This window comes from Oncorhynchus kisutch, linkage group LG6 (assembly GCF_002021735.2).
Source record: "Oncorhynchus kisutch isolate 150728-3 linkage group LG6, Okis_V2, whole genome shotgun sequence".
Classification (NCBI taxonomy): domain Eukaryota; kingdom Metazoa; phylum Chordata; class Actinopteri; order Salmoniformes; family Salmonidae; genus Oncorhynchus; species Oncorhynchus kisutch.
In genome coordinates this window covers 26,600,534-26,661,769 of record NC_034179.2, presented here as the reverse complement: position 1 = coordinate 26,661,769, position 61,236 = coordinate 26,600,534, and the positions used below count along the sequence as shown (strand labels likewise).

Sequence of the window (61,236 nt, the reverse complement as noted above, 5' to 3'; positions counted from 1 at the left end):
GAGTCCACCTATGGTAAATTCAATTGATTGGACATGATTTGCAAAGGCATACACCTGTCTATATAAGGTCTCACAGTTGACAGTGCATGTCAGAGCAAAAACAAAGCCATGAGGTTGAAGGAATTGTCCGTAGAGCTCCGAGACAGGATTATGTCGAGACAAAGATCTGGGGAAGGGTACCAAAAAATGTCTGCAGCATTGAAGGTCCCCAAGAACACAGTGACCTCCATCATTCTTAAATAGAAGAAGTTTGGAACCACCAAGACTCTTCCTAGTGCTGGCCGCCTGGCCAAACTGAGCAATCGGGGTAGAAGGGCCTTGGTCAGGGAGGTGACCAAGAACCCAATGGTAACTCTGAGAGAGCTCCAGAGTTCCTCTGTCTAGATGGGAGAACCTTCCAGAAGGACAACCATCTCTGCAGCCCTCCACCAATCAGGCCTTTATGGTAGAGTGGCCAGACGGAATCCACTCCTCAGTAAAAGGCATATGACAGCCCTCTTGGAGTTTGCCAAAAGGCACCTAAAGAATCTCAGACGATGAGAAACAAGATTCTCTAGACTGATGAAACCAAGATTGAACTCTTTGGCCTTAAAGCCAAGCATTACGTCTGGAGGAAGCCTGGCACCATCCCTACGGTGAAGCATGGTGGTGGCAGCATCCGGCAGGGACTGGGACAATATTCAAGAACGAGGGAAAGATTAACTGAGCAAAGTACAGAGAGATTATTGATGAAAACCTGCTCCAGACGCTCAGGACCTCAGACTGGGGCCAAGGATTCACCTTCCAACAGGACAACGATCCTAAGCACACAGCCAAGACAACGCAGGAGTGGCTTCGGGACAAGTCTCTGAATGTCCTTGAGTGGCCCAGCCAGAGCCCAAACTTGAACCCGATCGAACATCTCTGGAGAGACCTGAAAATAGCTGTGCAGCGACGCTCCTCATCCAACCTGACAGAGCTTAAGAGGATCTGCAGAGAAGAATGGGAGAAACTCCTCAAATACATGTGTGCCAAGCTTGTAGCGTCATACCCAAGAAGACTTGAGGCTGTAATCGCTGCCAAAGGTGCTTCAACAAAGTACTGATTAAAGGGTCTGAATACTTATGTAAATGTGACATTTCCTTAAAAAAAAATTATATACATTTGCAAAATGTCTAAAAACCAGTTTTTGCTATGTCATTATGGGGTATTTTTTGTCGATTGATGAGGAAAAAATAGATTTAATTCATTTTAGAATAAAGCTGTAACGTAACAAAATGTGGAAAAAGGGAAGTGGTCCGAATGCACTGTATCTAGGATGACTGATTAGAATGTGTGATGAAATAACAACTGATGTCCAACATCAAATTGAATCCTTCCTTTACATTTCCTTCTGGGGAAAATATTGTTTTTTTATAGGTTTGTAAAACTGCTGTTTCATAACAAAAAAGTATGCAACAACTGCACAACAAAACCATAACTCACAGACACAAAGTGTTTTTCATGTGAAATGAAGATGCAACTTTGAAGAAGTAAATTTTCACTGCTTGTGTTTACTCTCTGAACATCAGGACAGATGCTATGAACAAGTGCAGTCAGTGCACAACTAGACTCACCTAACAATAACCAATTTTTTTGTTGAAAACATATCTGCATAAAAACACATAGCAGAACTGTTTTCCTTATGATTACTTTCATAGTTTTCTCCATCCAGCAGTGTCATGATGAAATATGACATGTAAGCATGGTCCCAGTAGCTTTGTGGAGTGGGACAGAGAGGCTGGTGGTGCAGTGAAGCACAAGCCTTCAGCACACTGACTCCTTTTTCATTTCTGGGAGAGCTGTCACATTGGGGGCCGCCACCGGTCCAAGCAGCCTCTGATTGTGGTTCACCCCAGCATGGGGTACAAAAACGGCTTTGTCTGAAAAGGGTGGCTCCTTATCAGAAGTAAGGTCACCACAGGCATATTTTCATTTTTTTTGTTGCTGTGGAAACAAAGCCACTTTGGCTTCTTAAACAGCGAATAACACTGCACAGCATGGCGCCAAATAGCGTCTGTCTCTTCTATGCATCCCATATAATTCTGCCACTGAACCTGTGACAATACATTTCAGGGGATAACTAACAACTCTGTTTGAGTCTTCGGTGCTACCGAGTGAGCATATTTCGGAAGTCTGAAAGGTTGCCAGTCTGGTTTTGGGAATGGTGGTGTTGTTGCTGCTGTTGTTGTGGTTGCTGCTGCTGCGGTTGTTGTTGAATATAACCCACAGTACCTTGCTGTGGGATATTAGTGGTGTGGAAGAACGCCTGAGTGGGTCCACTGTGTAAGAGTCCTTGGGGCTGCATCTATCAACAGACAGGGATCAGGGCATAAGTGAGGTGATACTAGTTATTCTACAGAGTGAGCCAAACCCCCGCCAGCCCAAGGCCTGCGATCAAACGACTGCAAGTAGTAGGACTACTACTTTACCTGAAATAACTGCTGGGGCTGCTGCAGCTGTAGAGAGTGATGGTTGGCCTGCTGCTGAGGGTGGTAGGTGGGCTGGGCCTGGTGCGTGATAAAGCTGTTGTGAGGGATCATGATGGGGGACGTGAATACAGGGGAGGGGACCAGGACAGCGTTGCAGTTCACCTGCTGCATGGGGAACGACGGGGTCATCATCTGCTGCTCCAGGGTGTATCTGGGGAGGGATGAGCGCAATCAACCGGTCAACTACATTTACTGTGTTCATAGTAACAGAATATGTTCATTTTGTCTTTAACACTTAGATTTCTGTATGGTCTGATTATTTGCAAATACAGTTGAAGTCGGAATTTGACATACACTTAGGTTGGAGTCATTAAAACTCGTTTTTCAACCACTCCACAAATTTCTTGTTAACAAACTATAGTTTTGGCAAGTCGGTTAGGACATCTACTTTGTGCATGACACAAGTAATTTTTCCAACAATTGTTCACAGTCAGATTATTTCACTTATTACAATTCCAGTGGGTCAGAAGTTTACATACACTAAGTTGACTGTGCCTTTAAACAGCTTGGAAAATTCCAGAAAATTATGTCATGACATTAGAAGTTTCTGATAAGCTAATTGACATCATTTGAGTCAATTGGAGGTGTACCTGTGGATGTATTTCAAGGCCTACCTTCAAACTCAGTCCCTCTTTGCTTGACATCATGGGAAAATCAAAAGAAATCAGCCAAGACCTCAGAAAAAAATTTGTAGACCTCCACAAGTCTGGTTCATCCTTGGGAGCAATTTCCAAACACCTGAAGGTACCACGTTCATCTGTACAAACAATAGTACGCAAGTGTAAACACAATGGTACCACGCAACCATCATACCGCTCAGGGAGGAGACGAATTCTGTTTCTTAAGAGATGAACGTACTTTGGTGCGAAAAGTACAAATTAATCCCAGAACAACAGCAAAGGACCTTGTGAAGATGCTGGAGGAAACAGGTACAAATGTATCTATATCCACAGTAAAACAAGTCCTATATCAACATAACCTGAAAGGCCGCTCAGTAAGGAAGAAGCCACTGCTCCAAAAAAGCCAGACTATGGTTTGCAACTGCACATGGGGACAAAGATCGTACTTTTTGGAGAAATGTCCTCTGGTCTGATGAAACAAATATAGAACTGTTTGGCCATAATGACCATCATTATGTTTGGAGGAAAAAGGTGGAGGCTTACAAGCTGAAGAACACCATCCCAACCGTGAAGCACGGGGGTGGCAGCATCATGTTGTGGGGGTGCTTTGCTGCAGGAGGGACTGGTGCACTTCACAAAATAGATGGCATCATAAGGGAGTACAATTATGTGGATATATTGAAGCAACATCTCAAGACATCAGTCAGGAAGTTAAAGCTTGGTCGCAAATGGGTCTTCCAAATGGACAATGACCCCAAGCATACTTCCAAAGTTGTGGAAAAATGGCTTAAGGACAACAAAGTCAAGGTATTGGAGTGACCATCACAAAGCCCTGACCGCAATCCTATAAAAAATGTGTGGGAAGAACTCAAAAACCATGTGTGAGCAAGGAGGACTACAAACCTGACTCAGTTACACCAGCTCTGTCAGGAGTAATGGGCCAAAATTCACCCAACTTATTGTGGGAAGCTTGTGGAAGGCTACCTGAAACGTTTGACCCAAGTTAAACAATTTAAGGCAATGCTACCAAATACTAATTGAGTGTTTGTAAACTTCTGACCCACTGGGAATGTGATGAAATAAATAAAAGCTGAAATAAATCATTTTCTCTACTATTATTCTGACATTTCACATTCTTAAAATAACGTTGTGATCCTAACTGACCTAAAACAAGGAATTTTTACTTGGATTAAATGTCAGGAATTGTGAAAAACTGAGTTTAAATGTATTTGGCTAAGGTGTATGTAATCTTCCGACTTCAACTGTAAGTTTATATCATGTGTTTTAAGTACAATCAGTTCATATCAAGGATAAATGTTCTCATATTTCACTGCATGTACTACATATGGGTCAAATAACAGACCATGTAAAGAAAGTCAACATAATGATTATATACACACTCAATCACACACTTACTTGGTTTGCTGGATGGCTGTGTTGCACTGGGAAGTCTGGGAGCTCATACTGCTATCAGGTAAGAGGGTATGCATTGGCTGGTTGAGCAGCATGCTGCCAGAAAGAACGGTCTATGTCAGTGTCAAATCTGGAACTCCAACCTTTCTGAAAATGACCCCTGGGCCATGAGGGCTGAGATTGCACAAGCTGGTATTTTCCACCCTTGACATACTTATCCATCTCCAAAATACAGTGTGAGTCCAATAGACAAGACAAAAGGTTTTGTGACTCAAGGAGACTATTCCCTCTCCAATGTATTCTAACCTTTTTCTTCTAACCATTTGATTTCAACCTGAAGAACTTAAATCTACTTTTATTTTTGATTAAGTTAACAGAAGGACAAGACTTTCATATTAAGTTACTTTCACTTCAAGGTAAGCTGGTGTTAAGCAGGTGCTCTTTCATTCAGAATTCATACAATGTAGTTATGATTAACTTCAAATCATAAAGCTTTGTTTTGATAATATACAGCTTGCCATGTCAATGTTTCCCAAAATGTATTCCGTTACAAGTTGCTTCAATTCAGACCAAAGTAAAAGCTGAGTTACACTGACCATGAAGAACAGACTCAACACGTTCTTGAAAGGAATTGTGCAACAAGAAATCAGAGTGTTTTACTGTCTGTAGGGCTCACCGTAACTGTCCCTCTTGACTGAACTCGGTGTCTGAGTTTCTTTGGTTTGCGTCCTGCAGTGGCTGTGTGTTCATCTGCTGAGAGAACATCATGGGGTTGCTGTAAAAGGGCATGGTCAGGCTGGTGTGGGTGTGCACCGGGAGACTGACTGCCTGCATCTGCCCGCCTGCATTCCTTATCAATCTCTGCTGCACCTAAACAACAACAACAGGGACATTAACACCAGGTTGACTACAGTCATGAACAAAACACATCCTCGTATATTTGAAATCAAATCAAACTTTATTTGTCACATGTGCCAAATACAACCAGTGTAGACCTTACCATGAAATGCTTACTAACAAGCCCTTAACCAACAGTGCAGTTCAAGAAGAGTTTTTAAAAAATATACCAAATAAACTAGAATAAAGAATATTAAAAGTAACACAATAAAATAACAATAGGCTATATACAGGGGGTACCGGTGCCGAGTCAAATCAAATCAAATTTTATTTGTCACATACACATGGTTAGCAGATGTTAATGCGAGTGTAGCGAAATGCTTGTGCTTCTCGTTCCGACAATGCAGTAATAACGAACAAGTAATCTAACTAACAATTCCAAAAAATATACTGTCTTATACACAGTGTAAGGGGATAAAGAATATGTACATAAGGATATATGAATGAGTGATGGTACAGAGCAGCATAGGCAAGATACAGTAGATGATATCGAGTACAGTATATACATATGAGATGAGTATGTAAACCAAGTGGCGTAGTTAAAGTGGCTAGTGATACATGTATTACATAAGGATGCAGTCGATGATATAGAGTACAGTATCTACGTATGCATATGAGATGAATAATGTAGGGTAAGTAACATTATATAAGGTAGCATTGGGGCATGTGCGTCCGTGCGCCGACAGAGATGGCCGCCTCGCTTCGCGTTCCTAGGAAACTATGCAGTTTTTAGTTTTTTTACGTGTTATTTCTTACACTAGTACCCCAGGTCATCTTAGGTTTCATCACATACAGCCGAGAAGAACTACTGAATATAAGATCAGCGTCAACTCACCACCAGTACGACCAAGAATATGTTTTTCGCGATGCGGATCCTGTGTTCTGCCTTACAACCAGCGCCACGGGATGGTTCCCATGCAGCGACCCAAAAAAACGACTCAGAAAAAGAGGGAAACGAAGCGGTCTTCTGGTCAGACTCCGGAGACGGGCACATCGTGCACCACTCCCTAGCATTCTTCTTGCCAATGTCCAGTCTCTTGACAACAAGGTTGATGAAATCCGAGCAAGGGTAGCATTCCAGAGGGACATCAGAGACTGTAACGTTCTCTGTTTCACGGAAACGTGGCTCACTGGAGAGACGCAATCCGAAGCGGTGCAGCCAGCGGGTTTCTCCACGCATCGCGCGGACAGAAACGAACATCTTTCTGGTAAGAAGAGGGGCGGGGGCGTATGCCTTATGGCCAACGTGACATGGTGTGATGAAAGAAACATACAGGAACTCAAATCCTTCTGTTCACCTGATTTAGAATTCCTCACAATCAAATGTAGACCGCATTATCTACCAAGAGAATTCTCTTCGATTATAATCACAGCCGTATATATCCCCCCCCAAGCAGACACATCGATGGCTCTGAACAAACTTTATTTAACTCTCTGCAAACTGGAAACGATTTATCCGGAGGCTGCATTCATTGTAGCTGGGGATTTTAACAAGGCTAATCTGAAAACAAGACTCCCTAAATTTTATCAGCACATCGATTGCGCAACCAGGGGTGGAAAGACCCTGGATCATTGTTACTCTAACTTCCGCGACGCATATAAGGCCCTGCCCCGCCCCCCTTTCGGAAAAGCTGACCACGACTCCATTTTGTTGATCCCTGCCTACAGACAGAAACTAAAACAAGAAGCTCCCACGCTGAGGTCTGTCCAACGCTGGTCCGACCAAGCTGACTCCACACTCCAAGACTGCTTCCATCACGTGGACTGGGAGATGTTTCGTATTGCGTCAGCCAACAACATTGACGAATACGCTGATTCGGTGTGCGAGTTCATTAGAACGTGCGTTGAAGATGTCGTTCCCATAGCAACGATTAAAACATTCCCCAACCAGAAACCGTGGATTGATGGCAGAATTCGTGTGGAACTGAAGGCGCGAACCACTGCTTTTAATCAGGGCAAGGTGTCTGGTAACATGACTGAATACAAACAGTGCAGCTATTCCCTCCGCAAGGCTATCAAACAAGCTAAGCGCCAGTACAGAGACAAAGTAGAATCTCAATTCAACGGCTCAGACACAAGAGGCATGTGGCAGGGTCTACAGTCAATCACGGACTACAGGAAGAAACCCAGCCCAGTCACGGACCAGGATGTCTTGCTCCCAGGCAGACTAAACAACTTTTTTGCCCGCTTTGAGGACAATACAGTGCCACTGACACGGCCTGCAACGAAAACATGCGGTCTCTCCTTCACTGCAGCCGAAGTGAGTAAGACATTTAAACGTGTTAACCCTCGCAAGGCTGCAGGCCCAGACGGCAACCCCAGCCGTGCCCTCAGAGCATGCGCAGACCAGCTGGCCGGTGTGTTTACGGACATATTCAACCAATCCCTATACCAGTCTGCTGTTCCCACATGCTTCAAGAGGGCCACCATTGTTCCTGTTCCCAAGAAAGCTAAGGTAACTGAGCTAAACGACTACCGCCCCGTAGCACTCACATCTGTCATCATGAAGTGCTTTGAGAGACTAGTCATGGACCATATCACCTCCACCCTACCTGACACCCTTGACCCACTCCAATTTGCTTACCGCCCAAATAGGTCCACAGACGATGCAATCTCAACCACACTGCACACTGCCCTAACCCATCTGGACAAGAGGAATACCTATGTGAGAATGCTGTTCATCGACTACAGCTCGGCATTCAACACCATAGTACCCTCCAAGCTCGTCATCAAGCTCGAGACCCTGGGTCTCGACCCCGCCCTGTGCAACTGGGTACTGGACTTCCTGACGGGCCGCCCCCAGGTGGTGAGGGTAGGCAACAACATCTCCTCCCCGCTGATCCTCAACACTGGGGCCCCACAAGGGTGCGTTCTGAGCCCTCTCCTGTACTCCCTGTTCACCCACGACTGCATGGCCACGCACGCCTCCAACTCAATCATCAAGTTTGCGGACGACACAACAGTGGTAGGCTTGATTACCAACAACGACGAGACGGCCTACAGGGAGGAGGTGAGGGCCCTCGGAGTGTGGTGTCAGGAAAATAACCTCACACTCAACGTCAACAAAACTAAGGAGATGATTGTGGACTTCAGGAAACAGCAGAGGGAACACCCCCCCATCCACATCGATGGAACAGTAGTGGAGAGGGTAGCAAGTTTTAAGTTCCTCGGCATACACATCACAGACAAACTGAATTGGTCCACTCACAGCATCGTGAGGAAGGCGCAGCAGCGCCTCTTCAACCTCAGGAGGCTGAAGAAATTCGGCTTGTCACCAAAAGCACTCACAAACTTCTACAGATGCACAATCGAGAGCATCCTGGCGGGCTGTATCACCGCCTGGTATGGCAACTGCACCGCCCTCAACCGTAAGGCTCTCCAGAGGGTAGTGAGGTCTGCACAACGCATCACCGGGGGCAAACTACCTGCCCTCCAGGACACCTACACCACCCGATGCTACAGGAAGGCCATAAAGATCATCAAGGACATCAACCACCCGAGCCACTGCCTGTTCACCCCGCTGTCATCCAGAAGGCGAGGTCAGTACAGGTGCATCAAAGCTGGGACCGAGAGACTGAAAAACAGCTTCTATCTCAAGGCCATCAGACTGTTAAACAGCCACCACTAACATTGAGTGGCTACTGCCAACACACTGTCAATGCCACTGACTCTACTCCAGCCACTTTAATCATGGGAATTGATGGGAAATGATGTAAATATATCACTAGCCACTTTAAACAATGCTACCTTATATAATGTTACTTACCCTACATTATTCATCTCATATGCATACGTAGATACTGTACTCTATATCATCGACTGCATCCTTATGTAATACATGTATCACTAGCCACTTTAACTATGCCACTTGGTTTACATACTCATCTCATATGTATATACTGTACTTGATATCATCTACTGTATCTTGCCTATGCTGCTCTGTACCATCACTCATTCATATATCCTTATGTACATATTCTTTATCCCCTTACACTGTGTATAAGACAGTAGTTTTTTTTGGAATTGTTAGTTAGATTACTTGTTCGTTATTACTGCATTGTTGGAACTAGAAGCACAAGCATTTCGCTACACTCGCATTAACATCTGCTAACCATGTGTATGTGACAAATAAATTTGATTTGATTTGATTGTTTAAAGTGGCTAGTGATATATTTACATCATTTCCCATCAATTCCCATGATTAAAGTGGCTGGAGTAGAGTCAGTGTCATTGACAGTGTGTTGGCAGTAGCCACTCAATGTTAGTGGTGGCTGTTTAACAGTCTGATGGCCTTGAGATAGAAGCTGTTTTTCAGTCTCTCGGTCCCAGCTTTGATGCACCTGTACTGACCTCGCCTTCTGGATGACCGCGGGGTGAACAGGCAGTGGCTCGGGTGGTTGATGTCCTTGATGATCTTTATGGCCTTCCTGTAGCATCGGGTGGTGTAGGTGTCCTGGAGGGCAGGTAGTTTGCCCCCGGTGATGCGTTGTGCAGACCTCACTACCCTCTGGAGAGCCTTACGGTTGAGGGCGGTGCAGTTGCCATACCAGGCGGTGATACAGCCCGCCAGGATGCTCTCGATTGTGCATCTGTAGAAGTTTGTGAGTGCTTTTGGTGACAAGCCGAATTTCTTCAGCCTCCTGAGGTTGAAGAGGCGCTGCTGCGCCTTCCTCACGATGCTGTGAGTGGACCAATTCAGTTTGTCTGTGATGTGTATGCCGAGGAACTTAAAACTTGCTACCCTCTCCACTACTGTTCCATCGATGTGGATGGGGGGGTGTTCCCTCTGCTGTTTCCTGAAGTCCACAATCATCTCCTTAGTTTTGTTGACGTTGAGTGTGAGGTTATTTTCCTGACACCACACTCCAAGGGCCCTCACCTCCTCCCTGTAGGCCGTCTCGTCGTTATTGGTAATCAAGCCTACCACTGTTGTGTCGTCCGCAAACTTGATGATTGAGTTGGAGGCGTGCATGGCCACGCAGTCGTGGGTGAACAGGGAGTACAGGAGAGGGCTCAGAACGCACCCTTGTGGGGCCCCAGTGTTGAGGATCAGCGGGGAGGAAATGTTGTTGCCTACCCTCACCACCTGGGGGCGGCCCGTCAGGAAGTCCAGTACCCAGTTGCACAGGGCGGGGTCGAGACCCAGGGTCTCGAGCTTGATGACGAGCTTGGAGGGTACTATGGTGTTGAATGCCGAGCTGTAGTCGATGAACAGCATTCTCACATAGGTATTCCTCTTGTCCAGATGGGTTAGGGCAGTGTGCAGTGTGGTTGAGATTGCATCGTCTGTGGACCTATTTGGGCGGTAAGCAAATTGGAGTGGGTCAAGCGTGTCTGGTAGGGTGGAGGTGATATGGTCCTTGACTAGTCTCTCAAAGCACTTCATGATGGCGGATGTGAGTGCTACGGGGCGGTAGTCGTTTAGCTCAGTTACCTTAGCTTTCTTGGGAACAGGAACAATGGTGGCCCTCTTGAAGCATGTGGGAACAGCAGACTGGTATAGGGATTGATTGAATATGTCCGTAAACACACCGGCCAGCTGGTCTGCGCATGCTCTGAGGGCACGGCTGGGGATGCCGTCTGGGCCTGCAGCCTTGCGAGGGTTAACACGTCTAAATGTCTTACTCACTTCGGCTGCAGTGAAGGAGAGACCACATGTTTTCGTTGCAGGCCGTGTCGGTGGCACTGTATTGTCCTCAAAGCGGGCAAAAAAGTTATTTAGTCTGCCTGGTAGCAAGACATCCTGGTCCGTGACTGGGCTGGGTTTCTTCCTGTAGTCCGTGATTGACTGTAGACCCTGCCACATGCCTCTTGTGTCTGAGCCGTTGAATTGAGATTCTACTTTGTCTCTGTACTGGCGCTTAGCTTGTTTGATAGCCTTGCGGAGGGAATAGCTGCACTGTTTGTATTCAGTCATGTCACCAGACACTTTGCCCTGATTAAAAGCAGTGGTTCGCGCCTTCAGTTCCACACGAATGCTGCCATCAATCCACGGTTTCTGGTTAGGGAATGTTTTAATCGTTGCTATGGGAACAACATTTTCAACGCACGTTCTAATGAACTCGCACACCGAATCAGCGTATTCGTCAATGTTGTTATCTGACGCAATACGGGGAGGGGGGTTGTCAATGTAAATAGTCCGGTGGCCTACCATGCGGTAGCAGAGAAAACAGTCTATAACTTGGGTGACTGAAGTCTCTGACAATTTTTTGGGCTTTCCTCTGACACTGCTTATTATATACAGTTGAAGTCGGGCAGTTTACATACACCTTAGTCAAATACATTTAACAATTCCTGACATTTAATCCTAGTAAAAATTCTCTGTCTTAGGTCAGTTAGGATCACCACTTTATTTTAAGAATGTGAAATGTCAGAATAATAGTAGAGAGAATGATTTATTTAAGTTTTTATTTATTTTATCACATTCCCAGTGGGTCAGAAGTTTACATACACTCAATTAGTATTTGGTAGCATTGCCTTTAAATTGTTTGGATTGGGTCAAAGGTTTCAGGTAGCCTTCCACAAGCTTCCCACAATAAGTTGGGTGAATTTTGGCCCATTCCTCCTGACAGAGCTGGTGTAACTGAGTCAGGTTTGTAGGCCTCCTTGCTCGCACACGCTTTTTCAGTTCTGCCCACAATTTTTCTATAGGATTGAGGTCAGGGCTTTGTGATGGCTACTCCAATACCTAGACTTTGTTGTCCTTAAGCCATTTTGCCACAAATTTGGAAGTGTGCTTGGGGTCATTGTCCATTTGGAAGACCCATTAATTTGCTTTAACTTCCTGACTGATGTCTTGAGATGTTGCTTCAATTTATCCACATAATTGTACTTCCTCATGATGCTATCTATTTTGTGAAGTCCACCAGTCCCTAACGCAGCAAAGCACCCCCACAACATGATGCTGCCACCCCCGTGCTTCACGGTTGGGATGGTGTTCTTCGGCTTGCAAGCCTCCCCCTTTTTCCTCCAAACATAACGATGGTCATTATGGCCAAACAGTTCTATTTTTGTTTCATCAGACAAGAATAAATTTCTCCAAAAAGTACTATCTTTGTCTCCCTGCTCAGTTGCAAACTGTAGTCTGGCTTTTATATGGCGGTTTTGGAGCAGTGGCTTCTTTCTTGCTGAGCGGCCTTTCAGGTTATGTCGATATAGGACTCGTTTTACTGTGGATATAGGTACTTTTGTACCTGTTTCCTCCAGCCTCTTCACAAGGTCCCTTGCTGTTGTTCTGGGATTGATTTGCACTTTTAGCACCAAAGTACGTTCATCTCTAGGAGACAGAACGCATCTCCTTCCTGAGCGGTATGACGGCTGTGTGATCCCATGGTGTTTACACTTGTTTACTATTGTTTGTATAGATTAATGTGGCACCTTCAGGTGTTTGGAAATTGCTCACAAGGATGAACCAGACTTGTAGAGGTCTACAATTCTTTTTTTGAGGTCTTGGCTGATTTCTTTTGATGTCAAGCAAAGAGGCACTGAGTTTGAAGGTAGGCCTTGAAATACATCCACAGGTACACCTCCAATTGACTCAAATGATGTCAATTAGCCTATTTAAAAAAAAAATATTACCCTTATTTAACTAGGAAAGTCAGATAAGAACAAATTCTTACTTTCAATGACGGCCTAGGAACAGTGGGTTAACTGCCTTGTTCAGGGACAGAACAACAGATTTTTTTACCTTGTCAAGGATTCGATCTTGCAACCGTTCGGTTACTAGTCCAATGCTCTAAACACTAAGCTACCTGCCGCCCCAATCAGAAGCTTCTAAAGCCATGACATCATTTTCTGGAATTTTCCAAGCTGTTTAAAGGCACAGTCAACTTAGTGTATGTTAACTTCTGACCCACTGGAATTGTGATACAGTGAATTATTTGGGAAATAATCTCTCTGTGAACAATTGTTGGAAAAATTACTTGTGTCATGAACAAAGTAGATGTCCTAACCGACTTGTCAAAACTATAGTTTGTTAAGAAGAAGTTTGTGGAGTGGTTGAAAAACGAGTTTTAATGACTCTAACCTAAGTGTATGTAAAATTTCGACTTCAACTGTAGGTCCTGGATGACAGGAAGCTTGGCCCCAGTGATATACTGGGCTGCACGCACTACCCTCTGTAGCGCCTTGCAGTCAGATGCTGAGCAGTTGCCATACCAGGCGGTGATGCAACCGGTCAGGATGCTCTCGATGGTGAAGCTGTAGAACTTTTTGAGGATCTGGGGACACATGCCAAATCTTTTCTGAGGGGATCTGAGGACCCATGCCAAATCTTTTCAGTCTCCTGAGGGGGAAAAGGTGTTGTCGTGCCCTCTTCACGACTGAATTGGTGTGTTTGGAACATGATAGTTCGTTGGTGATGTGGACACCAAGGAACTTGAGACTCTCGACCCACTCCACTACAGCCCCATAGATGTTAATGGGGGCCCGTTTGGCCCGCCTTTTTCTGTAGTCCCCGATCAGATCCTTTGTCTTGCTCACATTGACGGAGAGATTGTTGTCTTGGTACCACACTGCCAGGTCTCTGACCTCCTCCCTATAGGCTGTCTCATCGTTGTCGGTGTTCAGGCCTACCACTGTTGTGTCATCAGCAAACCTAATGATGGTGTTGGAGTCGTGTTTGGCCACACAGTCATGGGTGAACAGGGAGTACAGGAGGGGACTAAGTACACACCCCTGAGGGGCCCCAGTGTTGAGGATCAGCGTGGCAGACGTGTTGTTGCCTACCCATATCACCTGGGGGTGGCCCGTCAGGAAATCCAGGATCCAGTTGCAGAGGGAAGTGTTTAGTCCCAGGGTCCTTAGCTTAGTGATGAGCTTCGTGGGCACTATGGTGTTGAACGCTGAGCTGTAGACAATGAACAGCATTCTCACATAGGTGTTCCTTTTGTCCAGATGGGAAAGGGCAGTGTGGAGTGCGATTGAGATTGTGTCATCTGTGGATCTGTTGGGGTGGTATGCAATTTGGAGTGGGTCTAGGGAGGATGCTGTTGATGTGAGCCATGACCAGCCTTTCAAAGCACTTCATGGCTCCTGACGTGAGTGCTACGGGGCAGTAATCATTCGTGCAGGTTACCTTCGCTTCCTTGGGCGCAGGGACTATGGTGAATATTTCCCTGCTAACTCTATACAAAGTAAAAGTCTAAAGCTATTGGGATAAGAGTATAGATGGAGAGCTGGGGTACCTGAGGGGAGGGTGTGCTGTGCTCTCTGAGGAGAGAGTGAGGGGACGAGTCGTGGGCTCCATGGAGAGGCTGTTTGGAGTGGGCCGAGGCCTGCCTGATCACCCTAGACTGGGGCTGATGCTGCTGGACCGGCCTCCCTGGACCCTGCTGCTGAGGCTGCTGCTGTTGGACCTGGCCAAAGTCACTGTGGATGGGTTGCTGTAACAACATCTACACACACAAACACAGGAGGGCTTAGCTACTGTATCCACTCGATGACAATTGGCTTAGGTTAGCATTTCCCAATCTCGGTCCTCAGGACCCCAGGGGTAGCACGACACAGCTGATTCAAAGCTAGATGATTCATTTATTATTTGAATCAGCTGTGTAGTGTTATGGGAAAAACCAAAACAGAGGACCAAGTTTGGGGAAACCCTGGCTTAGGTTAAGGGACTGCTTTAAGCCGGGATTCTGACTAGCGGTAAGCAGGGTTACCTGGAGGTTAGCTAGCTGAAGCTTCTCCTTGATGTCATGCAGCTCCTGCTGCTGAGTCTTGATGTCCATCTGCAGGATGCGTGTCCTCTCCTCCAGCTGCTCCTTGAGCTGGTTCATCACACCTAGCTGAGGCTCTTGGGGCTGCTGTTGGTACATGGACTGCTGCTGCTGCTGTTGTTGTTGTTGCTACGACGGAAATAATAGGATACACAGCCATCATGATAACGGCGGTTCACAACAAAGTACCATGCATGGGCGATGCTCTGACACAAGCCTTCACAGCTGCCTACACACATTTTCAGAGCCAAGGAGGACTCTGCTGTAGTTCAGAAATACAGCACTCAAGCACTTGAGGTCCACAGAAATCATCCTCACAATCATTATCGCTTGATTAGCACTTCCAGCTCTTCTTGTTTCCAGCTCTTCTTCTTGTTTTCATGCAGATGTAGGAGATGCTTTTACTGGGCCTCATTTAACATGAGTTGAAGTGATCATCTTGAGACAATTTATACATACTTGAGAATAGTAGTTTTACATCTGGAATTTAATTGTCATCTACATTTACAGCTATAATATGATCATCCCCAATTACGTTGCTGTGGTCTAAAATCAAGTGGGAGTAGAGGCATTTCACACAAACAAACGAGGATGTCAACCAACAGACAAGAGCAAGCTGTCATAATACTGGGAGACTACTAGACAAACAGTAAGCAGGCAGGCGACAGACAGACAGGAGAGATTAGACTAAACACCAACCATTACGGAGTGCTGGCTGCAGGTAGGAGAAGGGGGTAGGCTCAGTTGGGGAAGGAGGTCAAAAGAGTTTTGCCTCTGTACCAAAGTCTATAAGGTGAAGGACAACAAAAACAGACGGGGAGTTGAGCAGGATTCCAGGCTGATGTTTTTCTACTAGTATTGGTTTTTCCACTGGCTAGTTCTTAATGAGGTGAACTGACCTTTGCACTACTGGGTACGAGTCTGGCCAAATTCTTCTCTGTCCCCACGACTGATGCAGACTGTCGTGATGGTGTGCAAGCGTCTGTGAACCGCAAGGACGTGTTGGCTGGTGGGGAAAATTATTCAATATGTAGAAGGTTACGCATACTTCATAATTAACCATTTAAATCCAAAATGGTATACAGTAAGTGAGTGTATGGTGGTGCAGAGTTTGGATTAGGGTGAAAGTGGTATTGTATGGTACAGGGTTCAAGTCTAAATGGACTAATTCAGTATGTGGGTATTTGGGTTAGCTGGACAAAGAGAGCAACAGAGGGACTCACATGCCGAGTCGGACAGGGCTGTGTGGGAGGATTTCCGGGAGCTGTGGGAGGACACTGAGCATGCCCCGCTCATCCTGTCCTGTCCGGGAGGGTCCAGATTGGGACAGATGTCCAGGTACACCTCCTGAGCCTGGAACACACAGGATAGACAGAGGAGTATCAAGTACTGACAGCGCCAATAAGATCTGGGACATATTAGCTTTTACCCACTCCGAATACACACAACAATGCCTGACACTTGAAAGCTCTGTATTTGCATGGCATTTCACCATCCCACTTAGCTCTGAACACTGACACAGGATTGGGAAGTAGAGCACTACTGTACATGATTGTAATGTACATGATTGAACGTGGTAAAATGGCTGTTTATTGAGAAACTTGAATACTGGATGTTATTGTAACATTCTTTATGATTCATTATTTATAATTGATCCTAGTGACTCTTCTTCATACCTTTATGGAGGACGAAGTGGCCATCTCAGGTGACGTCTCCTCCAAGCCAAACTCTCTCCTCCTCTCCGCTCTCACCTCTGCGTAACTTCAAGTCCGTGACAGAGTGTGATAGAAAGACAGATCAAATGTCAAATGATTTGCCCATAAGCCTAGCTTTTCCATCAACAATCAATCAAATTTGTTTTATAAAGCACTTTTTACATCTACCCAGTCTAAAGCTCCAAAGAGCAAGCAATGCAGATGCAGAAGCACAGTGGCTAGGAAAAACTCTCCAGAATGGTTGGAACCTAGGAAGTAACCTAGGGAGGAACCAGGCACTGAGGGGTGGCCAGTCCTCTTCTGGCTGTGCTGGGTGGAGACTATAAGAGTACATGGCCATTAAGGCCAGATCTTTCTTCAAGACGTTCAGATATTCATCCTCAATTTACAATATCTAATTTGTATTTGTATTTTTTTACCTTTATTTGACTAGGCAAGTCAGTTAAGAACAAATTCTTATTTTCAGTGACGGCCTAGGAACAGTGGGTTAACTGCCTGTTCAGGGGCAGCATCAGAGTATACAGTATTTGACCAAACATGACAGAGAGAGACAGAGGAATTAGGTTTACCTGACGACTGTGTGAGTGCACACTATGAACTCTGGCTTGGAGTTCCACTGGTGGTATGTAATGTAGTAGTGTGTCTGGAGCCAGATCCACTGCTGACCCTTGGTCAGAAACCGATAGTAGCAGGATTTACCCTTCCCAAACTGCATTACTGTGAAGACAACACAGGGACATTTTCAACAGAGCAGTCAGACATACACAAATCACTACACTGCCCTTGTTCCCAAAATCCTAAAACATCAGGAGTAGCAAGCTCTAAGCAGTCTCAGAAGTCTGGGCTTTTTATGCACATTGGTGAAGTGGAAATAGAAATGTAACTACAGTGGGATGACCTCTTTCTTTGAAATGGCTGCCGGGATCCTGTGGTAGTGAGGGAGAGCGGGAGAGAGGGAGAGAGGGATGAAAGAGGTAGAGGAGAGAGTTGCTTACATTGCTTATGACACCGCGCTATAAGCTCCAAGTCATCCACATGATAGTAATCATAGCCAGAAGTCCCAAGAACCTCAAAGGGCAAGTAGCCGATGATTGGTGAAGCTCTGGAAAGAGAGAATAACCAAGATATTAGGCAGCTATGTTTTATAATAACAACAGACTGGTTAAACTGTGACATTTAAGTATTTATTTTGTTGGAATGTACTATTTTGCAGCCTTGAGAGAATAACTTGATTGATAATGCCATAATTACCTTGACAAGTAAATTGAAAAATGCATGAACATTATGATTAATAAACCTACGTTTGTACTGCCTCAAGCACACAGGGCAATATAACTTCATATGATCCATACAGTTATGACACATTGACAAAATATCACCACTCTAAATAGGATAGGGCTGAGCGAGTGCGATGTTGCGAATGCCTAAAAAATGCGTAAACATGGCAATGTCGTATAATCACAGCTATGATTATGACGTGATATTGGCTCACTTGGTGCATTTCATTCATCAATGCTCAGTTAAATCCACTTAGCCTAGGCCCCCATAAGCCAAATTCAGAATGGCATGCAGGTCACATTATAGAGGGAGCCATTCTTGAGACCCAGCGCAGAGCACAGCAGTTTGGCAAGGAGCTGTGAATGTCCAATTATAGCTCAGCAGAGCACAGGACGTACAATTTCCTCCCTTGGTTTTACCTTCTTTACAGTTATCTAATAATCTCGGGGAGGTTGCCATCCTCCCTGCTCTGAATTCTCAAGGGTCTTTGATTAGCAGGTACTAAGGGATTTGATTTGATACTGCATTGGTGGTGTCATGAATGATAGAATGTTGCAGTCTGGGCTGTTTCTCATTGGTCCTTTATCACCTGTGACATTGCAGACTAATCTTGTGTCTCACTCTCACTATCCAGGGCAGGGCAGCAGGTCTAAATGCCTTACTTAGTGAGGACGCCAGGCCACACAGTGGAAACTAGCACAATCAGTCAGTCACGCCACTAGCACCAGCAGTCTGCTGAACACTGAGCCTGTTCACCCAAAGCCAATCAGATGGAACATAACCAAGGGAAACAGCGGGGCAGTATGACACGCCAGTAGACAGAGTTTACAAACAACAATGTCATGTTAATGCCAAGATAGAGACAGGAGAGAACAGCAGTTGTCCTCTTAAATATATATGTTACTGTAGCACCAAAGATGTGCAGCCCAGAGGATGCCAGTTGATGGGCACCGATGACAGTGTGGCTTTCCATCAGGATATGAAGCTACTCAATTAAAGACTGATAACAGATGGAGGACAAAATGTACAGTTTTCTTTGCTCCTCTTACCTGTGATCTAAGAACAGGAACTTCCATTCAAGGCTGTGTCTGGATGTGAATTCATCACAGGGATCTTCCACATTACACAAATCCTGGTAAAAGTAACAAAAATACAATTTAAGGCACTAGAGAACCAATCCTTAAATCCCCCCCAAAAACCTATTGGTGACCATGTAATTATAAGGTCTACGAAAAGTCTAGATCTGAGTTATACGTTTTCACGTCATATCTCAGAACTGCTTTGTAGTGAATTCCTCATTCATAACTAATCAAGTCCCTCACCATAGAGGTACTTAAAGTGCAGAGTATCAAAATCCTGAGACTTTTGTAAATTCGTTTTTTTTTAGGGGGGTGTTGTAATTGTAACCTTGTAAGTCTCAAAAGTGGATCCGTGTTGTGTAAAAAGGTTCTTTCTGGCACTTAATGATATGATTATTTCAACGTTAATAGAAAAGTAAAGCCATTTAATGATTAAATGAAGAGAATAACCTTCCTTCCTTCAAACCACATGATGTAATACATCATTTCATATTCAACATGAATTCAACATGAATTCATAACCACCAAACACTTGTCCTTGCATCAAAGCTAAGAACAGCTTCTATCTCAAGGCCATCAGACTGTTAAATAGCCATCACTAGCCGGCTACCACACAGTTACTCAACCCTGCACCTTAGAGGCTGCTGCCCTATGTACATAGACATGGACTCACTGGTCAATTTAATAATGGAACACTACATACTGCTTTACTCATTTCATATGTATATACTGTAATGCCACTCTGACATTGCTCAGCCTAATATTTATATATTTATATATTTCTTTCTATTTTACTTTTAGATTTGTGTGTATTGTTGTGAATTTTTAGATATTACTGTACTGTTGGAGCTAGGAACACAAGCATTTTGCTACACCTGCTGTAAAATCTGCTAAATATGTGTATGTGACCAATAACATCTTCTAAATATGTGTATGTGACCAATAACATCTTCTAAATATGTGTATGTGACCAATAACATCTTCTAAATATGTGTATGTGACCAATAACATCTGCTAAATATGCGTATGTGACCAATAACATCTGCTAAATATGTGTATGTGACCAATAACATCTTCTAAATATGTGTATGTGACCAATAACATCTGCTAAATATGTGTATGTGACCAATAACATCTTCTAAATATGTGTATGTGACCAATAACATCTTCTAAATATGTGTATGTGACCAATAACATCTTCTAAATATGTGTATGTGACCAATAAAATGTGATTTGATTTTGACTTTAAAACAATAGTTCAATGAAATGACAACTACCCTACAGTGATTTCAAAAAGTATTCACACCCCTTGACTTTTCCCACATTTTTATTTTGTTACAAAGTGGGATTAAAATGGATTTAATTTACATTTTCTGTCAACCGTTTACACAAAATACTCTGTAATGTCAAAGTTAGAAAAAATATATAATAATAATAAAGAAAAACACTAATATATCTGGATTAGAAAAGTATTCAACCCCCTGAGTCTATACATGTTAACACCTTAGGCAGTGATTACAGCTGTGAGTCTTTCTGAGTGAGTCTCTGAGCTTTGCACACCTGGATTGCACAAAATTTGCTCTGTCAAATAATGTTGATCATTGCTAGACAGCCATTTTCAAGTCTTGCCATAGATTTTCAAGTCGATTTAAGTTTTTAAAAATGTAACTAGACCACTCAGGAACATTCAATGTTGTCTTAGTAAGCAACTCAAGTGGATGTGCCCCAAAGATAATGCTTTGTATTCAGGACAAAAAGTTATTTATTTTGCCACATTTTTTTGCAGTCTTACTTTAGTGAGTTATTGCAAACAGGATGCATGTTTTGGAATATATTTTTTCTGTACAGGCTTCCTTCTTTTCACTCTGTCATTTATGTTAGTATTGTGGAGTAACTACAATGTTGCTGATCCATCCTCAGGTATCTCCTACATTAAACTCTGTAACTGGTTCAAAATCACCATACTGTCAAACTGTCAATCAACACAGCTCAGGTGGTGAATAAGCAAACATATTGGTGATTTGCTATACAGCTATAGGATTGGGTGCAGCACAAACGTCAAATTATGAGAAGAGAGTATTGCCATAATAGTTAAATATGCAGCTCAAAACAATGTTGGTGATCAAAAATATGAACTGTTTACTTTACAAGCTCATCAGCAGAGGGGCAACAAATACTAGCAAAGGCCTACTGGTATTTTTGTATCTAACAATTGCTTGAAATGGATCATTTGCTTATGAAACTTGCATTTGGAATTGGTTTAAAATGAATTATTACCATAGGCACTGCTCTTCACTTGCACTCTCCAAACTCCAGCCAGTGGAAAGTGATTATTTTCTCTTGTTGAAATGTTTTCTCTTGCTTTCATATGTTTAAATTCATAGGCCCTATGTGGTATATCTATATTCAAATCATTGCTAGCGTTTCATCATTCCATCCCCATACGTTTTTTTTGCAACACTTAGATATTTCTGTTACATGTTTGACAGGCCTACGATAAATTTGCATTTAGCCAAACATTAATTATTTTATTTTTATTTTTATTTCACCTTTATTTAACCAGGTAAGCTAGTTGAGAACAAGTTCTCATTTGCAACTGCGACCTGGCCAAGATAAAGCATAGCAGTTCGACACATACAACAACACAGAGACACATGGAATAAACAAAACATACAGTCAATAATAAGTAGAAAAAAAGAAAACAAAGTCTATATACAGTGAGTGCAAATAAGGTCAAATAAGGGAGGTAAGGCAATAAATAGGCCATGGTGGCGAAGTAATTACAATATGGCAATTAAACACTGGAATGGTAGAAGTGCAAAAGATGGATGTGCAAGTAGAGATATTGTGGTGCAAAAGGAGCGAAAATAAATAAATACAGTATGGGAATGAGGTAGATAGATGGGCTGTATACAGATGGGCTATGAGCAGGTGCAGTAATCTGTGAGCTGCTCTGACAGCTGGTTCTTTAAGCTAGTGAGGGAGATGGGAATCTCCAGCTTCAGTGATTTTTGCAGTTCATTCCAGTCAGTGGCAGCAGAGAACTGGAAGGAAAGGCGACCAAAGGAGGAATTGGCTTTGGGGGTGACCAGTGAGATATACCTGCTGGAGCGTGTGCTACGAGCATTCGCAAGACTCATGAGGTAGAAGTACTGTTTATTTAATTAAATGTATGGTTTCCTTTGTTCATATCGCTTGAGTTATGTCGGGGTTCTGTGTGTCTGTCATTCTGGTTGTGCGTAATATCTGCCCAAGCGCCTCAGTGTGCATAGAAATAGGCTACGTGGCCTGCGCTCCACGCTCTGGAGTCAGAACGTTGAACAAGATAAAATAACTGTTCAATGTATGCACAGTGTTGAAATATCATTAATAATCATTAAGTCGGATTAATACAAATGTAACAATGGATGTGGAATTTTCCTTTAAATTGTAGAACCAGTTTTATTGGTTTTAATTGCCAATTTGATAATTGTATGTTCCTGGGGGCCAAGTGCTTATTATGTAGGCCTGCCTACCTGTTTGAGCTCCTGTTAGACAGATTTACTTTCTCAAAAGGAGGCTGTATAGTCTTGCCCTCTATCTGTGTCAGTTCAGATAGGACAGGTTAAGCCTGATACAGAGGCTATTTCTTTTGGGCTAATGCCTGTGTATATTTGGTAAATCTACATGTATATTTTGTATGATCTGGCGCTTTCACCATTGGATTACCAAGACCTGTAAATAAATGTACACTCTGAGCACGTCAACCTGTCTTGTTTTCCCTTACGACTGCTACATGTCCCTATTTTACACTTACAAATGCTAATCAAAATAATGAAAAGTGCTGTCTGGTGGCCTCAATAAATAGACAGAGATTTGTAGTTGAACAAGTCGTTGCATGTATAGAGTTTTTTGTTACTTGACTTGAGACTTTGCTTGAAAACTTGTGACTCGACTTGACTTGCTCTTAGAATGCACGACTTGGACTTGACTCGAGTCTTGACCCGTTCTACTTGGGACTCGACTTGAGACTCAGACCTTGTGACTTGAGACTTGCTTGTGACTCGAATAATAGTGACTTGGTCACACCTCTGATAAGCCGTATTGGGCAGTCATTACCATCATGGGACTTATATGAATTGTTTTACTCAGTGTTGTTACATCATTCAACCCACGTAAAGCATAGTCCATTTAATGTCTAAAACAATTATCGAAACCGAAAACCTTTTTTAATAATCGAACTGACCTCAAAAAGCATTAATCGCTCAGCACTAATCTACTAAATGTATAGTTCTGAGATATGGAGTATTATTCAAGTCCCAGATCTCAGAACTGTTTTGTGATGTCTTCCTCTTTCATGACTCAATGCATCCCCTTACACGCAAATATGTTTGATTGGAAACTCAGTAATGTGTGATTGGATTGAGATAGAACCTTATAAAATCAAGTTCAAAGTTGCTGCGCAGATAGAACTTTCACATACATTTTTTAAATAAAAATGTCATCGTAAATAGATGTATTTTATTTTGAACACCTTCTCTTTTCATGACATAGACTGACCAGGTAAATTGAGGTGAAAGCTATGATCCCTTAATGATTTCACTTGTTAAATCCACTTCAAATCAGTGTATATGAAGGGAATAGGCATTGAGACAATTGAGACATGGATTGTGTGTGTGCCTTTCAGAGGGTGAATGGGCAGGACAAAATAATTAAGTGCCTTTGAATGGTGTATGGTAGTAGGTGCCAGGAGCACCGGTTTGTGTCAAGAAGTGCAACGCTGCTGGGGTTTTCACGCTTAACAGTTTCCCGTGTGTATCAAGACTGGTCTACCACCCAAAGGACAACTATGGGAAGCATTGGGGTCAACATGGGCCAGCATGCCTGTGGAATGCTTTCGACACCTTGTAGAGTCCATGCCCCAAAGAATTGAGGCTGTTCTGAGGGAAAAAGGGGGGAGGGGTGCAATGTATGTCACGTGATGGATCATCAAAAGAGCAACTATGTGAACAACAATTTTTTTTAACCAAAAAAGTACAATTATTCCAAGGTCTGGTAAAAAAAAAATATATATATTTTCCAATTGCAAGTGAAACATGCAACCCAACCAGGCCTTACGTCTTGTCATTCCAAGATGGCGTAGCAGTGCAGACGTGGTTTGTCGTCCTCTCGTTTACTTTTTGTATTTTTCGTATTTTTTGTATATATATTTCAATATATTTTAAATATATTTTCCATTTTTAAATTCAATATACCTTCCAGTAACCCGCCTCACCCAATGTGACACGGATCCGCTATTTTTTAGACCTTATAGCCAGAACCTCCATCAGAAGCTAACCAGCTAATTAGCTACTAGCTATTTAGTCATTGTTAGCCACTGCTAGTTGCCTTTACCTTCTGCACAGACACCCGCTGTTTTTTTTAGCCTGGATAATACTTGCCAGCCTGCCAGTATCTGACTGTTTTCTCCACTACAATGCCAGATTCATTTCAAATCCCACCGTACCTTCTTCGCTGTGCAATCCGGTTTTCGAGCTGGTCATGGGTACACCTCAGCCATGCTCAAGGTACTAAACGTAATCATAACCGCCATCGATAAAAGACAGTACTGTGCAGCCATCTTCATTGACCTGGCCAAGGCTTTCGACTCTGTCAATCACCTCATTCTTATCGGCAGACTCAGCCTTGGTTTCTCAAATGACTGCCTCACCTGGTTCACCAACTACTTCTCAGTCAGAGTTCAGTGTGTCAAATCAGAGGGCCTGTTGTCCGGACCTCTGGCAGTCTCTATAGGGATACCACAGGGTTCAATTATCGGGCCGACTCTTTTCTCTGTATATATCAACGATGTCGCTCTTGCTGCGGGTGATTCCCTGATCCACCTCTACGCAGACGACACCATTCTGTATACATCTGGCCATTCTTTGGACACTGTTAACTAACCTCCAAGCGAGCTTCAATGCCATACAACACTCCTTCCGTGGCCTCCAATTGCTCTTAAACGCTAGTAAAACCAAATGCATGCTTTTCAACTTTTTTCTGCCCACACCCGCCCGCCCAGCTAGCATCACTACTCTGGACGGTTCTGAATTAGAATATGTGGACAACTACAAATACCTAGGTGTCTGGCTAGACTGTAAACTCTCCTTCCAGACTCATATTAAACATATCAAATCCAAAATTAAATCTAGAATCGGCTTCCTATTTCGTAACAAAGCCTCCTTCACTCACTCACGCCGCCAAACATACCCTCGTAAAACGGACTATCCTACCGATCTTTGACTTCGGCGATGTCATTTACAAAATAGCTTCCAATACTCTAGTCAGCAAACTAAATGCAGTCTATCACAGTGCCATCCATTTTGTCACCAAAGCCCCTTATACCACCCACCACTGTAACCTGTATTCTCTAGTCGGCTGGCCCTCGCTACATATTCGTCGCCAGACCCACTGGTTCCACGTCATCTATACGTCTATGCTAGGTAAAGCTCCGCCTTATCTCAGCTCATTGGTCACGATAACAACACCCACCCGTAGCACGCACTCCAGCAGGTATATCTCACTGGTCATCCCCAAAGCCAACACCTACTTTGGCCGCCTTTCCTTCCAGTTCTCTGCTGCCAATGACTGGAATGAATTGCAAAAATCGCGGAAGCTGGAGACGTATATTTCCCTCACTAACTTTAAACATCAGCTATCTGATCACTGCAGCTGTACATTGTCCATCTGTAAATAGCCCACCCAATCTACCTACCTCATCCCCATATTGTTTTTATTTACTTTTCTGCTCTTTTGCACACCAGTATTTCTACTTGCACATCACCATCTGCTTATCTATCACTCCAGTGTTAATTTGCTAAATTGTTATTACTTCGCTACTATGGCCTATTTATTGCCTTACCTCCTCACGCCATTTGCACACACTGTATATAGACTTTCTTTTTTCTCTCTATTGTGTTATTGACTGTACGCTTGTTTATTCCATGTGTAACTCTGTGTTGTTGTTTGTGTCGCACTGCTTTGCTTTATCTTGGCCAGGTCACAGTTGTAAATGAGAACTTGTTCTCAACTAGCCTACCTGGATAAATAAAGGTGAAATTAAAAAAAATAAAAATAAAATGGCTTTTCAAAATGTATTATTTTCTTCTTCCTCTTTACCAGGTAATATAAAACATCTGTATGTTCTCAAATGGAATCAGCAAAGATTTAGCAAAAGAAACACGATCTTACCTTTAAAAACTGCGGAGTGACTAATCGTACAGTGGCAACAAGGCAGACCTGCTCTTCCAGTGATGACTGCAGGGTTCTTGGTAATGTCAACTCAAACCCGTTACAAGAGGAAGTAGGCACTGAGTCAAACAACAGAAACAGTCACTCAATACCTCCCCAGAGGATGAATGTAGGCATAGCAAATATAAATACACAGCAACAATTCATTTGGTGCATTACAACAGTATAGTATAGACACGAGGAGTGATTATCATGAACCCCAAACAGGTATATCTGTTACAAGAGGAGTGTGTGCTGGGGATTTTGCCCTTTAATCACACACTCATTTGAGAAAGGAAAATCAGCAGGACTGTGGCCCCTGAAGACTGTGGTAGTGATCCCCAGCTGAGGTTTGGGGGTAATGGCAAATCAGGCAATAAATCTTTGATTAGCAGTGACTGGAGTTATTCTACGAGTGCCAAATAACTTTACATAACCGTTCAATCTCACCACACTCTGTCTTTCCATCTCACCACACTCTGCCTTTCCATCTCACCACACTCTGCCTTTCCATCTCACCACACTCTGCCTTTCCATCTCGTCACACTCTGCCTTTCCATCTCACCACACTCTGCCTTTCCATCTCATCACACTCTGCCTTTCCATCTCACCACACTCTGCCTTTCCATCTCACCACACTCTGCCTTTCCATCTCACCACACTCTGCCTTTCCATCTCATCACACTCTGCCTTTCCATCTCATCACACTCTGCCTTTCCATCTCATCACACTCTGCCTTTCCATCTCACCACACTCTGCCTTTCCATCTCACCACACTCTGCCTTTCCATCTCATCACACTCTGCCTTTCCATCTCACCACACTCTGCCTTTCCATCTCATCACACTCTGCCTTTCCATCTCACCACACTCTGCCTTTCCATCTCATCACACTCTGCCTTTCCATCTCACCACACTCTGCCTTTCCATCTCATCACACTCTGCCTTTCCATCTCATCACACTCTGCCTTTCCATCTCACCACACTCTGCCTTTCCATCTCATCACACTCTGCCTTTCCATCTCACCACACTCTGCCTTTCCATCTCATCACACTCTGCCTTTCCATCTCACCACACTCTGCCTTTCCATCTCATCACACTCTGCCTTTCCATCTCATCACACTCTGCCTTTCCATCTCACCACACTCTGCCTTTCCATCTCACCACACTCTGCCTTTCCATCTCACCACACTCTGCCTTTCCATCTCACCACACTCTGCCTTTCCATCTCACCACACTCTGCCTTTCCATCTCACCACACTCTGCCTTTCCATCTCACCACACTCTGCCTTTCCATCTCACCACACTCTGATGACCTTACTACGTCATTAGGCCATTCAAACGACTGGAAGTCCAAAACTTTAAAAAGTATGGAAATATCCAAAAGTCCGAAGCATAATTTCAGACGAGAGGGAAACATTTCCTCATAAGTCTAATTTTCCAGTCATTTAGCCAGGTATTTGAATAGTGATCAACAATGAGATATGCAGTTCTGAAACGGTTCTATAACCTGTTTGATTTTCTGTCTGTTTTATGTTTCAAGTAAGTTTTTATGACATAACATCTCCATTCGAATATTCAATAGAATGCAGAATTTGGCCTTATTAATATAACTAGATGGTTTACTGTCCATTCATCAGGTTGAAGCTCGGTCAGTAGTTGTAGATGTAATGGCACATAAAATACACATGATCATAGAACAATAGTTCTGGCAGTTGAAAGGGAAAGTCATTTCTGTTATGAGAGTATGTCAAGGAAACAAAAATTTGGGAACTAAAACATTGCAAAGTATTGCACAACTTTAAAATGTCAAGTGAGCTCAGGGTAGAATAACAGAACACTCACCATTGTTATGAAACTTGAAATCTCCTACAAATTTCACGTACTCATATGTAGGGGGTTCCTTTGGGTCGATGTTTCCTCTGGCTAAATGACAGCAGAACTCAATGTGTGTCTTACCTGTAAAAAATAATACCAAATGGAAGTTAGCTGCAGTGTCCTCAACAAAACACAATGCTTTTTCCATCATCATGAAGAAAAATAAAGTAAGAAAAATAATTGACTGACAAAGCGAATAACCCATTTTCAGTGTGTATTTACACATACTCTATTGGCACTTCTTTTTCATATAAATCATCTTGAAGTCTTCATGGTGCAACATGATAAACTCGTTTCAAATAGGTTGAAATTTTATGTAAGAGCCTTGGATAAAACTCAGAGAAAAGAATGATGACAATAATTATTTTGCCATTACAACTTCTGCTCCTAACAACCACTGACAGCTCAGACATTTTGGCTTTTCTCTCATGGCTGGAAATCAGCACACAGCTCCCAGTAAATGGCATTGAACCCAGCATAGTTTGTCTCAGTTGTCATGGGATGGCTCAGCAGTGTTGTTCCTACAGACGAGGCTTCACTTGGCAGGGGAATGGGACCAGTGGTGGGAGAGGAAGAGGGGGAGTATGTCACTGAGCCATCGACACACTAAAACTGTGCACTGATGATGTTCTAAATACTCCTCAATCAGACACAATGTCACAGTCACACAGAATGTCTGAATACAGTCATCCCATTTTCTACAGAATCCATGGCTCCGTATAAACGGGTTACCTTTGCGGAAGAGAATGCCTCCGCAGACTTATGTCAGAACACTAGCTCAGACATACTGTACACACTGAGGGGACTCACTGTGTTAATGTTCTACTAATCCTCCAAAGCCAATGTGTGGCTCTTCATTACACTAAAAATAGAGCATTGTGGCATTGTCAGGAGGCTGGGAATACCAGTGGCCCTGTGCCATTCAAACTGAGATATACAGTGCATTCGGAAAGTATTCAGACCCCTTCCCTTTTTCCACATTTTGTTACGTTACAGTATTAATCTAAAATGGATTTATTAAGAAATTGTCGTCATCAATTTACCCACAATAACCCATAATATCAAAATGAAAGCTGTTTTTTTTAAAGAAATTTTTGCAAATGTATCTTATTTTTATTTTTATTAAATATATTATTTACATACAGTACCAGTCAAAAGTTTGTACACACCTACTCATTTAATGGTTTTTCTTAATATTTTCCTATTTTCTACATTGTAGAATAATAGTGTAGACATCAAAACTATGAAATAACACATATGGAATCATGTAGTAACCAAAAAAGTGTTAAACAAATCAAAATATTTTATATTTGAGATTCTTCAAAGTAGCCCCCCTTTGCCTTGATGACAGCTTTGCACACACTTAGTATTCTCTCAACCAGCTTCATGAGGTAGTCACCTGGAATGGATGAAAATGAACAGGTGTGCCTTGTTAAAAGTTAATTTGTGGAATTTCTTTCCTTCTTAATGTGTTTGAGCCAATTAGTTGTGTTGAGACAAGGTAGGGGTGGTATACAGAGATGGTACTTCACCAAATAGAGTTAAGTCCATATTATGGCAAGAACAGCTCAAATAAGCAAAGAAAAATGACAGTCCATCATTACCTTAACACATGAAGGTCAGTCAATACGGAACATTTCAAGAACTTTGAACGTTTCTTCAAGTGCAGTCGCAAGAACCATCAAGTGCTATGATGAAACTGGATCTCATGAGGACCGCCACAGGAAAGGAAGACGCAGAGTTACCTCTGCTGCAGAGGATAAGTTCATTAGAGTAAACTGCACCTCAGATTGTAGCCCAAATAAATGTTTCACAGAGTTCAAGTAACAGACACATCTCAATATCAACTGTTCAGAGGAGACTGCGTGAATCAGGCCTTCATGATCGAATTGCTGCAGAGAAACCACTACTAAAGGACACCAATAATAAGAAGAGACTTGCTCGGGCCAAGAAACACGAGCAATGGACATTAGACTGATGTAAATCTGTCCTCTGATGAGTCCAAATTTGAGATTTTAGATTCCAAACGCCGTGTCTTTGTGAGACGCAAAGTAGATGAACCGATTATCTCCGCATGTGTGGTTGCCACTGTGAAGCATGGAGGAGAAGGTGTGATAGTTTGGGGTGCTTTGCTGGTGACACTGTCAGTGATTTATTTACAATTCAAGTCACACTTAACCAGCATGGCTACCACAGCATTCTGCAGCGATACACCATCCCATCTGGTTTGCACTTAATGGGACTTTCATGTGCTTCTCAACAGGACAACAAACCAAAACACCTCCAGCCTGTGTAAGGGCTATTTGACCAAGAAGGAGAGTGATGGAGTGCTGCATCAGATGACCTGGCCTCCAAAATCACCCGACCTCAACCCAATTGAGATAGTTTGGGATGTGTTGGACAGCAGAGTGAAGGAAAAGCAGCCAACAAGTGCTCAGCATATGTGGAAACTCCTTCAAGACTGTTGGAAAAGCATTCCTCATAAACCTGGTTGAGAGAATGCCAAGAGTGTGCAAAGCTGTCATCAAGGCAGAGGGTGGCTACTTTGAAGAATATGAATAATATTAAAATAATATAGAATATAAAATATGTTATTAACACCTTTGGCTACTACATGATTCCATATGTGCTAATTAATAGTTTTGATGTCTCCACTATTATTCTACAATTTAGAAAACACAAAAAATAAAGAAAAACCCTTGAATGAGTAGGTGTGTCCAAACTTTTGACTGGTACTGTAAGTATTCAGACCCTTTGCTATGTGACTTGAACTTGAGCTCTGGTGCATCCTGTTTCCATTGATCATCCTTGAGGTGTTTCTACAACTTGACTGGAGTCCACCTGTGGTAAATTCAATTGACTGGACATGATTTGGAAAGGCGCACACCTGTCTATATAAGGTCCCACAGTTGACAGCGCTCGTCAGAGCAAAAACCAAGACATGAGGTCGAAGGAATTGTCCGTAGAGCTCTGAGACAGGATTGTGTCGAGGCACAGATCTAGGGAAGGGTACCAACAAATTTCTGCAGCATTGAAGGTCCCCGGGAACACGGTGGCCTCCATCATTCTTAAATGGAAGAAGTTTGGAACTATCAAGACACTTCCTAGAGCTGGCCGCCCGGGAAAACTAAGCAATCAGGGGAGAAGGGCCTTGGTCAGGGAGGTGACCAAGAACCCGATGGTTACCCTGACAGAGCTCCAGAGTTCCTCTGTGGAGATGAAACTTCCAGAAGGACAACCATCTCTGATGCACTCCACCAATCAGGCCTTTATGGTAGAGTGTCTAGACGGGAGCCAGTCCTCAGTAAAAGGCACATAACAGCCTGCTTGGAGTTTGCCAAAAGGCACTGAAAAAGGCGCTGAAAAACATCCACACAGCATGATGCTGCCACCACCATGCTTCCCTGTAGGGATGGTGCCAAGATTTAACTCTTTGGTCTGAATGCCAAGCGTCACGTCTGTTGTAATCTGGCACCATCCCTACGGTGAAGCATGGTGGCAGCATCATGCTGTGGGGAGGTTTTTCAGAGGCATGGACTGAGAGACTCGTCAGGATCAAGGGAAAGTTTAATGGAGCAAAGTACAGAGAGATCCTTGATGAAAACCTTCTCCAGAGTGCTCAGGACCTCACACTGGGGCGAAAGTTCACCTTCCAACAGGACAACAACCCTAAGCACACAGCCAAGATAACGAAGGAGTGGCTTTGGGACAATTCTCTGAATGTCCTTGAGTGTTCCAGCCAGAGCCCGGACTTGAACCCGATCTAACATCTCTGGAGAGACCTGAAAATAGCTGGGCAGCGACGCTCCCCATCCAACCTGACAGAACTCGAGAGGATCTGCAGAGAAGAAATACAGGTGTGCCAAGCTTGGAGAGTCATAGCCAAGAAGACTTGAGGCTGTAGTTGCTGCAAAAGTTGGTTCAACAAAGTACTGAGTTAAGGGTCTGAATACTTATGTAAATGATAGAATTCAGATTTGTATTTTTAATACATTTGCAAACATCTGTATAGAATGACACACACATTTGGGATTTAAAGTGCAAAGGAAAAAAGGTTCCTTATTAAACCAAGAATGATATCATCACTCCATTATTACACATATCTAACGGGATTAAATGAAGTAAAATGCTTCCTCTGTGGTACCATAAGCTCTGAGTCAAGTATCTGAGTTCACTTATCCAAGAGTAGCTAGACGTTCATAAGTACCTGAGAGCTCCTTTGTCCTCAGGTGGGAGTGCAGTGCACATAATGTATGTATTAGTGATGAACACTCAACTCAACGCAACAAACATTCTCATAGCTATTCTTCAACAGAATGATAGTAGCACATTAACCAAGAAGATAGCTGACTTCCAAAACAATTTGTGTGTTGAGCAGGAGAAGCAGTATTTTTTTTTAAGAAAAGAAAGGAGATGAAAGATAAATGCAGGAATTGACTGTTAATGAGGCTAGGAGAAAATTATGATTATTCCAGTCACTACAATAGTTTTCTATGCTTTGTATTCCTATAGTTCTAAACATAGACCTAGATGATTCCACATCAGTCTCTTTCTCAGAAGAAAACAATTGTAGCATGGGATTAAGCTCAGTGTCTCGAGCCCTAGATACAGTATTACTGAAGCTACAGTGATTAAAACTCCTAACCACACTGCTAGGCTAACTACTATTATTAGCTAAAGGACTAATCATAGGACCACAGTGTCCAGCAATCCAATAAACTGGCAGCACCAAACATTGCAACCTGCCCTATATTCACGGTCAATTCAGTATCAGGACTGCAGAGCAGAGGTGTGAGGTTCAGTACAGTAGAGTGTGAATTCCTAACACACAGAGGAATTAGTCATGTAAATACAATAGAACTGGATGAATGCCTACAGGAGAGATTTAACACTTTGTCAAACAGAATTTTTCCCAATGCTGGCATAAAATCGCTGTTTGTTTTGAAGGCTGTGGCGTGTGACTGTTGGGCCACTGCGTGGTTTGATGTATAATTCATGGGGATATCGCTCATAAAAGTGAAATAGCCAACATCAAAAGAAATAAAAGGTCATCACAGCCCTGTTCATTGCTGTAGTGCATTAAATTAAGCAAAACAAAGCACGGCTACAGGACAAAATAGGAGGCTGGTACAAATGCTTATGAATAATTGTTCTGCAACATTATGCCAATAAGAAAAACAAAGCATTACTAACTTTCATTCAGTGACCCTAGTTTAGACCTGTGGATGAACAACAATATAATTAAAGTGTAAATGTTGGTTAAATGCCACCCATAATATTTATGTAAAATCTCATTAATATGGTGATGGACTGTCTGATTATACAGCACAGATGACTTGGATTCTTAGTGTCATCACCAAGAGTGATGCCCACCTATAATTTGGCCCAAACAACTACCTCTTTCCCTACTGTATTTATTTTATTTTATTTATTTATTTATTTTGCTCCTTTGCACACCATTATTTTTATTTATACTTTGCACATTCTTCCACTGCAAATCTACCATTCCAGTGTTTTACTTACTATGTTGTATTTACTTGTTCTCAACTTGCCTACCTGGTTAAATAAAGGTGAAACATTTTTTTTTTTATAAAAGAGTCCAAGACACTCGGAGATAGGTAAAAACATTTCAAACGTCTCATCAAACAACACTATTGTGAAATACACAGACATCTCTATCCAGACATCTCCTAAGCTAAGCATCCCTGGTGATGCCAGAGCTGGAGATCGACCCAGTACTGATTGACTGAGAAGGAAAAATGGGTTCAGACCTGAGGGAGTGAAGAGGAAAGATGGGTTCGGTAGTGAGGGGGTGAAAAGGAAAGATGGGTTCAGTACTCATAAGGAAAGATGGGTTCAGTAGTGAGGGGGTGAAAAGGAAAGATGGGTTCAGTACTCATAAGGAAAGATGGGTTCAGTAGTGAGGGGGTGAAAAGGAAAGATGGGTTCAGTACTCATAAGGAAAGATGGGTTCAGTAGTGAGGGGGTGAAAAGGAAAGATGGGTTCAGTAGTGAGGGGGTGAAAAGGAAAGATGGGTTCAGTACTCATAAGGAAAGATGGGTTCAGTAGTGAGGGGGTGAAAAGGAAAGATGGGTTCTGACCTGAGGGAGTGAAGAGGAAAGATGGGTTCAGTACTCAGGGAGTGAAGAGGAAAGATGGGTTCAGTACTAATAAGGAAAGATGGGTTCAGTACTCAGGGAGTATAGAGGAAATATTGGTTCAGTACTGAGGGAGAAAAGAAAGAGGAAAGATTGGTTCAGTACTGAGGGAGTGAAGAGGAAAGATGGGTTCAGTATTGAGGGAGTGAAAAGGAAAGATGAGTTCAGTACTGAGGGTGTGAAGAGGAAAGATGGGTTCAGTACTGAGAGAGTGAAGAGGAAAGATGGGCTCAGTACTGAGAAAGAAAGATGGAATTAGTACTGAGGTAGAAAAGACGAAAGATGGGTTCAGTACTAAGAAGGAAAGATGGGTTCAGTACTGCTGGAGCGAAGAGGAAATATTGGTTCAGTACTGAGGGAGTGAAGAGGAAATATGGGTTCAGTACTAAGAAGGAAAGATGGGTTCAGTACTGAGGGAGTGAAGAGGAAATATGGGTTCAGTACTAAGAAGGAAAGATGGGATCAGTACTGAGGGAGTGAAGTGGAAATATGGGTTCAGTACTGAGAAACAAAGATGGGTTCAGTACTGAGGGATTGAAGAGGAAATATGGGTTCAGTACTGAGAAAGAAAGATGGGTTCAGTACTGAGGGAGTGAAGAGGAAATATGGGTTCAGTACTGAGAAAGAAAGATGGGTTCAGTACTGAGGGAGTGAAGAGGAAATATGGGTTCAGTACTGAGGGAGTGAAGAGGAAAGATGGGTTCAGTACTGAGGGAGTGAAGAGGAAATATGGGTTCAGTACTGAGAAAGAAAGATGGGTTCAGTACTGAGGGATTGAAGAGGAAAGATGGGTTCAGTACTAAGAAGGAAAGATGGGTTCAGTACTGAGGGAGTGAAGAGGAAAGATGGGTTCAGTACTAAGAAGGAAAGATGGGTTCAGTACTGAGGGAGTGAAGAGGAAATATGGGTTCAGTACTGAGGGAGTGTAGAGGAAATATGGGTTCAGTACCGAGGGAGTGAAGAGGAGGACTAAATACTCACTGTCTAGGAAGTCAGCAGAGATGGGGTCAGTCATCAGCATGTGGGATGATAGCAGCTTATAGACCTCCCCATGCTCACGCTCAGGGAGAAAGTTCAAGATATTTTGGTCCACCATATCTGACTGATACAAAAGGATAAAAGGTGGGAACGTCAGTGTCTATGGCCCATCATTGTCCATGCACATGTCATATCACAGTCATATTATAAGATACGGTATTACATACCATAGTTAGTGTCCCAATTGCAATAATGTATACACTGATTTGAATAAGTATATTTAGATCATAATTGGAAGCTAAAGTAATTTTTTGTGGGTACTTTTTTTACCCCTTTTTTCTCCCTAATTGGTAGTTACAGTCTTGTCCCATCGCTGCAACTCCAGCATGGCCTCAGGAGAGTCGAAGGTCGAGAGCCGTGCGTCCTCCGAAATACCACCCCGCCAAGCCGCTTTGCATCTTGACACACTGTTTGCTTAACCCGGATGCCAGCCGCACCAATGTGTCGGAGGAAACACCGAACAGCTGGCGACCGAAGTCAGCGTTCATGCACCCGGCCGCCACAAGGAGTCGCTAGAGAGCAATGGGACAAGGACATCCCAGCCGGCCAAACCCTCGCCTAACCCGGATGACGCTGGGCTAATTGTGCGCCGCCTCATGGGTCTCACGGTCACGGCTGGCTGCAACACAGCTCGGGATCGAACCCGGATCTGTAGTAACGCCTCTAGTACTGCGATGCAGTGCCTTAGACCATCGCGCTCCTCGGGAGGCCTTGGAAGCTAACGTTTAACGCATGATACAATCAGAAACATGGTGGTTGCAAGATTTAATCTATATCCTTGTTTACTGTGCAGCTCTTTTAATATACAGTGGGGAGAGCAAGTATTTGATACACTGCCGATTTTGCAGGTTTTCCAACTTACAAAGCACGTAGAGGTCTGTAATTTTTATCATAGGTACACTTCAACTGTGAGAGACGGAATGAATCTAAAATGAAATTCCAGAAAATCACATTGTATGATTTTTAAGTAATTAATTTGCATTTTATTGCATGACATAAGTATTTGATACATCAGAAAAGCAGAACTTAATATTTGGTACAGAAACCTTTGTTTGCAATTACAGAGATCATATGTTTCCTGTAGTTCTTGACCAGGTTTGCACACACTGCAGCAGGGATTTTGTCCCACTCCTCCATACAGACCTTCTCCAGATCCTTCAGGTTTCGGGGCTGTCGCTGGGCAATACGGACTTTCAGCTCCCTCCAAAGATTTTCTATTGGGTTTAGGTCTGGAGACTGGCTAGGCCACTCTAGGACCTTGAGATGCTTCTTACAGAGCCACTCCTTAGTTGCCCTGCCTGTGTGTTTCGGTTAGTTTTCATGCTGGAAGACCCAGCCACGACCCATCTTCAATGCTCTTACTGAGGGAAGGAGGTTGTTGCTCAAGATCTCGCGATACATGGCCCCATCCATCCTCCCCTCAATACGGTGCAGTCGTCCTGTCCCCTTTGCAGAAAAGCATCCCCAAAGAATTATGTTTCCACCTCCATGCTTCACGGTTGGGATGGTGTTCTTGGGGTTGTACTCATCCTTCTTCTTCCTCCAAACACGGTGAGTGGAGTTTAGACCAAAAAGCTCTATTTTTGTCTCATCAGACCACATAACCTTCTCCCATTCATCCTCTGGATCATTCAGATGGTCATTGGCAAACTTCAGACAGGCCTGGACATGCTTGAGCAGGGGGACCTTGCGTGCGCTGCATGATTTTAATCCATGACGGCGTAGTGTGTTACTAATGGTTTTCTTTGAGACTGTGGTCCCGGCTCTCTTCAGGTCATTGACCAGGTCCTGCCGTGTAGTTCTGGGCTGATCCCTCACCTTCCTCGTGATCATTGATGCACCACGAGGTGAGATCTTGCATGGAGCCCCAGACTGAGGCTTCTAATAATTGCGCCAACAGTTGTTGCCTTCTCACCAAGCTGCTTGCCTATTGTGCTGTAGCCCATCCCAGCCTTGTGCAGGTCTACAATTTTATCCCTGATGTCCTTACACAGCTCTCTGGTCTTGGCCATTGTGGAGAGGTTGGAGTCTGTTTGATTGAGTGTGTGGACAGGTGTCTTTTATACAGGTAACGAGTTCAAACAGGTGCAGTTAATACAGGTAATGAGTGGAGAACAGGAGGGCTTCTTAAAGAAAAACAGGTCTAACAGGTCTGTGAGAGCCGGAATTCTTACTGGTTGGTAGGTGATCAAATACTTATGTCATGCAATAAAATGCAAATTAATTACTTAAAAATCATACAATGTGATTTTCTGGATTTTTGTTTTAGATTCTGTCTCTCACAGTTGAAGTGTACCCATTATAAAAATGACAGACCTCTACATGTTTTGTAAGTAGGAAAACCTGCAAAATCGGCAGTGTATCAAATACTTATTCTCCCCACTGTACATGAATATTAAGTTACAAAGAACAATGCTGTTACGAGCTAGATCAGCCTAACTCTCACTCACCGGTAAATGGGCAATGAGTGAAGACACGCTGTCGGACACATATATAATGTTTCCATCTGTAGTTAGTGCTATGAGGAAACCGTCTAAAGCCTGTGGAAGGAAAACAAAGTATATTATTCTAATACCAGCAACTATAATTGTTGTGTGCTACATTTGTTTCAGAGGTGCATCATGGGTAATGCTGGTGCTGGCGTACAGAGGTTCATCAGGATGTCAAAATACAGTATTCCTTCCAGTACAAGTGAAGGATGTCCTTTGGCTTTTTTTAATATCAGAGGAGATTAACGTGGTGCTAAGCTGATTTTACCTCCAGCATCAACTGGGTGAACTCCTCATTACTGAGGAACGAAGGCTTCCAGTCCTGCCGGATCTCACACGACTCGGTCTGTGCTGTTATTTCTGAAACAGAGGATAAGGCCAAGTATAGGGGTTAGATAGATCTGTTAGCACTACACTACTGCTGTCCCCGACAAAAAAAAATCTTGGTCGACCAAGAATCATCTGTTCTTTCAACCAATCGATTTGTTGATATTATAAAATGTGTATTTTTAGACACATCCTATGTATTTTAATCAAATCAACTATATGCACTGAGCTTGTCTGATGCTTTAAGCAAACTGTTTGATTCAATAATTAAGACACACTCGTGACTAGAGGGAGTTTGACCGCAATTGATTTGAATATGCCGGGCCTGGCCCAGACTTGCTGAGCCGTGTTAAAAAAAACTGTGAGTGACTGTGTGACTAGCACCTATTGTCTCTTTCTCCTCCCTGCTGCAGCTACCACCACAGAACATCAACAGTGTGTATCACGCTGTTCGTGTTGCTGAAGCTGCATCATAATTACATCCATTTCTGACTGAAAAGTTATGTTACCAAAATCTCTCATTGGTTTAGGAAAAACATTCCCTATTCCCTCAACTGTTGCTCTCTTTACGTAACAGATGTACGCATCACATGCACGTAACCAATAGGACCTGGCCTATAACATATCATAATCACATCAATAAATTGGTTAATACACAACTCTAAACACAGTAACAAGTGACAGCAAATCAGATGCAGAGAACGTGACAAATAAACTTGAATTGGGGGAATGTTTACTGGTTGCTCAGGAGGAAGTCTGAAGATTGGAATACATTTGACTAGTTGTGGAAAATACTGGAGATCAAGAAAAAGAAGCTAAGGAGCAAGTGCCACATGCATATTATGTTTGCCAAACGGTATCTATTAGATGACAACATCATTTTTCTGACTGTTTGGAACAATGTAAACAACACTGAATAAATAAGCGTACCAGAGGGTCTGTTGTAATTTTGTTTTGTAAAGCCTTTATTACAGCAAAGACTAAAAACAGTCGCATTCATTTGTGAATGCAATTTTCAAATTGGAAAGGTTTAGGCCTATTTATTGTTTACATTAATTATGTAATGTCGCTTTGTTCTTTTATTTTAAAACTAAAATGCTTGATTGCATTTCATATCATGAATGACTCCTATGCTGTGTGATGACATGAACAAATAAATTATTGATTGATACAGTAGCCTATAAAAGTATTGAAATATAGGCCTAAGTTAGTTAAGCTACTAAGACTAAACAGGATGAGCTCTTAGGCTTATAGCTCGATGATGGTATACAAGGCTGCTATACGAAGCCTACTAATGATAATAACATGACTTATTATTATAATAATGATGATCATAATAATAATAGTAATAATAACAAGAAGGACATCAAGGAAAAAGGAGGATTATTATTATAAATGTAATTTTTCTGACAATTTGGAAGAGTGTAAACAACAGAAAATAAATTATAAATAATACCAGAGAGGCTGGTCTAACAAAAAAAGTGTAAAGCCTTTATTACAGCATAGCAAAGATTAAAAACAGCCACATTTGTGAAATTGTTTATCTGACATGTTGTGGTTGCTTGAGGATTGGTGATCAGTAGGTTATTAAACAAACACTCACAGGCAACAGAAGCAGCATCTGTCTTATTTCTGTAGATATACAGTTCATTTGGAAAGTATTCAGACCCTTTGACTTTTTCCACATTTTGTTACGTTACAGCCTTATTCTAAAATAGATTAAATCATTGTTTTCCCCCAAACAACAATCTACATACAATACCCCATAATGACAAAGCAAAAGTTGTTTTTATTTATTGCAAATATCACATTTACATGAGTATTCAGACCTTTTACTCAGTACTTTTTTGAAGCACCTTTGGCAGTGATTACAGCCTTGAGTCTTCTTGGGTATGATGCTACAAGCTTGGCGGCACAGATGTATTTGGGGAGTTTCTCCCATTCTTCTCTGCAGATCCTCTCAAGCTCTGTCAGGTTGGATGGGGAGCGTCGCTTTACAGCTATTTTGAAGCCACTCCTGCGTTGTCTTGGCTGTGTGCTTAGGATCGTTATACTTGGCCGTTAATCTTTCCCTCAACCCTGACTTGTCTCCCTGTCCCTGCCACTGAAAATCATGTCCAATTATTGAATTTACCACAGGTGGAATCCAATCAATGATGATCAGGTGAATCCTGTTTTCATTGAGCTCATTTTCGAGTCTCATAGCAAAGGGTTTGAATACTTATGCAAATAAGGTATTTCTGTAACAAACAAAAAATATATATGTTTTCGCTTTGTTCTTATGGTGAATTGTGTGTAGAGTGATGAGGAACATTTTTTATTTCATGAATTTTAGAATAAGGCTGTAGAGTAACAAAATGTGTAAAAATTCAAGTGGTCTGAATACTTTCCGAATGCACTGTGTATGGCTGATATATAAAGCCAGGCACATTTAACAGTTACTGTAGGCTATTGATTACAGACCAAATTAAGTTGGGGTTTCCTTTCTCATCATTTTTCTTAGACAATTACGGCAAGGGCTGTTTTCTCGTCTCCTAACTCCGGTGTCTTGTACACCATGATCAAAAAAACATTTTTTGCTACTGCTCAACTAAAGAAATCATGGTCGACCAACAGCCTATCGACCAAACAATCGGCCAGTCGACTAAACACACCAACATCCAGGGGACCATCGCTGCCAAATCGGCTAGTAGTGGAAGGATCCTGATGAATACCTCTGAATAGACCCAACTGATCAATCTCTCAGATAAAATAGGAGAAGCATAACAGAAGTGGAAGAGCGGTTAAGAAATATCCCAGATCGGGACTGTTTCTGTCTAAAAGCCATCTCGTAAACACTGACAGCTGTGACCTTGATTCTGACAGGAGACTGACAGGCTGACTACACTGCTCGCGTCACGTGAGCGAGCGTTGCAAAATACATTTAGAAATGTATATTATTAAATTATTGTACCCACGCGCGCGCCAATGAGCGTCTGCGTTGCCAAGGGCTAAAATAGAAGTCAGTTCTATTTGTGACGCAGATCGCGCTGCAAGTCCTGCCTCTCCCATCTCCTCATTAGTTTATAGAAGCAGGTACCAATGTGCCATCTCCTCATTGGTTATACCCACGTGGGTGACTGAAAGACAAACAAGGTCGGTGGCGGTAAAGCACCTGATTTATGAAAGTTGCCAATCACAATATAAAGTCAAGAGAAGAAAAGGCCTGGAAGGAGGAGAGATGACTAGAAACGATTTGGTTGACCGTTTTATGTGTGGATTAATTGGCGGAGTAGAGGATCTTGTGCATTTCAGGTAAAATAACAACTCAATGTTTATATCCCAGGACAAATTAGCTAGCAACAGCAAGCTAGCTAAATAGGACAAATTAGCTAGCAAGCGCAAGCTAGCTAGCTAATTTGCCATAAATGTTTAACACTTTTCGACCTGTCCCCAAATTAATATAATTGGTTCAGAGTTTGTTTTGATATTTTAACCTGCGTGTCGTGATCGGGCTTGGTGTGGGGGGACAAAATACATTCATGCACGATGGCACACGCACACAGCCGGTTTGGGTTCCATGTGAGATGAAGTTCTGTCTGTCTGGGCCAAGCTTGGTAGGGAAGTGTAGAACTCATCTCTTTTCTCTATGTTCCTGTCCAAACAAATACTATACTAGACAGCTAATGCCCTCCACCCTCCTAGTTCCTTCCTTCTTTTCCCACCCGTTCTGGGAGCAGTGATGTTCTTTATGTAGGGCAGGACACAAGTGCCACATGCACACGCATTTTACATTTGAATCACATAGCAGACAGACGCTCTTATCCAGAGCGACTTACAGCTAGTGCATTCATCTTAAGATAGGTGGGACAACCACATATCACAGTAAGTACATTTTTCCTCAATAAAGTAGCTGTCAGCAAAGTCAGAGCTTTTAGGAAAAGACAAGTTCAAGTGTTGATGTTTTTTGGTAGTTTTTTAGACGCCACACACACGGGTCAGCAGGTGGCCAACGTCAATGTGATGAATGACGCAGCCGACTACATTACACATTCCTACCTTTCTGTGTCTGCAGGAAGTTGATCGTTCTCTGCAGTATGGTGGACTTGTCCATCTTGCGCGGATGACCTTGGCCCTGCAGCATGGTGCACAGCTCCTTGATGAGCACATTGAATTGGTCTCTTCTTTTCTTTTCCGATTTGTTACGAGATGCCCTTTAATAGAAAACATGATTAATGTACAGGATTACATTTCTCACCCTTTACACTGAGCGTAAAAAACATCAGGCAAGGTGTCGAAAGCATTCCACAGGGATGCTGGCCCATGTTGACTCCAATGCTTCCCACAGTTGTGTCAAGTTGGCTGAATGTCCTTTGGTGGTAGATAATTCTTGATACACAAGGGAAAATGTTGAGCGTGAAAAACCCAGCAGCGTTGCAGTTCTTGACACACTCAAACCGGTGCGCCTGGCACCTACTACCATACCCTGTTCAAAGGCACTTAAATATTTTGTCTTGCCCATTCACCCTCTGAATGGCACATACACAATCCATGTCTCAATTGTCTCAAAGCATAAAAATCATTGTTTAACCTGTCTCATCATCTTCATCTATGACTTACCTAGTTAAATAAAGGTTAAATAAAATTAAAATAAAATAAAAATCTACACTGACTGAAGTGGATTTAACAGGTGACATCAATAAGGGATCATAGCTTTCACCTGGATTCACCTGGTCAGTCCATCATGGAAAGAGCAAGTATTCCTAATGTTTTGTACACTCATTGTAATTTAAAACGTGGAACATATACACTTTATAAATGATTTATAAAGAAGTGCATTTGAGGACAGATGCTAATGCACAATAGATGCGGTGGAAGTTGCGAGCTCAACGATTCTACATACAGCTTCTTATTTATTTAACACACTCAAGCTAAGAAGTTACAGCTGCAAATAAATAACCACCATCACAATTCACTCATTCCTCAGCCACCATAAAACAGCTTGCAGGATGCTAAGAGAAGGATGACAGTCTAGTGAAACCCAACAATATCCCTTCTGATATCACAAGCAAACATTTCTGAAGATTCATCCCATATGGACTTATTTTTTTTATGGAAAACACTCTGATATCAACAGCATAGCATGTACAAAATCTACCATTAAAACAAACAAACATATATTTTTTTGTGCTTGTAGTTTTTGCTGCCATTCTCCCCACACAAACCTTCGATGAATCTGACCCCAGCTGAACCCACCAGAAAACTGATACACTGACTAATGATTTAAAAGTCTACTTAAAAGTCTACAGTCAGGCTTGTATGCATCATAACTGAAAAGCAAATAATGGCTTGACCTTGTTTACTATATTTAACAGTTTCCTATGATATTTTGTAAACTGTCTAGGCACAGAAACACTTGTCTTTGTGCTGAAGGTGTTGAGGTTTATAGAGCTGAAAGTGTGAAGAGTCTTCACATCAGGAAAGCAAACACCTTCACAGATGGAATGTCAAAGTAGGGCCATGCCAAGAGGACCTTTCATTAACACATACAAGCTGAAGTAGGGAACTTCTCCGTCTGCCTCATCTCTCATCCTTACACTCAACCGTCTGTCTCTCATAGGACACACACACTCACACACAACCATTTCAAACAGACACACAACCCACACACAACCATTACACACAGACACACCACCATTAAACACACACACACACACAGTGGTGGAATACCTTTTTGCCCTGTCTTTCTCATCTTCATCCATCAAATCGTCCACACAGCTGCTGGTGCTAGAGGGAGAAGGGAGAGGTAAGGGGGAAATTAGTTGGAATGCTGTTTCTCTGAATTAACACCAAAGTCATCAACAGATAGATACAAAGCAGATACAAATCCCCCTCTCCCATACAACATTATGAACAGAGATATACACCCTTGGAATGTAAACCATTCTTCAAAATGTCATCTTATACAACAGCAGTCTCCAACTATGGTCCAAAAGTGCCCAGATGCTTTATTCTAGGGTGTTCACATAGTACAGTAGTCGACCAAGTATATCCCTGCATACAGTGCATTCAGAGAGTATTCATACTCTTTGACTTATTCCACATTTTGTTGTGTTACAGCCTGAATTCAGAATGGATCAAATATAATTAAAAAATAATAATCACCCATCTACAACCAATACCTTGTAATGAAAAAGTGAAAACATGTTTTAGACATTTTTGCTACTTTATTGAAAATGTAAACATAAATATCTAATTTACATAACTATTCACACACCAGAGTCAATACATGTTATAATCACCTTTAGCAGTGATTACAGCTCTGAGTCTTTCTGGGTAAGTCTCTAAGAACTTTGCACAACTGGATTGTCCAATATTATTCTTTTGAAAATTCTTCAAGCTCTGTCAAGTTGGTTGTTGATCATTGTTAGACATTTTCATGTCTTGCCATAGATTTTCATGACAATTTAAGTCAAAATTGTAACTGTAACACTCAGGAACATTCAATTTAGTCTTGGTACGCAATTCCAGTGTATATTTGGCCATGTGTTTTAGGTTATTTTCCTGCTGAAAGGTGAATTTGTCTCCCAGTTTATCCTAAAAAAAACTCCCAAATCCTTGCCGATGACTAGCATACCCATAACATGATGAAAATACTGTATGAAGAGTGGTACTCAGTGATACATTTACTTTATTTTACACATTTTTTGCAGTTTTACTTTAGTGCCTTATTGCAAACAGGATTCATGTTTTGGAATATTTTTATTCTGTACATGCTTCCTTCTTTTCACTCTTTCATTTAGGTTAGTGTTGTGGAGTAACTACCATCCTCAGTTTTCCCCTATCACAGCCATTAAACTCTGTAACTATTTTAAGGTCACCGTTAGCCTCATGGTGAAATCCCTGAGCGGTTTCCTTCCTCTCCGGCAACTGAGTTAGGGAAGACTCCTATATATTTGTAGTGAATGAGTGTATTGATACACCACCCAAAGTCTAATTAATAACTGCACCATGTTCAAAGGGATATTCAATGTCTGTTTTTTTTATTTATTATTTGCTAGGCATTGGAAAACCTCCCTGGTCTTTGTGGTTGAATCTGTATTTGAAATTCACTGCTCGATTGAGGGACCTTACATGTAATTAATTGTATGTGTGGGGTACAGGTGAGGTAGTCATTTAAAAATTGTTAAACAATATTATTGCACACAGATTGAGTCAATGCGACGTATTATTATGACATGTTTACTCCTGAACTTAATTAGGCTTGCCATAACAAAAGGGTTGAATAATTATTGACTCAAGACTTTTAAAATTTTTCATTTTTAATTAGTTTGTAAACATTTCTACAAAGACAATTCCAATTTTACTTTATGTGGTATTGTGTGTAGGTCGGTGACAATCTCAATTTAATATTTTAAATTCAGGCTGTAAAACAATAGAATGTAGAAAAAGTCTATGGGTGTGAATACTTTCTAAAGGCACTGTATATTGTTAGAATGTAGGGTAACTCGGTAAGTCATACACTACATGACCAAATGTATGTGGACACCTGCTCGCCAAATATCTCATTCCAAAATCATGGCCATTAATATAGAGTTGGTACCCCCTTTGCTGCTATAACACCTTCCAATCTTCTGGGAAGGCTTTCCACTAGATGTTGGATCATTGCTGTGGGGACTTACTTCCATTCAGCCACAAGAGCATTAGGGAGGTTGGGCACTGATGTGGGGCCATTGGGCCTGGCTCGCAGTTGGCATTCCAATTCCTCCAAAAGGTGTTCAATGGGGTTGTAGTCAGGGCTCTGTGCAGGCCAGTCAAGTTCTTCCACACTGATCTCAACAAACAATTTCTGTATGGACCTCACATTGTGCACGGGGGGATTGCTGAAACAGGAAAGGGCCTTCCCCTAACTGTGCTACAAAGTTGGAAGCACAGAATCGTTAAGAATGTCATTGTATGCTGTAGTGTTAAGATTTCCCTTCACTGGAACTAAGGGGCCTAGCCCGAATCATGAAAAACAGCCCCAGACCATTATTCCTCCTCCACCAAACTTTACAGTTGGCACAATGCATTGGGGCAAGTAGCATTCTCCTGGCATCTGCCAAACACAAATTTATCCGTCGGACTGCAAGATGGTGAAGCATGATTCATCACCACAGAGAATGCGTTTCCATTGCTCCAGAGTCCAATGGCGGTGAGCTTTAAACCACTCCAGCCGACACTTGGCATTGCACATGGTGATCTTAGGCTTATGTGCGGCTGCTCGGTCATGGAAACCCATTTCACAAAGCTCCTGACGAACAGTTATTGTGCTGACGTTGCTTCCAGAGGCAGTTTGAAACTCGGTAGTGAGTGTTGCAACCAAGGACAGATGATTTTTACGTGTTACGCGCTTCAAAATTCAGGGGTCCGATTCTGTGAGCTCGTGTGGCCTAGCACTTCGCGGCTGTTGTTGTTTCTAGACGTTTCCACTTCACAATAACAGCACTAACAGTTGACCGGGGCAGCTCTAGCAAGTCAGAAACTTGACAACCTGACTTGTTGGAAAGGTGGCATCCTATGACGGTGCCACATTGAAAGTCACTGAGCTCTTCAGAAAGGCCATTCTACTGTCAATGTTTGTCTATGGCGATTGCATGGCTCCAATATTTGTTTACGGGTATGGCTGAAATAGCCAAATCCAGTCATTTGAAGTGGTGTCCACATACTCTTGTATATATAATGTATTTCTCCATACAAACACATGTATTTAGCAGTGACAGAAAACACAACAAATACAATAAAAGTAGCCTAGATACTCACTCCCATTCCCTTCGGCTAGACGGACATAGGGACCCAAAGTCGGAAAGGTTGTCCATACTTACTCCCTCTCCCAGCCAGGCCCTATCTGAAGTCTGATGTATCCCATTCGCGCTAGCTGCACTGAAACTCCCAGGAAAAATCTAGTGATCACCTGCTGCTGCTTCCCACCTCCTCCTCCTGGAGTCCGCCACAGAAATACAAAAACCTGGGGAGGATAATAAGACAGAAAGTGGGCTTGAATTAAGGGGGGGGGAAGTCTACTGTAGTTATGGCATATCTATGTCAATTACACATACATCTGATAATTACTGTATCTTAATTAATATGCAGTAGTTTAATTCAAGTATCATAGCTGTATTATGCCCAGCAACAGTACTGCCCTCAGTATTTTCTTATTCACACTCAATCAAGTCCCCAAACCTACTTGAAAGTCATCCTATTTCCAATTATTTTCTGAACAGGTGTACTTTTTAATGCTTCCTTTTGAGCTTTCATTGGAGCTAAATCAATCAAATGTATTTATAAAGCCCTTTTTACATCAGCCAATGTCACAATGTGCTATGCAGAAACCCAGCTTAAAACTCCAAACAGCAAGCAATGCAGATGTAGAAGCACAGTGGCTAGGAAAAACTCCCTAGAAAGGCAGGAACCTAGGATGAAACCTAGAGAGGAAACAGGCTCTTCTGGCTGTGCCGGGTAGAGATTTTAACAGTACATGGCCAAGATGTTAAAACGTTCATAGATGACCAGCAGGGTCAAATAATAATAATAATCACAGTGGTTGTAGAGGGTTCAACAGGTCAGCAGCTATGCTTGTGAAAAACAACAACAATAAATGCATACAAAAGTATTATGTTTATTGTAAAATACAAGGAGAACTATTATTTATCAACCCAGATCCTGTGCATATCTCAGTGAATATAATATCAGTGATTGAACACATTACCAGAAAAAAACAATTATTCATTGTTAGCCATGATTTCCAACAGTGAACAGCATGTATTAAAGGAAGTGTGGTAAACATATATTACCACCTGGACACAGCAATTCAACACGGAGGACGCAGCATTACGTGCGGGAGGAGCTCTACTGACCTAGAAAAATCCCAGAGGCAGAGACACCTATTTTGTTAACAAAGAGAATGGAAGAGTTACCTCATTCAACCCATCACGAAATATAAAGAAAAACTTGTGCAAACACCTCTGGGAATTCAAACAGCCTTTGTCCATTTGCAAATGTAACCCGAATAGAAAAGTAAATCAAAAGCCATCAAATCAAATGCAACCGAGGAGGAACCATTAACCATGTGTTTAAACGAGAGGAATGTGACTGACATGTTGAGGTCAGATGAAAGAGTTAATTAGCCATGTACTATTAAGCCCCATGATTGAACCCCGTTCATCTTAGCTTCAGGTCTGCAGTGTCTGAATCATAGCCTAGAGGTTAAGAGCATTGGGCTAGTCATTTAGAGGTTGCTGGTTCAAATCGTTGAGCTGGCAAAGTGAAAAAATCTGCTATTCTGCCCTTGAGAAAGGCAGTTAACCCCCCAACAACACCTGCTCCCCAGGTGCTGTGGATGTAGATTAAGGCAGCCCCCTGCACCTCTCTGATACAGGGGGGTTGGGTTAAATGCGGAAGGCACATTTCTGTTGAATGCATTCAGTTATGCAACTGACTAGGTATCCCCCTTTCCCTTCTTTAAAATCTGAGATACCCTCCTTTTCCATCTTCCACTTTCAGATGTAGTAAACTACAGCAGGCACCAACCTTTTCGATCAAATTAAATTAAACCAATGAACCAAGATCAAATGCATCCACTCTTACACCAAGATAGTATTCCATGCAAAAATCTTTCCAATAATCTTGAGTGGGGGAACAACACATCATTCTTTCCTTTACTCCAATTAAAAGAATAGAGGTCTGTGGGCTGGAAATGTTTAAAAGAATATATATATATATATTATGTCTGTGTAATTATGACAGTTGGTGGCCATTTTCCGTTCTTTGCGGTTCAGGATGTCTGAGAATGGTGACTCTGTGCCCATTTCCATTGGGCCGAGACCCAGTTCTTATTCCATACGTTCACTGACTGACATACAGAAGCGGCCTGAGAAGGGGCCAACATGGATATTACATTTCACATAGCTCTCTTCATCTAAGTGAAATCCATGCGCTCAGGCGAGGAAAACTGAAAGGAAAATCCAATAAGAGTTGTAAACTGTGATAAAATGATGAGCCATAAAAAACACATTTGTTTCTCATAATACATTTCAAAGCTCAACAAATTAACCAAAACACTTTATGGTATTTATGACACTGACATGAAAATGGTTTCTTGATGGTGCCTGCTGCTTGTCACCATGCCCAATAAGATTATGCACAATACATCTTTACTATGGCTCCCTTCATTACTCAGAAGGTTCGCTTAACTCAAAGATTATATTTTAGGCACAATTGATACCTACTTCAGCTTTAATCTTCCCTTTTGTTGTTGAGGGGTTTTTCAATCAAGTCTCGACTATACCTCATGCCTGTGTCAAAGAATGAATCAATAATTCCGTATTTCAGGTTGTTTCCTTAAAGGGAAACATCACAATTTTGAACTTCATATTCATCATCCCCAGCACCACCCCAACATCAACATATGTGAAAATGGTGCGTTTCTATGTTTTGTAGTAAAAAGATGGAGAACGATAAGTGTTTCCAATTGTGACGTTTCCCTTTATTGAAAAGTCATGCAATAGTATATTCACACTGTCAATGGTTCACCTTCACACAGACACACATTCAGAGAGTTATAATTTCTATTGAAGCAACCATCTTTAATCTTACAATGTTTTAACTCTTACACCTGTCAAGATATCACTGCTGAGAATGGTTTGGGCGGGAGCTGCTGGTCATAGATCTGAACCCTTTCATAAAAAAAGGTGACGTATTTAAGTCTTCATCAAGGATGTAATTCCATGAGAGGTGAGAGGTGGCCCAAGATGGCATAAGGTTAGTAAATCTAGGCTGAAGTGTCAGTGACACATACGGTGAAAACAGGAAAAGAGAATGTGAGACTAAACACATATGACATGAAGTGTTTCGGGCTGATGATATATACTTTAAGGGTCGAGGGGGTGATTTCATTGTACTTGACTCTCAACACAAACCAATCATAATGTGATGTTTCTGTGATATGTAATGCCAGTGTTTTTCCCAATCTACATTACCCCGGTCTAAATTATATTAGGCTCATATTTTCTACTTGTCTTCAGCTTTGTTTTTGGACAAGCCTACGTGGCCTCATGAATAATAGATTCAAAGCCATAATTTACTCCTCAACTAAGGAGGATTCTTGTAACCCTTTTACTGTAATATTTAAATCTTGAATTAGTGTCATTTGAAATGTAAAAAAAAATCTGCTTGGTCATGATTTGTGATAAATGTAGAACTAGCCTATAGGGTGCCAAATGTTATTTAGAAACACAACACAGCCCAGGGTTCTTTCTGGCTCACAATAATTTCTTATCATAGATTCACTTACCGCCAATCAATACCGTCAACACAATACCCCAATCAATCTGGGTCGTCATTAGTTACCACAGCTACAAAGTCATCGTTATGGCTAAATCCTGCATAGTATTTCTACAATTTATTTTCTTAAATTCTGACTTTAACCCTAACCCAAACCTTAACCACACTGCTAACCTTATGCCTAAGCCTAACGTTAAAATAATACCAAAAAAGCAAATTTTTTGTAGTGACAACCATCAATCTGGAAAGAGAATTAATCGTTGACTTTACTTCCTGGATCAATGTGCGTCTCCATGATTAAACTAGTCATCTAACTAAACCGTGTCTTGAGTGAAAAGGAAACAACATCAGAGAGATTCACCTCCATTGGCTCCCTAAGCCAAACAATGGGAGGGACATCTCACGCACTCACTGACCTTCTCCTCCAACCAACATCCACTGAGGTGAAGAAATAATAATGTCCCCTGACAAAACTGGGGGAAAATTACATTGGCAGATAATTAATTCATATGGTTTCATACACTAGGCCTACTTAGCTAACCATCTACTTAGGCTGCTGACAGAAGAAGACAAATTATTATATGGAAATGTCAAATGACAGATGTCAAACCTTTCAAATCATGATGTGAAAATTCATCAAAATTGAAATATTTGCAAATGCAACATTTACATGAAGTATTGTACAGCAATTGTAGGTACATTTATATTACACTCCTCAGATGACAAGTCACTGAGCTATATCCAGAGCTTGCTAAAAGCCCTACTAGAAGTTCCCAAAATACATAATTTAAATAACTTCCAAGATTCCTCACTTGATTAATTGACCAGACATGATTTGACAAGGCACTAAGCCTCCTCAACCAATCAGTTACAATGCAAGTGCCAAAAGCACTATGTTCTAATCAACGTAAACATGGTTTTAAAACGATGTTTCTCAAAACAGACAACTCATACACTTGCAAGGACATGCTCTACTCGTAAATCTATAGGCTACCAGTGAGCTGAACTGTCATGGAGCCTGTTAAGAAAATTAATAACTACGTTGGGGAATACACAAAGGACATATAACAATTCTCTATGAAAACCACATATAATGCATATAAATTAACATTGATAATAGTTAGCCTACTTTATTTGTATTTTGACACCGTTAGTTAGAAGCAGTAGCCTACAGATCTATTCATCCAAAATGGAAGCAAACCCAACCGGTAAACGTTTTCATTATCACAAGACTAGAGTGACAAAAAATGCAAAGGACATAAACATTTTACATACCTTGAAAACAAGACTTTAGTTGACATAAAGATCCATACTTTACTTTTGTCGGTACTCATTTTCCCACATAGCCTACTGTGCAATTCACTGAGCCAAGTAGACTATCCTAAGCTTGACTCACCACAAACGCATCGCGAAAAGACCATCAATTATTGCATACATACGCTGCCTAAGTATTATTCGAAATCCGATTCATGTAACAATCCCTATTCGGTACATACACTGTACAAGATTTCGGGAGTAATCGTTTTCAGGTCTATGCTCTGTCTGTTTTCCTCTACCACTCAACCTCCGTTGGCAGTCCCTTGTAAACAGGACTGAGCCGCTGCGAACAGGGAAAGTAGGTCAGTCGGTAGCTCAATACTTAGCTAAGGACATCATTAGCAACCGGCTGTACAACACACGACTAGGAGTATAAATAGTGAGAAAAATAATAGTTCGGATAATACTAACAGTTGAACGGCATTTAGGTCACATTATTCTGAATTCGAACGTCTGTATTAATTTCAGTGCCGAGTTTATTCCATTAAACGTTGTAGCCAACATCATGGGGTAGAGAGCGGGACATGTAGTATCTCTGATAGGTTCGAGGTTTGCAGTCAATGGTTTTGGCTCCCGATCACTGTAATAACGTTTATAGTAACGTTGCTAATGACGTATACAATTGAGACCTCACCTTCGTGTTACCTGTTTCATGTAGCCTGTAGGCTGGCAATTCATGACATGGTGACAAATCAGGTTAGGTTGTCTATCAAATATTGTAATTACAATTTGATCCTGAAAAGTTCTGAGATGAAGATGAATGACATTTTACCAGTCTTTGCAGTAGGCCAACATACTGTACAAGGGGGAATTATTTTCACAATTCTTAGGCCTATTCTAATAAAATATCTTGCCCTAACTGCAGTAGAGCTACAATACAGAAAAAAAGCCATATTACAACATGTCAAAATTGCATTGTTTGCTCTATAGCCTGTTAGTTCATATGCCTTGCCACCGTGATATAAAGGCCTAAGACCGAGATAAAAAGGCCTAAGGCCGAGACAATAAGAAGACCCAGTGGCAGAATAAATCCACATCTTTGTTTCATCACAAAACCGGAGAGCAACCACTGTCCGGTGAAGTCCACAAAACATATTGCATGTAACAAAGAGTTACATGACCTACAGCATGGTTAAGAAAGTTCATGTTCCCGAAATGTTCTGACTACTAAACAACTATTGATTTAGAACCACAGAGAGTTACTGCAAGTTGCAAAGAAAACAGGAGCTGCCGCCACTATTCCAGCACCATTTCAACTTCAACATTTCAACATCAAATGACATATGCTTAGTCTAATACAATGACAACTAAATTATAGCAAAAACAATTTAGTCCAATCAACGTAAGCTAAATACAGTATGGTGTTGCTGTCCATGGTTCTGATTTGAGTGTGTGTGTGTGTGTGTGTGTGTGTGTGTGTGTGTGTGTGTGTGTGTGTGTGTGTGTGTGTGTGTGTGTGTGTGTGTGTGTGTTCGTACAAGTAGAAAAAACATGTTGACTCACCCTACTTGTAGAGAGACGCCAATGCCATCCTCCTCTCTTTCATGTTGATGAAATGGTCTATGACTCTGTCATACAGTACACAATTTTATTTCTTTGTTGTCCTAGGCTACCTGGCTAAAATGCTTGCTCGCTAGCCGAACTTTCTTTCATGGGCACCGTTAGATAGCTAACATAAGGCTTCTACATCTAGCTACATATTGTCACGACTTCCGCCGAAGTCGGTCCCTCTCCTTGTTCGGGCGGTGTTCGGCGGTCGACGTCACCAATCTTCTAGCCATCGCTGATCCATTTTTCATTTTCCATTGGTTTTGTCTTGTCTTCCTTCACACCTGGTTCCATCAATTACATGTTGTGTATTTAACCCTCTGTTTCCCCTCATGTCCTTGTAGGAGATTGTATGTTATGTTCAAGTTATGTTCTGGCGTGCGATGGGTTTTGTACCCACTTTTATTATTTTGTATATTTTGGTTTTGTGAGCACTTATTAAACGACTCCGTTTATACCAAGTTCGTTCTCCTGCGTCTGACTTCCCTGCCATCAGCACGCACCCATTACACATATTGAACTTCCATCCTCTCATTCCAGGGGCACAATGTATTTTATGCTTGGATCAGAATCGCCGGTATAATCATTGGCCAGTACGGAGAATTTAGTAAAACCACAAGTCCAAATCCCTATCTCCATCCATGGCTAATTTAGTAAAGGGACCATTTTAGCTAGCTGGCTAGCCACCGGAGGACAACAACACAAGATGCAACAATTCAAGTTGTTTCTATCGATTATGCATTTCTCTTTAATAGGAGTGAAACCAAATCCAAACTGGCTTCCGTTGACACTTGTTTGTGGTGTCGAGTTGAGCTCACTCAGTTTAGCTCAATGATGATTGGCTATTATTTTATACTTTTTTAATCAAGTGAAACCATATGCTCACCATATGCTTCTCTTGCATTCCATGCTACTGGCAGCAACAATGTCATACTCTTTATGACCAGACCGCATCAGATTGATGGCCTACACATACAGAGACAGAGGGGCGCTGTTTTGTTCGCTCGGATGCTTTCTCCATTGAGATACTGTATATACACAACCCAGTTATGGGAAATAGCCCAAGATCTGATAAACTGTCACAACCACACACAAACCCACATTTACAGTGCACACATGGTCGACACACAGATTCAGATTCTACATACTCTCCTGTATTTTTTTAACAAAAACATTATTCAGTAAGGTCAGTGTCCAGTTCCATGAATACCCTGTGCATGAAATGTCCCTTCACCACTAGCCTCGCTTGTTCACTTCCGCTACACTGGAAATATTGATATATCAATAAATGTGTTTGGAAGCTGCTCTTATCTATTAACAAACACATGTTACTCAATGCTTTATGAGTATCAAAACGCAGGCTACTGTACACATATATGTAGTGATATATCACACACATGCAGCCACCTGTGAGGGACATGACAGATGGAAGGACTACTCATGCCAATCACAACTGAGTCACACACAGTCTAAGCACTGTATCACATATACTCTCAATTTAACAATGATATTCAAATGTATTAAACCAAATCAAATCAAATCAAATTTTATTTGTCACATACACATGGTTAGCAGATGTTAATGCGAGTGTAGCGAAATGCTTGTGCTTCTAGTTCCGACAATGCAGTAATAACGAACAAGTAATCTAACTAACAATTCCAAAAAAACTACTGTCTTATACACAGTGTAAGGGGATAAGGAATATGTACATAAGGATATATGAATGAGTGATGGTACAGAGCAGCATAGGCAAGATACAGTAGATGATATCGAGTACAGTATAACATATGAGATGAGTATGTAAACAAAGTGGCATAGTTAAAGTGGCTAGTGATACATGTATTACATAAGGATGCAGTCGATATAGGTATGCATATGAGATGAATAATGTAGGGTAAGTAACATTATATAAGGTAGCATTGTTTAAAGTGGCTAGTGATATATTTACATCATTTCCCATCAATTCCCATTATTAAAGTGGCTGGAGTTGAGTCAGTGTCATTGACAGTGTGTTGGCAGCAGCCACTCAATGTTAGTGGTGGCTGTTTAACAGTCTGATGGCCTTGAGATAGAAGCTGTTTTTCAGTCTCTCGGTCCCAGCTTTGATGCACCTGTACCGACCTCGCCTTCTGGATGACAGCGGGGTGAACAGGCAGTGGCTCGGGTGGTTGATGTCCTTGATGATCTTTATGGCCTTCCTGTAGCATCAGGTGGTGTAGGTGTCCTGGAGGGCAGGTAGTTTGCCCCCGGTGATGCGTTGTGCAGACCTCACTACCCTCTGGAGAGCCTTACGGTTGAGGGCGGTGCAGTTGCCATACCAGGCGGTGATACAGCCCACCAGGATGCTCTCGATTGTGCATCTGTAGAAGTTTGTGAGTGCTTTTGGTGACAAGCCGAATTTCTTCAGCCTCCTGAGGTTGAAGAGGCGCTGCTGCGCCTTCTTCACGATGCTGTCTGTGTGAGTGGACCAATTCAGTTTGTCTGTGATGTGTATGCCAAGGAACTTAAAACTTGCTACCCTCTCCACTACTGTTCCATCGATGTGGATAGGGGGGTGTTCCCTCTGCTGTTTCCTGAAGTCCACAATCATCTCCTTAGTTTTGTTGACGTTGAGTGTGAGGTTATTTTCCTGACACCACACTCCGAGGGCCCTCACCTCCTCCCTGTAGGCCGTCTCGTCGTCGTTGGTAATCAGGCCTACCACTGTTGTGTCGTCCGCAAACTTTCTGTCCTAGGTTAAGTCTGTTCCCATAGAACTGTTCCACAGTTTTTTCTGTAGCATCAAAATCATTTGAATCACTCATCTCTATTTTATATTTATCTTTTAAACTAGACAACTTACAATTTGCATTTGTTGCCGGGGTCCAGGTGACATTTAGTCCACAACACACAGCTTTCGACAACCTCCTCATGAAAAGAGAATCATATGAATGAGAAGGCTTCCCAAGCCATAACAGCCGTAACTACCTAACTGGCTGCAATAAAACCTTATTATGTTGTTTGTCTATGAAATTGAACATCAGGACACATATCTTGTGCACGTTTCAACTTTAAACTTGTCAGTAAATGAATAACTAATTACAGCCATAAGCTTCCTGTAAAAAATGTAAAATGTCTGCAGCTAAAGTCTCAGGGGTGGAAATATGTTATTTCTATACAGGCTTCAGCTCCAAGACCTGTCTACGAACTCACACTGGATACAAAACAGGACTGTTTCTTTCCTTTTGAGACCTTTGGAAATACTGTGAAGCACAAGCTGGATAATACAAGGCTTGGTTTTCAATGCCAGCAATAGTCAAACCGATAGAGAAAAATCAGATTCAAAAGTCCCTTAGTACTTAGTATGCACATTCACACCAGGAGAGTCACTTCTACACTCACTGATGGCAAGACATGCTCTCTCTTCTGAAATCAAATCACATTTTATTGGTCACATACACATATTTAGCAGATGTTAGTGCGGGTGTAGCGAAATGCTTGTGTTCCTAGCTCCAATAATGCAATAGTATTTAACAAGTCACACAAATCTAAAAGTAAAGGAATGGAATTCAGAATTATATAAATATCAGGATGAGCAATGTCGAAGTGGCATTGACTAAAATACAGTAGAATAGAATACAGTATAGACAGTGAGGGAAAAAAGTATTTGATCCCCTGCTGATTTTGTACGTTTGCCCACTGACAAAGATATTATCTGCCTATAATTTTAATGGTAGTGTCACGTTCTGACCATCGTTCGTATGTGTTTTCCTTGTTTTAGTGTTGGTCAGGACGTGAGCTGGGTGGGCATTCTATGTTGTGTGTCTGGTTTGTCTATTTCTATGTTTGGCATGATATGGTTCTCAATCAGAGGCAGGTGTTAGTCATTGTCTCTGATTGGGAACCATATTTAGGTAGCCTGTTTTGTGTTGGGTTTTGTGGGTGATTGTTCCTGTCTCTGCGTTTGCACCAGATAGGGCTGTTTAGGTTTTCACACGTTTATTGTTTTTGTTAGTTTATTCATGTATAGTGTCTTTATAAATTAAACATGAATAACCACCATGCTGCATTTTGGTCCGCCTCTCTTTCACCAGAAGAAAACCGTTACAGGTAGGTTTATTTGAACAGTGAGAGGCAGAATAACAACAAAAAAATCCAGAAAAACGAATGTAAAAATGTTTATAAATTGATTTGCATTTTAATGAGGGAAATAATTATTTGACCCCCTCTCAATCAGAAAGATTTCTGGCTCCCACGTGTCTTTTATACAGGTAACGAGCTGAGATTAGGAGCACACTCTTAAAGGGAGTGCTCCTAATCTCAGTTTGTTACCTGTATTAAAGACACCTGTCCACAGAAGCAATCAATCAATCAGATTCCAAACTCTCCATTATGGCCGAGACCAAACAGCTCTCCAATGATGTCAGGGACAAGATTGTAGACCTAAAAAGGCTGGAATGGGCTATAAGACCAGGTGACAATAGTTGGTGCGATTATTCGCAAATGGAAGAAACACAAAAGACCTGTCAATCTCCCTCGGCCTGGGGCTCCAAGATCTCACCTCGTGGAGATGCAATGATCATGAGAACGGTGAGGAATCAGCCCAGAACTACACGGGAGGATCTTGTCAATGATCTCAAGGCAGCTGGGACCATAGTCACCAAGAAAACAATAGGTCACACACTATGCCGTGAAGGACTGAAATCCTGCAGCTCCCGCAAGGTCCCTCTGCTCAAGAAAGCACATATACATGCCCGTCTGAAGTTTGCCAATGAACATCTGAATGATTCAGAGGACAACTGGGTGAAAGTGTTATGGTCAGATGAGACCAAAATGGAGCTCTTTGGCATCAACTCAACTCGCTGTGTTTGGAGGAGGAGGAATACTGCCTATGACCCCAAGAACACCATCCCCACCGTCAAACATGGAGGTGGAAACATTATGCTTTGGGGGTGTTTTTCTGCTAAGGGGACGATGGACGGGGCCATGTACCGTCAAATCTTGGGTGAGAACCTCCTTCCCTCAGCCAGGGCAATGAAAATGGTTCGTGGATGGGTATTCCAGCATGACAATGACCCAAAACACACAGCCAAGGCAAAAAAGGAGTGGCTCAAGAAGAAGCACATTAAGGTCCTGGAGTGGCCTAGCTTCGAAAAGACTTGGAGAAGATCTGCAAAGAGGAGTGGGACAAACCTGGTGGCCAACTACAATAAACGTCTGACCTCTTTGATTGCCAACAAGGGTTTTGCCACCAAGTACTAAGTCATGTTTTGAAGAGGGGTCAAATACTTATTTCCCTCATTAAAATGCAAATCAATTTATAACATTTTTGACATGCGTTTTTCTGGATTTTTTTGTTGTTATTCTGTCTCTCACTGTTCAAATAAACCTACCATTAAAATTATAGACTGATAATTTCTTTGTCAGTGGGCAAATGTACAAAATCAGCAGGGGATCAAATACTTTTTCCCCTCAATGTACATATTAGATGAGTAAAGCAGTATGTAAAGATTATAAAAGTGACTAGTGTTCCATTATTAATGTGGCCAGTGATTCCATGTCTATGTATATAGGGCAGCAGCATCTAAGGTGCAGGGTTGAGTAAGCAGGTGGTAGCCGGCTAGTGATGGCTATTTAACAGTCTGATGGCCTTGAGATAGAAGCTGTTTTTCAGTCTCGGTCCCAGCTTTGATGCACCTGTACTGACTTCGCCTTCTGGATGATAGCGGGGTGAACAGGCCGTGGTATGGGTGGTTGATGTCCTTGATGATCTTTATGGCCTTCCTGTGTGCCCCCGGTGATGCGTTGGGCCTCTGGAGAGCCCTGCGGTTGTGGGAGTTGCAGTACCAGGCCTACAGGATGTTCTCAACTGTGCATCTGTAAAAGTTAGTGAGGGTCTTAAGGGCCAAGCCGAATTTCTTCAGCCTCCTACTTCACCACACTATCTGTGTGGGTGAACCATTTCAGATTGTCAGTGATGTGTATGCCGAGGAACTTGAAGCTTTCCACCTTCTCCACTGTGATCTCGTCGATGTGCATATGAGCGTGGTCTCCCTGCTGTTTCCTGATGTCCACAATCAGCTCTTTCGTTTTGTCTCCTCCATTGCCATGTCCTGTGTATCTAAATAATCATGAGATCATTTCCTGTTTTATTCTATTTAATTATATTGTATAAACGTTTGCCTATTGCAGTAGTAATATATTAATAACACAATAATAACTCTTAATCTCGTAATGACAAAATGCAAGTTGATGCTGAAATTCTGGCAGGTTTTAGATGCCTGATTTCCCTTCAAAAATCATTCAGTCAGAGACACAGTGACACACCACCCCCTATTTGTCTAGTTCAAGACACAATCCTAACCTGAAATGAGGAATTTTGCCCTTACTTTTAGAACCTAGTACACCTTACATACTGTATATGTATGGCACTTGCATCTACACACTTGCGTCATAGACCATAATAAGCAAGGCTACAGTTATGAACAACCTACAATTTTCTCTCCCTCTCTCTGTCTATTAATTTGCTTTATTATCAGACTAATGTTCTTTCATTAAAGCCGTAAGCTACACTAGGCCTAGCTCATGATGAATGGTAAATGAACATTTACATGTGGGTCTATTGTATAAAAGGAGATGAGGAAAGTCTCAAACTAATTAAACAATGTAGGAGCCTATAATTAAGGTGACCTGTTTTGAATTTAACTACGAGACACTTTTTTATCACACAGAAAACACAAATGACAGCTCAATTAAATCAGAGGCTTGCAGGCTGTGAAGAGCATTTGTGTTACCGGCTACAGCAATTGCTTTCCATATAATCTCTGAGTAGTGAAAAAAATGACTGACAGTTGACTCATTAACCACTGTTCTTACAGGTCTGCGAAAACAACGCTGCTCAAAGGCATAATTAAAGAAATATAACTATTTTCAGAGTCCCATGCTTAATTAATATCAAGGGAATATGGTTAATTGCAAGCATGTTTCATTAATTACAGTACCCTTTAAAAAGTTGTTGTGCATGTGGTTCTATTCATCTGCATACAGTATAACAGACTAATTTACTCATATGGCAAATAATATTGCTGACTTACCCTTGCTATTTTGCAAGCATTTGTGATAATGTTAAGCTATGGTAACTATGCCATATTCTTGGTCGTGGCTCTTAGAATTATAGTTATCCATTCAATTAGGAAAATGATTGATCTTTCAATGAACCATGATGCCATCATTGTAATTATATATATATTTTATTAGATATAAAAATGTGCCCATATTGGTGTTGACGGGGCCAGTTTTTAAATCAGCATTATTCAAAAACACTATATAACCAAAAGTATGTGGACACCTGCTCGTTGAACATCTCATTCCAAAATCATGAATATTGACTTGGTCCCCCATTTTGCTACTATAACAGTTTCCACTCTTCTGGGAATGCTTAACACTAGATGTTGGAACATTGCTGTGGGGACTTCCATCCTTTCAGCCACAAGAGCATTAGTGAAGTAGGGGCACTGATGTTGGGCAATTAGGCCTCACAGTAGGCATTCCAATTGATCCCAAAGGTACTCGATGGGGTTTAGGTCAGGGCTATGTGCAGGTCAGTCAAGTTCTTCCACACCAACCTCGACAAACCATTTCTGTATGGACCTCACTTTGTGCACGGGGCATTGTCATGCTGAAACAGGAAAGGTCCTTCCACAAACTGTTTCCACAAAGTTGGAAG

The 61,236-nt window shown here is 42.0% G+C and overlaps 1 protein-coding gene across 2 annotated transcripts; it reads right to left on the bottom strand.

Moving 5' to 3' along the window:
* Nucleotides 1-1,200: 1,200 nt before the first annotated feature.
* npas2 (neuronal PAS domain protein 2) lies at nucleotides 1,201-52,298 on the bottom strand. Of its 2 annotated transcripts, XM_020485218.2 has the most exons (22): nucleotides 51,942-52,298; nucleotides 47,148-47,352; nucleotides 44,076-44,132; nucleotides 42,405-42,559; nucleotides 38,308-38,399; nucleotides 38,001-38,090; nucleotides 35,494-35,614; nucleotides 28,321-28,434; nucleotides 26,438-26,556; nucleotides 19,199-19,281; nucleotides 17,867-17,973; nucleotides 17,441-17,588; nucleotides 16,833-16,917; nucleotides 16,380-16,509; nucleotides 16,056-16,162; nucleotides 15,856-15,942; nucleotides 15,100-15,285; nucleotides 14,626-14,835; nucleotides 5,220-5,413; nucleotides 4,547-4,639; nucleotides 2,451-2,661; nucleotides 1,201-2,326 (listed from the first exon to the last, which is right to left on the bottom strand). In XM_020485218.2, the coding sequence occupies exons 2-22, from the start codon at nucleotides 47,201-47,203 to the stop codon at nucleotides 2,129-2,131; spliced, it is 2,643 nt and encodes an 880-aa protein (XP_020340807.1). In that variant the 5' UTR covers nucleotides 47,204-47,352; nucleotides 51,942-52,298; the 3' UTR covers nucleotides 1,201-2,128. The 2 variants fall into 2 exon arrangements, with proteins under 2 accessions (XP_020340807.1, XP_031682370.1); XM_031826510.1 differs by lacking the exon at nucleotides 15,856-15,942.
* Nucleotides 52,299-61,236: the final 8,938 nt, after the last annotated feature.

Bases quoted from the DNA above. Each gene is read 5' to 3' on its own strand.
- npas2 (XM_020485218.2), bottom strand. From the start codon at position 47,203: ATGGACAACCTTTCCGACTTTGGGTCCCTATGTCCGTCTAGCCGAAGG. The intron at 38,091-38,307 runs GTAAAATCAGCT...TTCCTTCCACAG, and splicing joins TCACCCAGTTGATGCTGGAG to GCTTTAGACGGTTTCCTCAT. The intron at 16,163-16,379 runs GTGAGTCCCTCT...TTTCCCCACCAG, and splicing joins AGCCCTGTCCGACTCGGCAT to CCAACACGTCCTTGCGGTTC.